General features: G+C 41.1%; 5 protein-coding genes and 1 pseudogene across 9 annotated transcripts; 5 read left to right on the forward strand and 1 right to left on the reverse strand.

Moving 5' to 3' along the window:
• Positions 1-2,339: 2,339 nt before the first annotated feature.
• Positions 2,340-5,302, reverse strand: LOC121862863 (pseudohemocyanin-1). The gene is made up of 3 exons (XM_042361206.1): positions 5,181-5,302; positions 3,347-4,879; positions 2,340-3,191 (listed from the first exon to the last, which is right to left on the reverse strand). Exons 1-3 carry the CDS (start codon positions 5,281-5,283, stop codon positions 2,752-2,754), a joined length of 2,076 nt encoding a protein of 691 aa, XP_042217140.1. The 5' UTR covers positions 5,284-5,302; the 3' UTR covers positions 2,340-2,751.
• Positions 5,303-11,504: 6,202 nt separating this feature from the next.
• LOC121862954 lies at positions 11,505-13,260 on the forward strand (annotated as a pseudogene).
• Positions 13,261-22,489: 9,229 nt separating this feature from the next.
• Positions 22,490-25,392, forward strand: LOC121862864 (pseudohemocyanin-2). Its single transcript, XM_042361207.1, has 3 exons — positions 22,490-22,598; positions 22,993-24,525; positions 24,768-25,392. The coding sequence occupies exons 1-3, from the start codon at positions 22,514-22,516 to the stop codon at positions 25,202-25,204; spliced, it is 2,055 nt and encodes a 684-aa protein (XP_042217141.1). The 5' UTR covers positions 22,490-22,513; the 3' UTR covers positions 25,205-25,392.
• Positions 25,393-27,962: 2,570 nt separating this feature from the next.
• LOC121862865 (pseudohemocyanin-2-like) lies at positions 27,963-30,869 on the forward strand. Its single transcript, XM_042361209.1, has 3 exons — positions 27,963-28,068; positions 28,472-30,004; positions 30,246-30,869. Exons 1-3 carry the CDS (start codon positions 27,984-27,986, stop codon positions 30,680-30,682), a joined length of 2,055 nt encoding a protein of 684 aa, XP_042217143.1. The 5' UTR covers positions 27,963-27,983; the 3' UTR covers positions 30,683-30,869.
• Positions 30,870-33,473: 2,604 nt separating this feature from the next.
• Positions 33,474-47,452, forward strand: LOC121862866 (pseudohemocyanin-2-like). Of its 5 annotated transcripts, none has more exons than XM_042361213.1 (4): positions 33,474-33,579; positions 33,983-35,515; positions 35,757-36,157; positions 47,146-47,452. In XM_042361213.1, exons 1-4 carry the CDS (start codon positions 33,495-33,497, stop codon positions 47,179-47,181), a joined length of 2,055 nt encoding a protein of 684 aa, XP_042217147.1. In that variant the 5' UTR covers positions 33,474-33,494; the 3' UTR covers positions 47,182-47,452. The 5 variants fall into 5 exon arrangements, with proteins under 5 accessions (XP_042217147.1, XP_042217146.1, XP_042217145.1 ...); XM_042361212.1 differs by lacking the exon at positions 47,146-47,452 and adding an exon at positions 41,603-41,909; XM_042361211.1 differs by lacking the exons at positions 33,474-33,579; positions 33,983-35,515; positions 35,757-36,157; positions 47,146-47,452 and adding exons at positions 38,985-39,090; positions 39,494-41,026; positions 41,202-41,909.
• Positions 47,453-50,079: 2,627 nt separating this feature from the next.
• Positions 50,080-52,990, forward strand: LOC121862867 (pseudohemocyanin-2-like). Its single transcript, XM_042361215.1, has 3 exons — positions 50,080-50,189; positions 50,575-52,107; positions 52,283-52,990. Exons 1-3 carry the CDS (start codon positions 50,105-50,107, stop codon positions 52,717-52,719), a joined length of 2,055 nt encoding a protein of 684 aa, XP_042217149.1. The 5' UTR covers positions 50,080-50,104; the 3' UTR covers positions 52,720-52,990.
• The last annotated feature ends 16,244 nt before the right edge of the window (positions 52,991-69,234 follow it).

Raw genomic sequence — 69,234 nt, forward strand, 5'->3', positions numbered from 1 at the left:
CACAGTTGTCGTGGGTTTCTGGTATAAAAAAGTTTCCTGCATACCGTCATAGTCTTCCGTGTTGGATTGTAAGTATGGATTAGCGATTTTCTGGCCCCCATTTTTTTTTATCCTAATGCATTTTATTTGTCACAATTTTCAATAAGACACACGGATTTTTCAACACATTTCTACTAATAATTCTAACAGACGGGTATTTTTTTTTCTATTCCAACACCATAAAATTTTAGCAAATAATTTCTACAAAAAAATTTATATTTATTTGTATTTAATCGTCGTCACCTCCACCAGACTGACGACGCTCTCTCTCACATCGGGTACCTTGGTAACGCTGCCTTCTACGTCATCCGCTTGCCCGCCCTCATCCTGGTCCAAGCCTGTGTTCATAACCAGGCCTCCCATACTCAGGTCGTGGTGAGTGCTGTGTTGGTGTCAGCTAAGACTTGTAGATCCTATGTTGATATCAGCTAAAACTAGTGGATCCTCTGTAACAATCAGCTAAGTCTCATGGCACTTACTTAATCCTGCCCTTGGTAATATTTCACTTCACGTTGCTCAATTCCTTTACGACAGTTAGTTCCCTTATCTAACCACAATGTTCCAGGGACTTCTCTTCATTCACCTGTGTGTCTTGTAGGTGGGTCGTGGTCACGCGAATCTCGTCATGACTGGGTTCTACCTGAGGGACCTAGACGCCATCCTCGCGCAACTCTCTGCTGACGAAGGGCAAGGAGTCAGCGCCTGGGGGTTCTTCTACGTGACCAGAGAATCCCTACTGACTTTCCTCTCCATCATGGCATCGTACGTGGTGATTATGCTTCAATCCTAAGACACGAACAGGAAGAGGCGGAGGATGATGAAGGGGATGAAGAGGCGGAGGATGATGAAGGGGATAAAGAGGCGGAGAGTGATGAAGGGGATGAAGAGGCGGAGGATGATGAAGGGGATGAAGAGGCGGAGGATGATGAAGGGGATGAAGAGGGATGAAGAGGCGGAGGATGATGAAGGGGATGAAGAGGCCGAGGATGATGAAGGGGATGAAGAGGCGGAGGATGATGAAGGGGATGAAGAGGGGATAGTATTTAGCGGAGGAAGAAGTGGGAAGGTGAAGACAAGGATAATAATAAGAGAATGACAGGGGAAGAAAGGGACAGGAAGAAAAGGGAAGAGGAGTGAATTACCAAACATGAAAGAGAAAACAACACAAACAAATTAACTAAATAATAATGATAATAAAATGATATAAAATATGACTTAAGTAAGAGTAATAATATCAATACTAATAATAATACTAATAATGTCATTTGTCATAAGAATAGTATTCATAAATGCTACACCTACTACTATTACTACTACTACTACTACTATTACTACTACAACTTCTACTACTACTACTCAAACTACAAATACTACTACGACTACTGCTATTAATGATAATATTGATAAAAGTAAGTGTTTATGGGAAGGAATTACTTTTTATGTTGCCAGCAGAAAATAAAGTTGTTGCTTGTGAATTCTTGACTTAGAGCCGTTTACTAATTAATCATTCGAAGACGATAGTTTGAATTATCATCCATATTGTTCCCAGACGATCATTCTAAGAATTAAACATCAATGCTATCATTAAGGAGTTAAACTATCATATTAAGGGGTTAAACTATCGCCTTCAAGGTATTAACTCATGAAACTAATGTCTTCACGGATTAACAAACACCTCGTCAAATAAAATTTATATTTACTGTATTGCTTTAAGGTTAAAATAACAAGATAAGATAGATTTAATTCCCAACATGTAAACAATTAAGAAAGTCTTTGGGAACTCAAGCAAGTTATAAACGAACTTACGGAAACGTGAGAATTTATAAGAAAAAAAATTCCGATATGAAAAATGAAAAAAAAAAAAAACTGAAATAGTGATGGAACTGTCAAGACTTAGAGGTGATATCTCGGACATCCAACCAAGAAGTAGAGTTACTGGCTTCGATGGTATTCCTGAGTAATGGCGTATAGAAGAGGCGAAGATACAACACATGATTTGAAGGCTGCTCCCTAATGAGTGTCCCAGCTGCATGAACAGGTCAACCCTAAAACTTGGTTAGTCTCAGCCGGTTACTTTATGAGGAGATATAAACCGAACATCTACAATGAAGCAGAAGGTAAGATTATCGTATCTAAAGCCTCCAAAAATTGGGGAACCTGTGTCTTTCATAGCGAGTACCTGTACCCCTAAAAATGTTGCGGAGAGCCTCTATCAAAGCCCGAACTTGAAACTGGGTAAAGTAGAGGCATGTTACTAATATATAATGTTCTGTGAGAAGGAGCAGAAAATAAATACATAGTCATGCATCAGTATCATTTATTTCAACTTCAGCTGCAGTGATGGGATAATGTCTTCAGCTGTTATCAGACAATACAGGATATTTTAAGAATCATCAACTACTACAACTATGGTCCTCAGCAACTGTGATCTTAAGCATCTCATAAACTAAGCACAACCTAGTCCGTCAACCTGCAGTTTGTGTACATTTTCTTACCAGAAGAGGTACGGCACATAATTTTAACATCGTAAGACAAATACTGCACAGATGTTGTGACCAACATTATATTAGTGTACAATTGTAATTATATTCAACAAAATGTTTATGAACATCAATAACAACAGGAAAAGTGAAAGTCCAAATGTCAATAGTTGTTCCATCCTAAATCATCTGAAGTTGACTTTCATCTCCATCTTGGTGAGGATAGTGAGTCTTACTCGTGGCGGTGGACGTGTTCGTTGTGGTTGAAGACCTTGACGATGGTCTCCCCGAAGTTGGGGATCTCGTGGAAGAGGCGCTCGTCAGGTACGCGACGGTCCAGTGGGTAGCCGTGGGACTTCTTGTCCAGGTACACTCCGTGGTGACCGTAGTGGTGGAACTTGGTCGTCAAGTTGATTTCATCATTGACAGAGTCAGCCTCACCGTCGGTCACAGCCACCACCAACTTGAACTCTACACCAGCCGCGTTGCCCTTGGGTATGAGCAGCCTGTTGGGCAGCCCAGTAGCGCTCACGAACTCCTCAAGGTTCAATTCACTGATTCCGGCAATCGCTGCTTCGGCCTGTTCATGCAAGCTCTTCAGGCTGGGCACGTCAGGTACCGTCACTGAGGACTCATCGCACTTGCGGGTAACTTCGTTCTCGCCAGGTGCCACTGAGGAGGAAAACCATATGATGTACAGTTACTGTGAGATCGTCACAGCGGTGTTAATAGAAATATCCTACTAAATCCATTAATATATAATCTATAAATCTATATCGATAATGTAGCAGGCTTGTCCTAATAAGTAAAACGAATTTCATACTTACGGTATTTCCAGAACTTGTCTAGTTCAATGGCGTGCCAACGACCCTCGTTGAATGGCATGATGACACCATTAACGTCACGATGTGGCCAGGCGAAGATGCGGATTGTGGCCAACTTGTTCTCATCATTATTGTTCATTATGTTCACTTTGAAGGAGAAATCCTTGTGCCTCAGACGTGGGATAATGGCGCTTATTTCCATGTTATCCTCCCATTTCATCTCCTCCTTGTCATCCATAGCATTCATGAGGCTGTATTCATAATCTTCAAAGTAAGTCTCCAAGGGACCATCAATGTGTATATTGTTGATGGCTATACCAGGGAACAAAAGCTCCTTCCGGCTATAAGGTTTAAGATGGTCTTTATGTTTCCTGAAGAGGTCGTCGATGTACTTGTGCAGCTTGTAGAAGGCGGGGTCACGGAGGGTGGTCTCATAGTGCTCCAGGACACTGGGAGTATCGTAGTACTTGGCATGGGGGTCACCCTGGTGACCAAGCATCATGTGACCCATGTTGTGTAGGGAGCCGTAGTATTCATTATAGGGGTTGTACACACACGACTCAATGATTTCACCCAGGATGTCAATACCGTGTTCGTTATTGATGTCCACCTTGTTACCCTCCTTGTCGATGACGTAGCCGTGAGCGATGGCATCACGGATGCGGTTCTCCATCACGATCATGTCGCGCACCTCAGCAACCTTGTCCACGTCCTCGATATGGATGTCATCATGACGGAATGGGAAATGTTCGCCATTTTTGTATGAAGTGTGGGGGTCGAAGCCTTCATGGAGATTCCTTTCCCAATGAAGCTTTTCTATTTTCTGAAGGTGGTTGGAAATGCGCTCGGCTTCAAAGCGGTTGACCAGCTGGTGATGAACCCAGAAGTAGTTCTCGCCTCTGCGTTCAATCTGATAACCAAAAGTCTCATTCCACCAGAAGGGATATTCAATATGCCAATTGATGTAGTGGGTACTGAGGCCGATATCCTCACCGAAGTAAGCTATTTTATGTTCAGGGTTATTCTGCGTGCCTGTAAAGTTCATGTTAAATTTGCCTGGTTGGCCAATCATCTTGGCCCTGTAAGCTTGTTGGATTACTTCGCTGCTTGTGAAAAAGTGTGGCATGATCTCATAGAGAGGAGGCAACACAACGTGCTTAGTGAGTGGGGAGTGTTTGATAGCTGTGTACAGAGCGTAAACATACGTCTCCTCGTTCATCATTTTACGGAAGTAAACAGCGTTGCCAATAGCTGTTGGCCAGTCTTGGCACTGTAATAGAACCTTTACAAGCAGCAGTGCTTCCTCGCGCTGAGTGGCGTTAAACACTGAGAACCAGTGATGCCTCTCCTCCAGATGTTGAGTCTTGACCTCCTGCATGAGTTTGTTGACGGCTACACCAGCATCAGGCATGTTGGCAGTGTGGGTCAGTGGGTCAAAGGAATCTTCCAGGGCCTTCAGGTTGGCCTCATGCAGAGGCTCGTACAGCTTGTGGAGGAGGAAGTTGATGTCGTGCTGCTTCTGTGCTGTTGGTACACCTGAGACACATGTGAGAATGTCAACATTAGATTAAATATTGTGTTGTAACGCTAAAAAATTTTGCATGAAGATTTGATGAACATGAACTTGTTTAAAATGTATACAGATATGGTTACTGTAAAACTTATTTTACAAAGACGTCTAGGAAGGCTGTGTGCGGATGCCTTGACATATAGGATTTTCATCATACGTTTGTTTTGGGACAATATGAAAATGCTTTGGTGGAATTTAACAGCTTTAGTACTACGGTTCAGACAATGAGCGTTTGGTGTGTCTTGGAAAGTCAGTGGATATACTCACCATCAGGTTCATCTCTCTGGAAGCCACTAAAATCATGGCTACCTGAGTAAGGCGAGGCGGCGGCGGCGGCAACCACCAGTGAACACAACAGCACGATCTTCATGATGCTGATGATGTCCCAACACTGCTCGCGCCGCCTTATATACCTGCTGAGCCTCCACCACCCTCCCTCGTGCCCTCCCCCTCTTCCTGCCTTGTCCCTCCCCCGCGTTTTCAGTCTGTAAGGTTTTGTGATAACAGTTTCTAGGTAGAACACCGGCAGCTTCTTCTGTTAGCTTCTCTCTCTCTTTATCGTCGCTGTTAACCTGTTGAAGACCTCGAATTGTCTCCCTTAGAACTTTCTTTCTCTCTACTATCTTCTCTCTCTTTGTTTCTGTTATATCCTATCTCTCTATCATACTCCTTCTTTCGTTTTTCTTTCTATCATCCTCCCTCTCTTTATCATATTCCCTATCACACTCTGCATCATTGTCTCTATCGTTTACTGTCTCTCGCTCTATCTTTTTCTCTCTCGTCATTTTTTCTATCATTCTATCGTCTTCTCTCTCTCTCTCTCTCTCTCTCTCTATCTCTCTCTCTCTCTCATTGTACTTCCCACTATTTCTTTTTTATGTTACCTTTCTTTGATTATATTTTCCAATAGCATATTTCTTTCGACTGTGTGTGTGTGTGTGTGTGTGTGTGTGTGTGTGTGTGTGTTCGCCTTGTGGAGATGTAAGTATATCCAGTTGTAATGTGTATGTATGTGTGCATTGCCTATGAAAATATGATCTATGACTGTTAGTGCGAGTGCATGAATGTTCTAATGACGTTTGTGTGCGTATCATGTTTGTGTACGTATGTAATGATTGTTGTGATTGTTATATTTGTGTACGGCTGGTAAATTTTTGTGTGTATATGCTATGTGGATGTACATTTATATTCATGTTGGTTATATATGTATGTATGTAAGTATGTATGCATGTATGTATGGATGTATGTATGTATGTATGTATGTATGTAAGAGCCGCAGGAAGAGTATTTGTATGTGTAATGAGGCTTGATGGCCCCTTAGAGTTAGTGTGAGGTGGTGGTGGAGAGGAATGTGTGATGGTGGTGGTGGTGGTGGTGGAGGAGTGTGGTGGTGGAGAGAGGAATGTGTGGTGGTGGTGGTGGTGGAGAGGAATGTGTGATGATGGTGGTGGTGGTGGAGAGGAACGTGTGGTGGTGGAGAGGAATGGTGGTGGTGGTGGTGGTGAGTGGTGGTGGTGGTGGTGGAGAGAGGAATGTGGTGGTGGTGGAGAGGAATGTGTGTGGTGGTGGTGGTGGAGGAGATGTGTGATGGTGGTGGTGGTGGAGAGGAACGTGTGGTGGTGGTGGTGGTGGAGAGAGGAATGTGTGGTGGTGGTGGAGAGGAATGTGTGATGGTGGTGGTGGAGAGGAACGTGTGGTGGTGGTGGAGAGGAATGTGTGGTGGTGGTGGAGAACGACTGTTGTAGATGCTTTAGTAGATCTTTATACAGAGAGCAACAAACATACTATATATCCCTAGAAATTAAATCGAATAAAAACAAAACGAAAACAATGGCTAATAAAACAGAATAATGAAAGATAATGGAAATAATAAAGCGAAAAGAGACCAGTTAAAAATAGTGAAAATATCAAAATTACGAAAAAATAGCAAAAAAATAATAATAAAAATACCAAAAAAAGGATAAAATATAATAAAATTGTCAAGAAATATAAATAATAAGTACAGTACAAAAATAATAAAATAATTAGAAATAAAAATTACAAACCATCAATCGACATAAATGAACTATAACGATACATAAACTAATAAGAATTATAAGTACACAATAAAATATTTATAAATAAACCCAAAATGATAAAATACAATACAAGGGGTGGAAGGAGGCGGAGGAGGAGGAGGAGGAGGAGGAGGAGGAGGAGGAGGAGGAAGAGGAGGAGGAGGAGGAGGAGGAGGAGAGGAGGAGGAGGTAGAAGATTATCAGCTGTCATGACCTACCCCTCACCCCCCCTTCTATCCCACCCACCAAAACACCACACGTCTTGGTCGGCTAAGTTGGGTGATGGCGTCAGATAGGGTGATTCTTAATCTTGTCTTTTGATTGGCTAGACTGGAAGAGGTGCCAAGGTACGTAATATTTTTTTTTTTTATCTTCAAAAATCTTATGTCAGTAAGTGGGTGGGTGTGTCCATCTTGAGTTTACGAGAGACAAAACAGATTGAGGGTTATGGGGCTTGATCTAAGAAGTTGGGGGAGGAGGGGAGGGGAAGGAGGGCTGGGGAAGGGGGGAGGGGGAAAAGGGAGGGTGGAGGCGTCGGTAGTTAGTGCCCTCTGAAAAAAAAAATTATCTACTGGAGAGCCACTCTGGTGAATTCCTGAAGTAGAGAAGTCACCTTGAAGTTGTGTATCCTAGGTAAAAATAAGAAGAAAAAACCCCCAGACACTCAGATATGTACCTTACGTTAAATGATTTATTTTCTTATTTAGTCTTTTTTTTTTTTACCTAGTTCACACACCCGCGTCTGGCTTTTAAACCAATGACAATACAATACTGTTTCTATTGTGATTTTGTTTCTTAAAGTCGACGTAACAACTCCCAGTACTTAAGAAACATCGACGACATAGTCTAGAGACACAGTGAATATAAATAACCATAATGCTTAGGTGTTTCATCACTTTATAGGACTCTTGGATTCAATAAGTACAGTGTCTGGTAACGAATACTTGGTGAGAAAAGGGGGAATTGAAGAAAATTGTACGAAGATTAAAAATGATTTACTTAGGAGGTTCTTTTCCCATCAGTAATGTTACACTGGCAATGAAAATATTAAACGTTCAGGATGGAGTACCTCAGGATGACACTATCACCCCACAGTCTTTTATAATAGTATTGGAGAGGGAAGTTTTAAGGTCATTTAGTGGCGGTAAGGTTAGGTTAGGTATAACAGGTGTAAATATCATGAGTACCTATATGATTTACCTTCGTTTCGTTGTTGATATTAAAACATTTATATCTAACGTGGCAGAATCATGAACAAAAAGATTTGAGCTGAACAAAACAAACAACGAGGAGGAGTTGGAAAAAAAAAACGAAAACTAAATACATTGTTTATAATTCAAGTTTCCCAGCCAACAGAGGAAGATTATTTAATAAACATATCAAGGGCAATTGGCCTCATTGTGTAAAAATCAGTCAGGTTACATAAACAAAGGTAAAGTGCGCTGGTTCTCCTCTGAAAATTCAAGGGAGAGAGAGAGAGAGAGAGAGAGAGAGAGAGAGAGAGAGAGAGAGAGAAATCATTATCCTAAATAATGGTTTAGGACGTGAAATAAGTCTGCCAATAGGAACAAAATAACCAAACAAAGGAGTATAGATAACTATGTGCGACGCGTAACACATAATGGCACCAAAGAACTTGTTAGATCTCTCACTAAAGAAGGAGATATTATTGAAGGGTCTAAGACGTTAATTACAGTGGCCAGACTATATAAACAGTTAACAGAGGGTGATCGACCGGACCCCAAGAAATAAAACAAAGACCCAGGAAAATACCAACAACGAGAAGTGTAGACGAGACCAGGAAATAGGGAGACGCCCATCGATAGGGAAGATTAAAGAGGAGACCATCAGGCAGCAGTGAACTCATTTTATATAAGACATTGTATAATATAATGCTTCAATAAATAAATCAGCCTAGGTCATTGTCTACATAGTTTGGTCAGGTGGACTCGTGAAGAGTTGTGCCTCATGCTGTGTTCATAATGTTCACGAAAGCACACTCCACGTGATGGTCACACACACTATCTAATAAGCTAAGGTCAACAGTGTGATAGACTCAGCACCTTCACTGAGGACAATACAGTTGCTAGGTAACAGTAATCGCGGGCATAAAAATATACCAACAACTGTGTTGGTCGCCGGTAACATACTGACCCCCACCACTTGATCTGATCATCGAGAATAAACACTTACGGTGGAGTAAAAACTTTGACAATTAGGACTTTTTTTTCTTTTGATCGAATCGATTTTGCGTTTGTTCAGTTAACTTCACGAGTTGTGAGGTGTATGTGTTGCAAGGTATGTGCTGTAAAGTCGATGTGTTGTACAGTGTATGTTTTATACGGTGTAGAATGTGTTGTAAGGTGTAAATGTTGTGATGTGGATGCGTTGCACAGTGTATGTGTTGTAAGGTGTATGTGTTGTAAGGTGTATGTGTTGTAAGGTGTATGTGTTGTAAGGTGTATGTGTTGTAAGGTGTATGTGTTGTAAGGTGTATGTGTTGTAAGGTGTATGTATTGTCAGACTGCTGTAAAATAATCAGTAACCCACACGTACAGTTCGAGCCATATCATCATGCATAAAGCTGCCATCATCAGAAGTCATTATTAACGTGTCTGTAGTCCACTAAATAACTAACAGAAGCCGTGGTGATGGGCGTAGGTCAGAGTCTACTTGTATAATTATCTTTATATGCCACATCACTATACATAATTATAGACCGTACATCTGTCTCGCATTATACTGTAATACTAACCTTGTATTTTTATCTTCCTTCCCCAGAGTTTAATTTTAAGGTCCCTCAATCAGTCATGTTCCCTTCAGATGGTTCACTGACACTTAACCTCCCTTTGTCCATCACAATAATTGATAAATAAAAAGAAAACAACAGACTAAATTCTACTTTACTCTCTAGTCTTCAACAGCTGTTTCTTGACTGACATAACCCACAACTCAGAATGTTCTTTTGGGGGATCAGGAAGACGTCTCTCTGGTAATTTTTAATATCTGATGTTTACTGTAAGATGTAACTTCTAGTACACGGTTAAACACCTTTGTTGATGAGGTTTAGTAATACTTTATAACATCAACAATATCCTTGGGGGAATAAAAACGCTCTAGATTTTGATTCGAATTCTCTCTTTCACATCACTTCTGCTGCCTGTTGTTCCCCCAGTGTCCCAACAGTTGTACTCATCACTGTTGGGTAAATTTGTCCCCAGTTCTAATGGGTCCAAGTTCTAATGGGCCCTAGTTCTAATGGGCCCCAGTTCTAATGGGCTGCTGTCCTAATGGGGTTAAGCCCTCATGACTACCAGTTCTTATGTACTGTACTTTAATGCTATTGAGGCCAAGTTTTAATAGGTATAAGTCCTAGTGGTCCTGATACTAATGATGCCACAATCCTATTGGTTCGATTAGGTTGGGTCCTATTAACACGGATCTACTTAATGTGTTAAATGTCATCAAAGCTTCACTTGTGTTCCCCATAAAAATCATATAACATTCCTAAAACAAACACTTTTAGTGGTTTTAATTAACACTTGACAACACTCACTTGGTAGCCGCAGTGATTCTCTAAACTGATCGTTTTTATAACCTAGGACCTTTAGTAATGTTGTGATAAACTACACTCAATTACATTATCTACACTATTACCCCTCAACTGTATGATTCACTCATAAACTCACCAATTGTCTCTATACAGTTTATTGCTTGCATTTAATCTTCCCAATGAGCACCTTTTCTGACCTGATTGATGGAGAATTTTGTAGATTGTGGGAAGTTTTTATTAACATGAAGTAACGTCAGTAAATGATCAATTTATCGACTGTGTTTGATACGTTTATAGTCAGTTATGTTGACGCGTTATATTTTCTATTCTCTCTCTCTCTCTCTCTCTCTCTCTCTCTCTCTCTCTCTCTCTCTTTCTCTCACTCTCCAAAAAATACTTTGCCTTTGTTGCCGGGATAATAAGGAAGCACAGTAACAAGCGCGGACGTGTGTGTATGGTGGTGATGCAGCTATCATGACCCGATGGCCTCTAACTCAGCCTCAAGTGGTAAATTCCCGCCTCCCAACCTCCTATCTCAGAGCCCAAGTTGTACCACAGCTTTCCATCAATGTTTTGTTGGCTGGTATAGGAGAGAGCGGCCTTGACCTGCCGCTCGCCGCCTCGGGTATCAAACAGACCCCTTTATCTCCCCTGTAAACCTATGACGCTCACACACGCTCGCATAATGAACTTATGTTTTTTTTTATTTGAATATAGTTTTATTTAATTTATCTTCGTTACTAGTATATATGATTGTCTTTTATCCTGTATTATTTTATCTGTCTCTGAACCTTTACACAAAGTTGTACTCTGCCGTGTTTCTTCTCGCCTCTCTTTTATTCTTCATAATTTGGACACACACACACACACTGCAGCGTCACTTAGTCCTGCAGGTGAATTTTTACGCACCATTATACACGAGAGTCTACTGTAGTGAGTTGTGTGGTCGTGGGAAATTTAAAGACTCGAGACGTCGGGTAAATGTTGGACACAAGCTTGCATAACTGAACAGGCACTCAGAATAACCCTGAACATAAAATGGCTTACTTTGGTGAGGATATCGGCCTCAGTACCCACTACATCAATTGGCATATTGAATATCCCTTCTGGTGGAATGAAACTTTTGGTTATCAGATTGAACGCAGAGGCGAGAACTACTTCTGGGTTCATCACCAGCTGGTCAACCGCTTTGAAGCCGAGCGCATTTCCAACCACCTTCAGAAAATCGAAAAGCTTCATTGGGAAAGGAATCTCCATGAAGGCTTCGACCCCCACACTTCATACAAAAATGGCAACCCATTCCCATTCCGTCATGATGACATCCATATCGAGGACGTGGACAAGGTTGCTGAGGTGCGCGACATGATCGTGATGGAGAACCGCATCCGTGATGCCATCGCTCACGGCTACGTCATCGACAAGGAGGGTAACAAGGTGGACATCAATAACGAACACGGTATTGACATCCTGGGTGATATCATTGAGTCGTGTGTGTACAACCCCTATAATGAATACTACGGCTCCCTACACAACATGGGTCACATGATGCTTGGCCACCAGGGTGACCCCCATGCCAAGTACTACGATACTCCCAGTGTCCTGGAGCACTATGAGACCGCCCTCCGTGACCCCGCCTTCTACAAGCAGCACAAGTACATCGACGACCTCTTCAGGAAACATAAAGACCATCTTAAACCTTATAGCCGGGAAGAGCTTTTGTTCCCTGGTGTAGCCATCAATAATATTTACATTGATGGTCCCTTGGAGACTTACTTTGAAGATTATGAATACAGCCTCATGAATGCTATGGATGACAAGGAGGAGATGAAATGGGAGGATAAAATGGAAATAAGCGCCATTATCCCACGTCTGAGGCACAAGGATTTCTCCTTCAATGTGGACATAATGAACAATAATGATGCCCACAAGTTGGCCACAATCCGTATCTTCGCCTGGCCACATCGTGACGTTAACGGTGTCATCATCCCATTCAACGAGGGTCGTTGGCATGCCATTGAACTAGACAAGTTGTGGAAAGAACGTAAGTATAGAAATAAACTTTAGACTGTGGATTTATATATTCTGAATTTTATTACTTACAAGCTAGTTCGTTGTCAAAAAAGATATTAAGAGGTCAGTATTTAATGCATATCAAAATTAGGCTTTTATATGAATAAGAAATATAAGTTGATATTTAAAAACAACATTGTTTATGTCGGGAACATTTTTCAACATGTTATATCAATTGATTCTATTTTTTCCCTAAGTGGCACCTGGCAAGAACCACATGGTCCGCAAGTGCGGCGAATCCTCAGTGACGGTACCTGACGTGCCAAGCCTGAAGACATTGCATGAGCAGGCTGAGGCAGCAATTTCCAGAGGCAACCAATTACATCTTGATGAATTCGTGAGAGCTACTGGGCTGCCCAACAGGTTGCTCATACCCAAGGGCAACGCGGCTGGTGTAGAATTCAAGTTGGTGGTGGCTGTGACCGACGGTGAGGCTGACTCTCTCAATGATGAAATCAACTTGACGACCAAGTTCCACCACTACGGTCACCACGGAGTGTACCTGGACAAGAAGCCCCACGGCTACCCACTGGACCGTCGCGTCCCTGACGAGCGCCTCTTCCACGAGATCCCCAACTTCGGGGAGACCATCGTCAAGGTCTTCAACCACAACGAACACATCCACCACCACGAGTAAGACTCATAACCTCACCAAGATGAGAACGGAAAATGAATTGCTGATGGTCATGATATCTGGATTAACAAAATCTTTGCACTTGCATGACATTTTTTACGATCTTGTAACATTGAATAAGATTTTTACAATGTTTGTTAAATTATATCGTGTATACTGTATGTAAGAGGACGAAAAGATTTAAACAGTGCGATTTTTCGTGTAAATGTTCTCATTTGGCTTATGTTTTGTAATTTTTCGTCTCTCTGGAAATCGTAAAGATGTTTTACATTAAAAAATAGTCGAGAAGCCTTTTTCGCTACAATAAATGACAATGATATATGAATGTCTTTCACTAATAATTTCCTTTGTTTTATACATATTGATACTTTGCCAACAGATTCCATTAGAACACGGATAAACACACAGACACACACACTCATTGAGCCAAGGTATCAACTGCTGTTAGACTGGGACCCTATTCATTGGGGACGGCCACAAGATACTGACTCGGATTATTTTTATTCGGCTATGGTCCATGGGCTTCCCAGTAATAATCCATCATTACAAATCTTGTAGGTGTTTTTACTACTGCTAGTGTTAAGAATAATAGTCAGCAAGTACTTGTGAAACATAAAGAGGGGAAAAATTAGTAAATCTGATATTCAACTTCCAGAATGATGACGTTTGTTCACCTGACCACTAAGATGATTGGCACTCCCACCTACTCCGCCCCTGTACAATATCCCTCTACTGTTGAGTATATTATTAGCAGTATATAAGATTTTAGCACTTGATAAACATAGATGTTATGATACCTAAAATTAAGTTATGTATGGTGCTGGTCAGCTATACAAGTCAACAGATACGTTACTCATGTTATGTATGCGGTATAGGAAGTTGTAGTTGGTATATGTAATCGTGTTAAAAGACTTTTGTCTTTGGTTGGTAAAACAGTGCTATCCACCCCTTAGTGTCCCGACACCACTTGCCACCCTCTGTAAATTATATTCCTTGGACGCAGTTGCCATCTTGCAAGGCTGTTAGTCTATTCTAGATGAAGCATTGACCACTACTAGACATCAATACTCACTTGAATATAAAAAACCCAGAACAAAAAGCCAGATGACTTCAGAAATGTTACGAATGAAACCTTTTATTCCTTTGTAGATTTTTTGATGTTAATGAAGCCATTTTTTTTTACGAATTTTCCTTTATCATATTAACACATCCGGGTCATTAATTCCTGTTGTAACTGTGTTTTAGGTATGCACTGTGCATAAGTCCATAGATGTTTCATAATTAGAAATAATTCTCATATTCAAACTCAAAAACACATTCACTGTTGGATAGTGTGTTGTACTCCGAGTTTCATTTGTATATATACCCACTTCTCAGAAACAAACTTATTTGTTTATTGTTATATTTTTTCTATTGATTAAAATACATTAATGGTTTATGCGATTGTGCCGGATTCTCGAAGATTAAAATACAACCATTGTTCCCAAGCCCTTTCGTGTTATTCACATCTTCAGGGGTGAGTACAGACTAAGTGCTACTTAGTGTGTACTCACCCCTGAAGATGTGAATTACACGAAAGGGCTTGGGAACTTCGTGTTTTCTTTTTCCTTGTGGTTATCAGCATATACCTGGATCATGCGCACCTACAGTGATTTATTTGCATACACACACACACACACACACACACATATATATATATATATATATATATATATATATATATATATATATATATATATATGATTTATGTGTTAAATATAGATGTTTGTAGCGAACAGGATAGAATGATAAGTCTGACAAGGTGCTCTTTACTTCTTTATTTCTGTTAGATTAAACAAACGACCAGATAGGTCGGTTATGCTCTTATAGACAAAACAGGTAATAAAGAAAGTATAAATGAACTGCTCCATAACTCTTGTTCTACACATCGTCACCACTCAATCGTCCTACCAGCTGTGACTCGGTCTGGCGTCACGAATGTCACATTGACACCCAAATTACCTGTCTACTGAACATCGTCAGGTCCAACCCGATATGGTTGACCCCAGTTCCCTATGACTACCCCATCAGTGGTTCATCACTGCTTCCCAACTCTCACCCACACTGGAAAGCGTTGACTACACTGCATTTGAAAATCACCATTCCTGATTTCCTCAGGTTAACTAATCCACAGTACTATCGGCGGGGAGCTCAACCTACCAGGTACTGAATAGAGTGGTAGTGGTAGTCAGTTAGGTTCCAATGTGGGGGACAATATGATTACGAATACCCCCACTATGGAGTGAGTCTGTGAGTGTCTTAGCCTTCTCACCCAACCCCGTCAATTTCATTCTTGGTCACACTAACTCCTCCTCCCACATCAGACAGCCAGCACTAAGACCCGAGCACATCTTTTATTCTTAAGCCGCTTTCAGTGGTTACAGGCCAGGTTAGGGTTAGTTTGGTCCTGAAGTTGACAGGCTAAGGCTAAAGTGGGACCTCGATGTCTCTTTCCATTATCAGTTCACACAAGTACAATAGAACTTTTAAGATAAGTTTTAATTGTGTTGTAGTTCTGCTTCAATAGTTTCTCAAAACATTTCAACACACTCGTGCTCTGTCTCACACTGCAACCTATACGATATCCCCTCCGAACTGTCATTCTCTCTACTCTCTTGAAACTTCAACTCTAAAGTTTAACCTTTCAAGATCAGCCACTCCTCTACTCTCCAACACACACACACACACACACACACACATTCACGTACCACCACCACCGTACGTACCACCACCACCGCACGTACCACCACCACCGCACGTACCACCACCACCACCGCACGTACCACCACCACCACCGCACGTACCACCACCACCACCGCACGTACCACCACCAGCACCACACGTAGCATCACCACTACAAGTAGCCCTACCACCACAGGTAGCCCCAACATCACCACCACTACAATAATTAACACCACCATAATCCTTAACACCACCACAACCACTAACACCACCACAATCCTTAACACCACCACAATCCTTAACACCACCACAATCCTTAACACCACCACAATCCTTAACACCACCACAATCACTAACACCACCAATAACTAACACCACCACCACTAACACCACCACAATAACACCACCACAATCACTAACACCACCCAACACCACCAACCACTAACACCACCACAATCACTAACACCACCACAATCCTTAACACCACCACAGTAACTAACACCACCACCTTAATTAACACCACCACAACCACTAACACCACCACAATCTTTAACACCACCACAACCACTAACACCACCACAATAACTAACACCACCACAACCACTAACACCACCACAGTAACTAACACCACCACAGTAACTAACACCACCACAACCACTAACACCACCACAGTAACTAACACCACCACAGTAACTAACACCACCACCTTAATTAACACCACCACAGTAACTAACACCACCACCTTAATTAACACCACCACAGTAACTAACACCACCACCTTAATTAACACCACCACAGTAACTAACACCACCACCTTAATTAACACCACCACCCCGGGTAACAACAAACTATCCTACCGACATCCTTTGCCTCTCCCCAAATTTCACGTTTCCATCCTCTCAAACTCTCTTTTCCTCCCTTCTGCCAATTTATTTCACGCCTTACTGCTCTTAAATTACACAACCACTCGATATTTCCTTCTAAGACCTGGCCAAACATTCACATTTCTCATTTGATATATTTCTTCTGAATTCATCAAATTCTATTAGCCTTTACCACCTGATTTTATTCCCCCGTAGTCTTACCAATTGCTTCTTCATTCATTTTCTTTCCTTTAACTAACAAACTATTTGCTGCTTAGTCTGGCTCTGTAACCATTCATTAGTACGTTATCATGTCCATACTTCCTTCCCACACAACTTGAAAGGTACTACCCGCTGTATTCTTTGCACACTACTAAAATCCCTTACTCGCTGCACACGACCCCATTAAATATGCACACGGTTCACTAGTGCCTAGACGAGCCGCGCTCCCTCCTCCACACAGCAACCGCTCGCGCTCTGAACCTATCGTCCTCACACACCCCTCTGGCGATAATTCCTCCAAATCCGGTTATCTGTCTTCCTCTCTCCTTATATGTACTCCTTATACCTTCTCTTATTTTAAATCCTAGAGTGCATTTGGAAATTCCCATAAACTTTCCGTCTCTTTCAGTGTTGATATTTTTGTATACAACATGAAATTTCTAATTTTGTTATTAGAACTTATTGATAAGGGAGACCAAAGTGATGTCGAATGAAAATTTACTCATGTTTAAACGAATATTTTTAATTGATTGTTGCTTATTTCACTGTGCGAGTGAACACTATCTTATGTAAAGGCTTATGGCAAGCAAATTGGAACTTGACACATGAAAATACCTAAATCAACTTCTGATCTCAATTTATAATCATTACGGAAGACAGATTGTGGATTGTGAACAACGGAATCGTTTTATACATGACGGTGATAACATGAACCAAACTGACAAAACACTGAAATTTGATGAAGCGTTGTGAACCATTGTGGATGTACAGGATTTACATGTTCAGGAATTACTTGCAAGTTACTTATGTAAAGTGTGGATATGAGCAAGTAAGTGTTAAGTTTTTCTTGTATTTATGGACCTATCTCTGGATCTGGACTTAACTTTTGTCATATAACACTCTTTTTATTTGTTCCACTTCCTTTAAACTTTCTCCATATACCTATAAACCACACCCCTCTCTATACCACAACATACATATCTTTGTTTCTGCAAAGTCACATGCCTCCAACACACCCTAGTCCACTATCAAAAGCCTTTCATACACCCCCTATCCACCACCACCACCACCACCACCACACAGTCACCTCTTCACCACCACACACTCTTTTCTCCATCACTACACATTCTTCTCTCCACCACCACACACTCTTCTCTCCACCACCACACACTCCTCAGTTCTATGAATAATTGATGTCTCCATAGGCGTCATCTTGAATCTGCTTTTCAATGCCTATAAAATTTCGTTTCACCAAACTCTTTTAAACACACACACACACACACACACACACACGCACACACCTACCTCCCCCCCCCACACACACACTTACCCAGACATACACGCCTAACCACACACACACACACGCACTATCACAGCCCCATATCCACATACACACACATACACCCACAACCAAAAACATAGAACAGAGAGGAAGAGAGAGATTATCAGGTGATCTATACACCTGCTGTGGATAGAGAGCCTAGAGGAGGGACCCGGTAGCAGGAGGAGGGGGAGAAGGAGTAAGGCTGGGGGGAGAAGGAGGGGAAGAGGGAGGAAAGCAGGAAAGGAAGAGGGGGGGGGCAGGAAGAGAAGAGGGGGTAGAAGGGATAGGATGAAGAACAGGGTTAGGAGGAGGAAGAGAATAAGAAAGAGGAAGAAGAGGAAGAAGATATGACGAGGAGGGACCTTGAAAACAAAAAGATAAGGCGATCAGAGAGGTTAAATGTGTTGGTGGGTAGTAACAGTAACCACGAATTGAGAGGTCGGCAACAACAACAACCGCCGCTGCCACCACCACTACCGTCAAATGTGTCACGTTTATGCCCTTGTGATCTCACCCACCATGATTTATTTTATCTTATGGTTCGATGTTTATCATTGGGAAAAAATATCTTAAAATAGAACTTGGATAATGATTTCATGTTATTTTTTTCAATTTTAGTTTTTTTTTAAAGATGAAAGATTAGATGAGTCAGACGCTGGTATTTCCTACACCCGACGTTCATTCCTTTATTCTTTCTTCGTCTCAGAATAGTGTAGTAATGAAATTTAACTATGATCAGAGAGTGGAGAAGACCGTTAGCGTCCATATACCATTCTACTAATGGAAAGAAGAAAGAAAGGTTGAAGGAGAGTTAAACCGAATTCAATACACACTTAAGTACAGTTTACACATAGGGTGCAATAACGTCACACGGGCCAGTAACTCCCAAGATGTTGTTATTCATGGTAATAAACCGGACAATAATGATGTGATAAGGACGCCATCAGTTACTGTAGCTAAGACAAACTAGAGCAGGTGGCTGTTTGGTTCAGTTATATTTACTTTTTGCTCAGCAGTAAACTTGCATAACGTAACTGGAAACACCTTCGTTAGCGTTCGTTTTTGGTATGTTCGTAATGCCTACTTTTGCGATATTCAGAAATGGTCGATGTATATTTAATTATTTATTCATCTATCTAATCATCTCTTAATTAATCCCATCAACAAGAAATAATATCGGAATAAAAGAGGATACAGAACTGGCTTAAGGTTATGTTTGGTTGAAATAGAATTAGCAGACGTTAGCTGCTTGAGGCTTAGCAACAAGTGTGCCAGCACTGACTGAAGAAGCGGAGGGGGGAGGCTGAGGGAAGGGGAGGGGTAGGTAGACTCTCAGCATATGCCTCGATCATGATGACGACGGAGGACTGGGATTTTTAAGAACTACCAAGTGCCCCTGCCCCCGCCCCACACACACACCCCTCCCTTCACTCACTCCTGTATCCAAGCCACCACATAACACTCAACCTCACACAGACCTTTGCCCACCTCAATATAGCGCCCACTTATCACCACCACCACATTCCTCTCCACCACTACACGCTCCTCTCCTCCCCACCACACACACTACCATCAACCAAACGCGGTTACCAACTTAAGATAGGCAATAGCACCACTGACAATGTCTCTTTTTAAAAAAAAACATCTTGGTCTTTCTATCCCCTGTACTTCACCTGCCATACACCAGCTAACTCGCCAATGTATGGACAGACTAAAACCCCTTAGATGTGTAGCGGGGTACAACCTTTGCTATGGTGCTAATAGAATTGCTAAACAAAGTACCTAGGCGATATAAGATCTCTATAGATTACCACGCACCATCCTTGGTCCTTCGTGACATGAAATGCATTGGAAAATTTGAAAAAAAAGAGCAAAATAAAGTCCTTACAATTATCCCAGCCTCTATCATAATCACTTTAAGTACTTAATATGAGGAAAGAGCAAGGATACAATGTCACAGATGTTGAAAATAATTCAAGTCAACCTCATAATAGCCGAGGCTCTTGCGTGGTCAACCAGGCAACATTGCGTCCGTGAAACTGCGAAATAATGTTAGTCATGGAATTAGTGACTTTAAATGGATCCAAACTACATCTACACAGAGGAAGGTGTTTGGACCCGACAACCTGTAAAAAACTGAGACACAACAGCACTTCCTCCTACCCTGGCGGACAGTTCCCATCGACATCACAACACCCACACGCTCGACTAAATGATTGACTGCACATAATCCTTATCTCTAACACAAAGACAAAGTGAGAGCTTTTGAACACATACATAACCTACAAACTAAAAATATCACACCGACCATCTGCTGTCATTGCGACTCAGCCTAATGGTAACACAATTGAGAAAGAGCACTCAAATGTAAACAGGAGGTAGTGAATTCATTGTCCACCTTGATGAGATGTATCTATTAAAACATGTAAATGGAGCAAGCAATTAATAAGACCAATAGATTACAAGATGTTGTAACCGCTAGACTAAGGTTAAGATACAAGTTCCTTTGGCAGTATGACCCTCAAAATGATGCCACCAACACTAAATGCAAAGTGTGTCGCCAAACACATGGCCACACACTCCAACACTGCATACAGTGAGAAAATAAAATCTTTTAGGGATCGATCCAAGAATTCCGTGTGCGCAATGCCAAAATATTTGAACTTCTAACGGCAAGGGAGCTGATATATTAAGACTGTATCCACATGTTGAACCTCATAGATAAGCCAACTGTTATGAACAGAACTAAAATAAGGTACTGGAGATATTCTGTAACATTCTATGCTACAATAATCGGACCACTGGTGTATGCAAAACACCGTTTGTATCTTCTGATCTGTAATTCTTTTTCGCGCTACCGCTCACAGGATGAGTATGGGGTGTACAATAAACTAGCTTTTGTCTCTACAGCGGCAAAATTCAAATTTAATTTCAATTCACTTGCGCATTTCTATCAACTACACACACACACACATAGTACACACTCGTCTCCACCACCACACATTCATCTCCACCACCACACACTCATCTCCACCACCACACACTCATCTCCACCACCACACACTCATCTCCACCACCACACACTCATCTCCACCACCACACACTCATCTCCACCACCACACACTCATCTCCTCCACCACACACTCATCTCCTCCACCACACACTCATCTCCACCACCACACACTCATCTCCACCACCACACACTCATCTCCACCACCACACACTCATCTCCTCCACCACACACTCATCTCCTCCACCACACACTCATCTCCTCCACTACACACTCCCTAGTTACTGCATTAGGTTACTAAGGCTTCACGTTGTCACTCACACAATTAAGACTGCATGTGCTTTCCTTACACATACAAACAAACATGTAAATACAAAACATAAAACCATTAACTTAGAGAGAAACGTAACATAAATACACGCAAACAACAGCAATAAAACACACACAAAAACGCTCAAACAATTTTATATAACAAACATAACTTTCATGAACTCATCCAAATAACAAACTCACAAATCGATTAAGTCTCATATATCAACACAAACAAAAATATACTGTACATCCGTCCCCAGAAGGTCAATTGTACAGATATTACCATCAATGCCGAAATAATTTGTATACGACACCTTAAACTGAATCTTTTAGAGAGCGAGAGCACTAGAGAGTGAGGAAGCTAGAGAGCGAGAAAGGTAGATAGCGAGAAAGGTAGATAGCGAGAAAGCTAGAGAGCAAGAAAGCTAGAGAGCGAGAAAGCTAGGGAGCGAGAAAGCTAGAGAAAGAAAGCTAGAGAGCTAAAATGCAAGAGAGCTAGAGCTGGAGCAAACAAAATAGAGAGCCAGGGAGTGAGCAAAAGAGAAAGCAAAATAGAGAGCGATAGAAAGCTACAGAGAGAGCAAGAGAACCGGCGAAAGAGAGTGAAGGAGCGAAAGAGAGTGAAACAGCGAAAGAGAACGCTAGAGAGAGAGCGAGAAAACAAGAGAGAGAAAGAGATAGAAGCAAAAAATTTAGACAGTAACTGTTATCATATGGGCTACTGTCAAGACGTAGCAGGAGGAGATGGATGGAGGGGGAGGGCACGAGGGAGGGTGGTGGAGGCTCAGCAGGTATATAAGGCGGCGCGAGCAGTGTTGGGACATCATCAGCATCATGAAGATCGTGCTGTTGTGTTCACTGGTGGCTGCCACCGCTGCCTGGCCTTACTTCGGCGGCTTCCAGAGAGATGAACCTGATGGTGAGTATATCCACTGACTGTGTAATTGTAAAGTATAGTCACCGACATTCCAAAATGTTCAGTACAATTAATAACATTTCAAAACTTGAGTTCAGTACAATTACAGAAACTCCCAGACGGTATAAGAAATTGCGTCCAGCAGAGTTTCTGCTCAATAATGTTGATACTGGCTGTTTGACTAAAACTTACTCGCAATTAAATTAAATTAAATGAAGTATGAATTATTGTAGAAAATATATTAATTTAAATTATATACAGTATATCATTTTAAGTTTTACAGCAAACAAAGATATTTTATTATTTTACAATTCATTAAAGAGTTACTAAATTGTACCAGAGTTATTCCCTTGCTTTAATATTTAATCTAATGTTGACATTCTCACATGTGTCTCAGGTGTACCAACAGCACAGAAGCAGCACGACATCAACTTCCTCCTCCACAAGCTGTACGAGCCTCTGCACGAGGCCAACCTGAAGGCCCTGGAAGATTCCTTTGACCCACTGGCCCACACTGCCAACATGCCTGATGGTGGTGTAGCCGTCAACAAACTCATGCAGGAGGTCAAGACCCAACATCTGGAGGAGAGGCATCACTGGTTCTCAGTGTTTAACGCCACTCAGCGCGAGGAAGCACTGCTGCTTGTAAAGGTTCTATTACAGTGCCAAGACTGGCCAACAGCTATTGGCAACGCTGTTTACTTCCGTAAAATGATGAACGAGGAGACGTATGTTTACGCTCTGTACACAGCTATCAAACACTCCCCACTCACTAAGCACGTTGTGTTGCCTCCTCTCTATGAGATCATGCCACACTTTTTCACAAGCAGCGAAGTAATCCAACAAGCTTACAGGGCAAAGTTGATTGAGAAACCAGGTAGATTTAACATGAACTTTACAGGCACACAGAATAACCCTGAACATAAAATAGCTTACTTTGGTGAGGATATCGGCCTCAGTACCCACTACATCAATTGGCATATTGAATATCCCTTCTGGTGGAATGAGACTTTTGGTTATCAGATTGAACGCAGAGGCGAGAACTACTTCTGGGTTCATCACCAGCTGGTCAACCGCTTTGAAGCCGAGCGCATTTCCAACCACCTTCAGAAAATAGAAAAGCTTCATTGGGAAAGGAATCTCCATGAAGGCTTCGACCCCCACACTTCATACAAAAATGGCAACCCATTCCCATTCCGTCATGATGACATCCATATCGAGGACGTGGACAAGGTTGCTGAGGTGCGCGACATGATCGTGATGGAGAACCGCATCCGTGATGCCATCGCTCACGGCTACGTCATCGACAAGGAGGGTAACAAGGTGGACATCAATAACGAACACGGTATTGACATCCTGGGTGATATCATTGAGTCGTGTGTGTACAACCCCTATAATGAATACTACGGCTCCCTACACAACATGGGTCACATGATGCTTGGCCACCAGGGTGACCCCCATGCCAAGTACTACGATACTCCCAGTGTCCTGGAGCACTATGAGACCGCCCTCCGTGACCCCGCCTTCTACAAGCTGCACAAGTACATCGACGACCTCTTCAGGAAACATAAAGACCATCTTAAACCTTATAGCCAGGAAGATCTTTTGTTCCCTGGTGTAGCTGTTAACATGATTGACATTGATGGTCCCTTGGAGACTTACTTTGAAGATTATGAATACAGCCTCATGAATGCTATGGATGACAAGGAGGAGATGATATGGGAGGATAACATGGAAATTAGCGCCATTATCCCACGTCTGAGGCACAAGGATTTCTCCTTCAAAGTGAACATAATGAACAATAATGATGAGAACAAGTTGTCCACAATCCGTATCTTCGCCTGGCCACATCGCGACGTTAATGGTGTCATCATGCCATTCAACGAGGGTCGTTGGCACGCCATTGAGCTAGACAAGTTCCAGAAGGAACGTAAGTATAGAGTGTAAATTTCAGTTAGTTTCCTGATTTACTATACCTCAAAATGTTTCTCGTTTCTACATTATCTTTGTATGATTAGAGAAATTCAGTTCATGTGATTATGTTTAAATAATATTATTTTTAACTCAAATAATGACTTGTCACTTATATTGTCACAAGACTATTCGTAAATTAAGCACATAAGTTCTATCATGCTGTCACTTCAGCTGCCTATATTATTTGTTTTCCCTCAGTGATACCTGGCGAGAACACTATTACTCGCAAGTCCTCCGAGTCCTCAGTGACGGTGCCTGACGTGCCCAGCCTGAAGAGCTTGCATGAACAGACTGAAGCAGCGATTGCCGGAAGCAGTGAATTGAACCTTGATGAATTCGTGAGCGCTACTGGGCTGCCCAACAGGCTGCTCATACCTAAGGGCAACGAGGCTGGTGTAGAGTTCAAGTTGGTGGTGGCTGTGACCGACGGTGTGGCTGACTCTGTCAATGATGAAATCAACTTGACGACCAAGTTCCACCACTACGGTCACCACGGAGTGTACCTGGACAAGAAGCCCCACGGCTACCCACTGGACCGTCGCGTCCCTGACGAGCGCCTCTTCCACGAGATCCCCAACTTCGGGGAGACCATCGTCAAGGTCTTCAACCGCGACGAACACGTCTACCACCACTAATAATACTTCATAACCTTATGAACACGGAAAAAAAAAATCTTATTTAGATGACCTCTGAGACATTTGCCAATTGGAGTAACTAATCAACTTTAATTCATTTGAAATGTATTTTTCTGTATCGATTATATATTTTATTCTTCTGTATTTCAAAATGCTTCAGTCTGTGAATAAAATGTTCTTTTATTAATTCTTTGTTGTTTAAATACGTCCATTCATTATAATTTAGGTGTGACAAAACCAGTACACTGAATTACCCGCGTCTCTGACAGCACAAGTAAGAAGATTTTCTCACATTTTGTGTTAGCCAGAACTGATACAAGGGACTGTAGAGTCAGTATGTCTTATATTAAATATTACATGATAAAAGGTGAATCTGATTACTGAAAATTCTTAAATGATATAGAATGGAAACTTAATTATGTTGAAATACTTATTTTCCACTGAATATTTCTTTTGTTTGTGAGCGAATGTAAAGGTTAATCGTGTTGATCTTCCCCCACACTGCTGCCCTTAAGGTGGAGCTTCATAATTGAAAATATTTTAATCAACTATGGATTTAAATTTATTGCCATTAGTGAAGACATACTGTGGACCGTGAACATGAAGGTGGTAACATGAATTAACCTGACAATTCACCTATAATGGCCACTGACATTAGACGAAGTGTTGTGACTACATGCAAATCTTGGATGTTCACTTTGTTTATTGCCTGTGTAAATTGATGGAATAAAAATTAAATATGGATTTTTTGTTGATATTTCCCCATTTTATTTAGTTTTAAATATTCCACTTTCCATATTATTTGTACTACTTCGTTCAGGAAGGTGTTTATATAAGCAGAACCTCAACAAACACCAACTAGTAATCTGGACATTTTACAACAACCTAGCTGACCTGAAGTTAAATGCTTTAGTTTTTATTGGTATGTTAATTCACTTGGTAAAAGATGAGTACAAACACAGATTCCAAAACTGGCCAAGAGGAGTCATCTACTGCAGGTGATCCTCAGCCTGTGACTGCCAGCGTTGCCACTCAACACAGGCTGTAAACCCCTCGATCACCTCTGTCAGCCGTCATGATCACAACTTCCCACATCATGAAGTTTAATTACTGACTTCCCATGGAAAAAAAAAATTCAATTTTATAATATTATTGTAAGAATTACATAAAATTCTTGTGTTCAAACGTTTACTCAGCTCTTAATATATCAATGTCGAGCGCCTCTGACACTTTGTCTTCCTTACACTTTTCTCCAGTCTTATATAACCACACATTGTTGTTCTAATCCCAAAACTCTTCACATCCCAGTCACATTTACTTACACAAACCTACACACACAGCCACACTATTCTACACTTTCTCCCTCACACATAGGCACGTATGCATAAGAGCACGCACACATACAGACATGCATGCATACACGTCTTCAGGTTACTGTAAATGAAGGACGTCTCTATGGTACTCCTGTAAGTGAGCGGGTCTAGGTTTTATTGTAGGCCCCTCCCCCATCACTCCTCTCCACCTTGATGTACAGGTATCAGCAAACCACCACGAAGAAACCAGTACAAGGATTATTGATCATTCTGTGACTGATAACAAAAGTGATAATTTGAATAAAAAAAAGTGGAAATACGTAATGTGGAACAGAGCTCAGTGATAGACACCGGTCTCCTCATACCTAATTATGAGGTCTGGACTGATTGTAGGAATGAACTCTTGCTAACCCACTGAGATAGACAGCGACCGACCACGTGAAACTCACTGCCTTGTGAAAATGAGATCGACAGCGTCACGTAGAACAGAGGTCAATAACACTACATGACATGAGTCGGTGTACAACAGTTTCAGACGAGGATGATTACCTTCACACCACAGTACATATAAGGTTCAGCAACATCTTGTGAAACGCCCAACGCCCTTCCAATACCACGTTACCCTCAGCCACACCCTTGTCCACTATCACACAAAACAATAGATCCCTCAACGAATGTTGTAGTGCTCCTGAAATCCCTGGCATCTCAAAACGGTTCCTCGTCCATATGCTACTGTTTGACATCACAGCTACATCAAGGATAATACCAGCCCCTTTCCAAGCACTGAGTAAACTATCGGACCTTCGTTAGCTAGTTCGTTAACCGCATATTTACTCATTTTCTTTTTTGATCAGAAAAGGTTTTGTTAAATAGCCTACTCTCCAATGCGACCCTATGTAATTTACACAATTTCTGCTTTTTTGAATTTTTAGTGTTTAGATTAAATCTTCTCTCTATATTCCGTTAATAGTCATTATTACTATTATAAAGGCATACATGCACAATCATACTCGCTTAAATATACTTAAATTCGTGCACAGCCCTATCACACACAAATATGCAAATACATAAGAAAAATGCATTCCAATATATAACTAAACATAGCACAATTACATACACACCAATTTGCAAAAGCACACAAGCATATAATAGCATAACAAACACAGCCAGACACATTATAAACACACACACACAGGCATCACCCTTATACATAAATATATTCATTTACACTGCAGACACAGACACACATCCACATTCAATCCTACATATATTCATAAGAACCACATACTGATACCAAAAAGAGGGAGAGACAAAAATCGTAGTCAGCAACTGTTATCATACGGGCCTTGATCGGACAAGCCGTGGCAGGGAATCGTTGGGTGGAGAGGGAGGGGGAGGAGGGAGGGTGGTGGAGGCTCAGCAGGTATATAAGGCGGCGCTAGCAGTGTTGGGACATCATCAGCATCATGAAGATCGTGCTGTTGTGTTCACTGGTGGCTGCCGCCGCTGCCTGGCCTTACTTCGGCGACTTCCAGAGAGATGAACCTGATGGTGAGTATATCCACTGACTGTGTAACTGTAAAGTATAGTCACCGACATTCCAAAATGTTCAGTACAATTAATGACATTTCAAAACTTGAGTTAAGTACAATTACAGAAACTCCCAGACGGTATAAGAAATTGCGTCCAGCAGAGTTTCTGCTCAATAATGTTGATACTGGCTGTTTGACTAAAACTTACTCGCAATTAAATTAAATTAAATGAAGAAAATGAAGTATGAATTATTGTAGAAAATATATTAATTTAAATTATATACAGTATATCATTTTAAGTTTTACATCAAACAAAGATATTTTATTAATTTACAATTCATTAAAGAGTTACTAAATTGTACCAGAGTTATTCCCTTGCTTTAATATTTAATCTAATGTTGACATTCTCACATGTGTCTCAGGTGTACCAACAGCACAGAAGCAGCACGACATCAACTTCCTCCTCCACAAGCTGTACGAGCCTCTGCATGAGGCCAACCTGAAGGCCCTGGAAGATTCCTTTGACCCACTGGCCCACACTGCCAACATGCCTGATGGTGGTGTAGCCGTCAACAAACTCATGCAGGAGGTCAAGACTCAACATCTGGAGGAGAGGCATCACTGGTTCTCAGTGTTCAACGCCACCCAGCGCGAGGAAGCACTGCTGCTTGTAAAGGTTCTATTACAGTGCCAAGACTGGCCAACAGCTATTGGCAATGCTGTTTACTTCCGTAAAATGATGAACGAGGAGACGTATGTTTACGCTCTGTACACAGCTATCAAACACTCCCCACTCACTAAGCACGTTGTGTTGCCTCCTCTCTATGAGATCATGCCACACTTTTTCACAAGCAGCGAAGTAATCCAACAAGCTTACAGGGCAAAGTTGATTGAGAAACCAGGTAGATTTAACATGAACTTTACCGGCACTCAGAATAACCCTGAACATAAAATAGCTTACTTTGGTGAGGATATCGGCCTCAGTACCCACTACATCAATTGGCATATTGAATATCCCTTCTGGTGGAATGAGACTTTTGGTTATCAGATTGAACGCAGAGGCGAGAACTACTTCTGGGTTCATCACCAGCTGGTCAACCGCTTTGAAGCCGAGCGCATTTCCAACCACCTTCAGAAAATAGAAAAGCTTCATTGGGAAAGGAATCTCCACGAAGGCTTCGACCCCCACACTTCATACAAAAATGGCAACCCATTCCCATTCCGTCATGATGACATCCATATCGAGGACGTGGACAACGTTGCTGAGGTGCGCGACATGATCGTGATGGAGAACCGCATCCGTGATGCCATCGCTCACGGCTACGTCATCGACAAGGAGGGTAACAAGGTGGACATCAATAACGAACACGGTATTGACATCCTGGGTGATATCATTGAGTCGTGTGTGTACAACCCCTATAATGAATACTACGGCTCCCTACACAACATGGGTCACATGATGCTTGGCCACCAGGGTGACCCCCATGCCAAGTACTACGATACTCCCAGTGTCCTGGAGCACTATGAGACCGCCCTCCGTGACCCCGCCTTCTACAAGCTGCACAAGTACATCGACGACCTCTTCAGGAAACATAAAGACCACCTTAAACCTTATACCCAGGAAGATCTTTTGTTCCCTGGTGTAGCTGTTAACATGATTGACATTGATGGTCCCTTGGAGACTTACTTTGAAGATTATGAATACAGCCTCATGAATGCTATGGATGACAAGGAGGAGATGATATGGGAGGATAACATGGAAATTAGCGCCATTATCCCACGACTAAATCACAGGGATTTCTCCTTCAAGTTGGGGATAGTAAACAATAATGATGAGAAGAAGTTGTCCACAATCCGTATCTTCGCCTGGCCACATCGCGACGTTAATGGTGTCCTCATGCCATTCAACGAGGGTCGTTGGCACGCCATTGAGCTAGACAAGTTCCAGAAGGAACGTAAGTATAGAGTGTAAATTTCAGTTAGTTTCTTGATTTACTATACCGCAAAATTTTTCTCGTTTCTACATTATCTCTGTATGATTAGAGAAATTCAGTTCATGTGATTATGTTTAAATAATATTATTTTTAACTCAAAAATGACTTGTCACTAATATTGTCACAAGACTATTCGTAAATTAAGCACATAAGTTCTATCATGCTGTCACTTCAGCTGCCTATATTATTTGTTTTCCCTCAGTGATACCTGGCGAGAACACTATTACCCGCAAGTCCTCCGAGTCCTCAGTGACGGTGCCTGACGTGCCCAGCCTGAAGAGCTTGCATGAACAGACTGAAGCAGCGATTGCCGGAAGCAGTGAATTGAACCTTGATGAATTCGTGAGCGCTACTGGGCTGCCCAACAGGCTGCTCATACCCAAGGGCAACGAGGCTGGTGTAGAGTTCAAGTTGGTGGTGGCTGTGACCGACGGTGTGGCTGACTCTGTCAATGATGAAATCAACTTGACGACCAAGTTCCACCACTACGGTCACCACGGAGTGTACCTGGACAAGAAGCCCCACGGCTACCCACTGGACCGTCGCGTCCCTGACGAGCGCCTCTTCCACGAGATCCCCAACTTCGGGGAGACCATCGTCAAGGTCTCCAACCACGACGAACACGTCTACCACCACTAATAATACTTCATAACCTTATGAACACGGAAAAAAAAATCTTATTTAGATGACCTCTGAGACATTTGCCAATTGGAGTAACTAATCAACTTTAATTCATTTGAAATGTATTTTTCTTTATCGATTATATATTTTATTCTTCTGTATTTCAAAATGCTTCAGTCTGTGAATAAAATGTTCTTTTATTAATTCTTTGTTGTTTAAATACGTCCATTCATTATAATTTAGGTGTGACAAAACCAGTACACTGAATTACCCGCGTCTCTGACAGCACAAGTAAGAAGATTTTCTCACATTTTGTGTTAGCCAGAACTGATACAAGGGACTGTAGAGTCAGTATGTCTTATATTAAATATTACATGATAAAAGGTGAATCTGATTACTGAAAATTCTTAAATGATATAGAATGGAAACTTAATTATGTTGAAATACTTATTTTCCACTGAATATTTCTTTTGTTTGTGAGCGAATGTAAAGGTTAATCGTGTTGATCTTCCCCCACACTGCTGCCCTTAAGGTGGAGCTTCATAATTGAAAATATTTTAATCAACTATGGATTTAAATTTATTGCCATTAGTGAAGACATACTGTGGACCGTGAACATGAAGGTGGTAACATGAATTAACCTGACAATTCACCTATAATGGCCACTGACATTAGACGAAGTGTTGTGACTACATGCAAATCTTGGATGTTCACTTTGTTTATTGCCTGTGTAAATTGATGGAATAAAAATTAAATATGGATTTTTTGTTGATATTTCCCCATTTTATTTAGTTTTAAATATTCCACTTTCCATATTATTTGTACTACTTCGTTCAGGAAGGTGTTTATATAAGCAGAACCTCAACAAACACCAACTAGTAATCTGGACATTTATCCTGTTACTCCAAAACAGGTTTCATTTCATTTTACAACAACCTAGCTGACCTGAAGTTATATGCTTTAGTTTTTATTGGTATGTTAATTCACTTGGTAAAAGATGAGTACAAACACAGATTCCAAAACTGGCCAAGAGGAGTCATCTACTGCAGGTGATCCTCAGCCTGTGACTGCCAGCGTTGCCACTCAACACAGGCTGTAAACCCCTCGATCACCTCTGTCAGCCGTCATGATCACAACTTCCCACATCATGAAGTTTAATTACTGACTTCCCATGGAAAAAAAATATTCAATTTTATAATATTATTGTAAGAATTACATAAAATTCTTGTGTTCAAACGTTTACTCAGCTCTTAATATATCAATGTCGAGCGCCTCTGACACTTTGTCTTCCTTACACTTTTCTCCAGTCTTATATAACCACACATTGTTGTTCTAATCCCAAAACTCTTCACATCCCAGTCACATTTACTTACACAAACCTACACACACAGCCACACTATTCTACACTTTCTCCCTCACACATAGGCACGTATGCATAAGAGCACGCACACATACAGACATGCATGCATACACGTCTTCAGGTTACTGTAAATGAAGGACGTCTCTATGGTACTCCTGTAAGTGAGCGGGTCTAGGTTTTATTGTAGGCCCCTCCCCCATCACTCCTCTCCACCTTGATGTACAGGTATCAGCAAACCACCACGAAGAAACCAGTACAAGGATTATTGATCATTCTGTGACTGATAACAAAAGTGATAATTTGAATAAAAAAAAGTGGAAATACGTAATGTGGAACAGAGCTCAGTGATAGACACCGGTCTCCTCATACCTAATTATGAGGTCTGGACTGATTGTAGGAATGAACTCTTGCTAACCCACTGAGATAGACAGCGACCGACCACGTGAAACTCACTGCCTTGTGAAAATGAGATCGACAGCGTCACGTAGAACAGAGGTCAATAACACTACATGACATGAGTCGGTGTACAACAGTTTCAGACGAGGATGATTACCTTCACACCACAGTACATATAAGGTTCAGCAACATCTTGTGAAACGCCCAACGCCCTTCCAATACCACGTTACCCTCAGCCACACCCTTGTCCACTATCACACAAAACAATAGATCCCTCAACGAATGTTGTAGTGCTCCTGAAATCCCTGGCATCTCAAAACGGTTCCTCGTCCATATGCTACTGTTTGACATCACAGCTACATCAAGGATAATACCAGCCCCTTTCCAAGCACTGAGTAAACTATCGGACCTTCGTTAGCTAGTTCGTTAACCGCATATTTACTCATTTTCTTTTTTGATCAGAAAAGGTTTTGTTAAATAGCCTACTCTCCAATGCGACCCTATGTAATTTACACAATTTCTGCTTTTTTGAATTTTTAGTGTTTAGATTAAATCTTCTCTCTATATTCCGTTAATAGTCATTATTACTATTATAAAGGCATACATGCACAATCATACTCGCTTAAATATACTTAAATTCGTGCACAGCCCTATCACACACAAATATGCAAATACATAAGAAAAATGCATTCCAATATATAACTAAACATAGCACAATTACATACACACCAATTTGCAAAAGCACACAAGCATATAATAGCATAACAAACACAGCCAGACACATTATAAACACACACACACAGGCATCACCCTTATACATAAATATATTCATTTACACTGCAGACACAGACACACATCCACATTCAATCCTACATATATTCATAAGAACCACATACTGATACCAAAAAGAGGGAGAGACAAAAATCGTAGTCAGCAACTGTTATCATACGGGCCTTGATCGGACAAGCCGTGGCAGGGAATCGTTGGGTGGAGAGGGAGGGGGAGGAGGGAGGGTGGTGGAGGCTCAGCAGGTATATAAGGCGGCGCTAGCAGTGTTGGGACATCATCAGCATCATGAAGATCGTGCTGTTGTGTTCACTGGTGGCTGCCGCCGCTGCCTGGCCTTACTTCGGCGACTTCCAGAGAGATGAACCTGATGGTGAGTATATCCACTGACTGTGTAACTGTAAAGTATAGTCACCGACATTCCAAAATGTTCAGTACAATTAATGACATTTCAAAACTTGAGTTAAGTACAATTACAGAAACTCCCAGACGGTATAAGAAATTGCGTCCAGCAGAGTTTCTGCTCAATAATGTTGATACTGGCTGTTTGACTAAAACTTACTCGCAATTAAATTAAATTAAATGAAGAAAATGAAGTATGAATTATTGTAGAAAATATATTAATTTAAATTATATACAGTATATCATTTTAAGTTTTACATCAAACAAAGATATTTTATTAATTTACAATTCATTAAAGAGTTACTAAATTGTACCAGAGTTATTCCCTTGCTTTAATATTTAATCTAATGTTGACATTCTCACATGTGTCTCAGGTGTACCAACAGCACAGAAGCAGCACGACATCAACTTCCTCCTCCACAAGCTGTACGAGCCTCTGCATGAGGCCAACCTGAAGGCCCTGGAAGATTCCTTTGACCCACTGGCCCACACTGCCAACATGCCTGATGGTGGTGTAGCCGTCAACAAACTCATGCAGGAGGTCAAGACTCAACATCTGGAGGAGAGGCATCACTGGTTCTCAGTGTTCAACGCCACCCAGCGCGAGGAAGCACTGCTGCTTGTAAAGGTTCTATTACAGTGCCAAGACTGGCCAACAGCTATTGGCAATGCTGTTTACTTCCGTAAAATGATGAACGAGGAGACGTATGTTTACGCTCTGTACACAGCTATCAAACACTCCCCACTCACTAAGCACGTTGTGTTGCCTCCTCTCTATGAGATCATGCCACACTTTTTCACAAGCAGCGAAGTAATCCAACAAGCTTACAGGGCAAAGTTGATTGAGAAACCAGGTAGATTTAACATGAACTTTACCGGCACTCAGAATAACCCTGAACATAAAATAGCTTACTTTGGTGAGGATATCGGCCTCAGTACCCACTACATCAATTGGCATATTGAATATCCCTTCTGGTGGAATGAAACTTTTGGTTATCAGATTGAACGCAGAGGCGAGAACTACTTCTGGGTTCATCACCAGCTGGTCAACCGCTTTGAAGCCGAGCGCATTTCCAACCACCTTCAGAAAATAGAAAAGCTTCATTGGGAAAGGAATCTCCATGAAGGCTTCGACCCCCACACTTCATACAAAAATGGCAACCCATTCCCATTCCGTCATGATGACATCCATATCGAGGACGTGGACAAGGTTGCTGAGGTGCGCGACATGATCGTGATGGAGAACCGCATCCGTGATGCCATCGCTCATGGCTACGTCATCGACAAGGAGGGTAACAAGGTGGACATCAATAACGAACATGGTATTGACATCCTGGGTGATATCATTGAGTCGTGTGTGTACAACCCCTATAATGAATACTACGGCTCCCTACACAACATGGGTCACATGATGCTTGGCCACCAGGGTGACCCCCATGCCAAGTACTACGATACTCCCAGTGTCCTGGAGCACTATGAGACCGCCCTCCGTGACCCCGCCTTCTACAAGCTGCACAAGTACATCGACGACCTCTTCAGGAAACATAAAGACCACCTTAAACCTTATACCCAGGAAGATCTTTTGTTCCCTGGTGTAGCTGTTAACATGATTGACATTGATGGTCCCTTGGAGACTTACTTTGAAGATTATGAATACAGCCTCATGAATGCTATGGATGACAAGGAGGAGATGATATGGGAGGATAACATGGAAATTAGCGCCATTATCCCACGACTAAATCACAGGGATTTCTCCTTCAAGTTGGGGATAGTAAACAATAATGATGAGAAGAAGTTGTCCACAATCCGTATCTTCGCCTGGCCACATCGCGACGTTAATGGTGTCCTCATGCCATTCAACGAGGGTCGTTGGCACGCCATTGAGCTAGACAAGTTCCAGAAGGAACGTAAGTATAGAGTGTAAATTTCAGTTAGTTTCTTGATTTACTATACCGCAAAATTTTTCTCGTTTCTACATTATCTCTGTATGATTAGAGAAATTCAGTTCATGTGATTATGTTTAAATAATATTATTTTTAACTCAAAAATGACTTGTCACTAATATTGTCACAAGACTATTCGTAAATTAAGCACATAAGTTCTATCATGCTGTCACTTCAGCTGCCTATATTATTTGTTTTCCCTCAGTGATACCTGGCGAGAACACTATTACCCGCAAGTCCTCCGAGTCCTCAGTGACGGTGCCTGACGTGCCCAGCCTGAAGAGCTTGCATGAACAGACTGAAGCAGCGATTGCCGGAAGCAGTGAATTGAACCTTGATGAATTCGTGAGCGCTACTGGGCTGCCCAACAGGCTGCTCATACCCAAGGGCAACGAGGCTGGTGTAGAGTTCAAGTTGGTGGTGGCTGTGACCGACGGTGTGGCTGACTCTGTCAATGATGAAATCAACTTGACGACCAAGTTCCACCACTACGGTCACCACGGAGTGTACCTGGACAAGAAGCCCCACGGCTACCCACTGGACCGTCGCGTCCCTGACGAGCGCCTCTTCCACGAGATCCCCAACTTCGGGGAGACCATCGTCAAGGTCTCCAACCACGACGAACACGTCTACCACCACTAATAATACTTCATAACCTTATGAACACGGAAAAAAAAATCTTATTTAGATGACCTCTGAGACATTTGCCAATTGGAGTAACTAATCAACTTTAATTCATTTGAAATGTATTTTTCTTTATCGATTATATATTTTATTCTTCTGTATTTCAAAATGCTTCAGTCTGTGAATAAAATGTTCTTTTATTAATTCTTTGTTGTTTAAATACGTCCATTCATTATAATTTAGGTGTGACAAAACCAGTACACTGAATTACCCGCGTCTCTGACAGCACAAGTAAGAAGATTTTCTCACATTTTGTGTTAGCCAGAACTGATACAAGGGACTGTAGAGTCAGTATGTCTTATATTAAATATTACATGATAAAAGGTGAATCTGATTACTGAAAATTCTTAAATGATATAGAATGGAAACTTAATTATGTTGAAATACTTATTTTCCACTGAATATTTCTTTTGTTTGTGAGCGAATGTAAAGGTTAATCGTGTTGATCTTCCCCCACACTGCTGCCCTTAAGGTGGAGCTTCATAATTGAAAATATTTTAATCAACTATGGATTTAAATTTATTGCCATTAGTGAAGACATACTGTGGACCGTGAACATGAAGGTGGTAACATGAATTAACCTGACAATTCACCTATAATGGCCACTGACATTAGACGAAGTGTTGTGACTACATGCAAATCTTGGATGTTCACTTTGTTTATTGCCTGTGTAAATTGATGGAATAAAAATTAAATATGGATTTTTTGTTGATATTTCCCCATTTTATTTAGTTTTAAATATTCCACTTTCCATATTATTTGTACTACTTCGTTCAGGAAGGTGTTTATATAAGCAGAACCTCAACAAACACCAACTAGTAATCTGGACATTTATCCTGTTACTCCAAAACAGGTTTCATTTCATTTTACAACAACCTAGCTGACCTGAAGTTATATGCTTTAGTTTTTTTGGTATGTTAATTCACTTGGTAAAAGATGAGTACAAACACAGATTCCAAAACTGGCCAAGAGGAGTCATCTACTGCAGGTGATCCTCAGCCTGTGACTGCCAGCGTTGCCACTCAACACAGGCTGTAAACCCCTCGATCACCTCTGTCAGCCGTCATGATCACAACTTCCCACATCATGAAGTTTAATTACTGACTTCCCATGGAAAAAAAATATTCAATTTTATAATATTATTGTAAGAATTACATAAAATTCTTGTGTTCAAACGTTTACTCAGCTCTTAATATATCAATGTCGAGCGCCTCTGACACTTTGTCTTCCTTACACTTTTCTCCAGTCTTATATAACCACACATTGTTGTTCTAATCCCAAAACTCTTCACATCCCAGTCACATTTACTTACACAAACCTACACACACAGCCACACTATTCTACACTTTCTCCCTCACACATAGGCACGTATGCATAAGAGCACGCACACATACAGACATGCATGCATACACGTCTTCAGGTTACTGTAAATGAAGGACGTCTCTATGGTACTCCTGTAAGTGAGCGGGTCTAGGTTTTATTGTAGGCCCCTCCCCCATCACTCCTCTCCACCTTGATGTACAGGTATCAGCAAACCACCACGAAGAAACCAGTACAAGGATTATTGATCATTCTGTGACTGATAACAAAAGTGATAATTTGAATAAAAAAAAGTGGAAATACGTAATGTGGAACAGAGCTCAGTGATAGACACCGGTCTCCTCATACCTAATTATGAGGTCTGGACTGATTGTAGGAATGAACTCTTGCTAACCCACTGAGATAGACAGCGACCGACCACGTGAAACTCACTGCCTTGTGAAAATGAGATCGACAGCGTCACGTAGAACAGAGGTCAATAACACTACATGACATGAGTCGGTGTACAACAGTTTCAGACGAGGATGATTACCTTCACACCACAGTACATATAAGGTTCAGCAACATCTTGTGAAACGCCCAACGCCCTTCCAATACCACGTTACCCTCAGCCACACCCTTGTCCACTATCACACAAAACAATAGATCCCTCAACGAATGTTGTAGTGCTCCTGAAATCCCTGGCATCTCAAAACGGTTCCTCGTCCATATGCTACTGTTTGACATCACAGCTACATCAAGGATAATACCAGCCCCTTTCCAAGCACTGAGTAAACTATCGGACCTTTGTTAGCTAGTACGTTAACCGCATATTTACTCATTTTCTTTTTTGATCAGAAAAGGTTTTGTTAAATAGCCTACTCTCCAATGCGACCCTATGTAATTTACACAATTTCTGCTTTTTTTGAATTTTTAGTGTTTAGATTAAATCTTCTCTCTATATTCCGTTAATAGTCATTATTACTATTATAAAGGCATACATGCACAATCATACTCGCTTAAATATACTTAAATTCGTGCACAGCCCTATCACACACAAATATGCAAATACATAAGAAAAATGCATTCCAATATATAACTAAACATAGCACAATTACATACACACCAATTTGCAAAAGCACACAAGCATATAATAGCATAACAAACACAGCCAGACACATTATAAACACACACACACAGGCATCACCCTTATACATAAATATATTCATTTACACTGCAGACACAGACACACATCCACATTCAATCCTACATATATTCATAAGAACCACATACTGATACCAAAAAGAGGGAGAGACAAAAATCGTAGTCAGCAACTGTTATCATACGGGCCTTGATCGGACAAGCCGTGGCAGGGAATCGTTGGGTGGAGAGGGAGGGGGAGGAGGGAGGGTGGTGGAGGCTCAGCAGGTATATAAGGCGGCGCTAGCAGTGTTGGGACATCATCAGCATCATGAAGATCGTGCTGTTGTGTTCACTGGTGGCTGCCGCCGCTGCCTGGCCTTACTTCGGCGACTTCCAGAGAGATGAACCTGATGGTGAGTATATCCACTGACTGTGTAACTGTAAAGTATAGTCACCGACATTCCAAAATGTTCAGTACAATTAATGACATTTCAAAACTTGAGTTAAGTACAATTACAGAAACTCCCAGACGGTATAAGAAATTGCGTCCAGCAGAGTTTCTGCTCAATAATGTTGATACTGGCTGTTTGACTAAAACTTACTCGCAATTAAATTAAATTAAATGAAGAAAATGAAGTATGAATTATTGTAGAAAATATATTAATTTAAATTATATACAGTATATCATTTTAAGTGTTACATCAAACAAAGATATTTTATTAATTTACAATTCATTAAAGAGTTACTAAATTGTACCAGAGTTATTCCCTTGCTTTAATATTTAATCTAATGTTGACATTCTCACATGTGTCTCAGGTGTACCAACAGCACAGAAGCAGCACGACATCAACTTTCTCCTCCACAAGCTGTACGAGCCTCTGCATGAGGCCAACCTGAAGGCCCTGGAAGATTCCTTTGACCCACTGGCCCACACTGCCAACATGCCTGATGGTGGTGTAGCCGTCAACAAACTCATGCAGGAGGTCAAGACCCAACATCTGGAGGAGAGGCACCACTGGTTCTCAGTGTTCAACGCCACCCAGCGCGAGGAAGCACTGCTGCTTGTAAAGGTTCTATTACAGTGCCAAGACTGGCCAACAGCTATTGGCAATGCTGTTTACTTCCGTAAAATGATGAACGAGGAGACGTATGTTTACGCTCTGTACACAGCTATCAAACACTCCCCACTCACTAAGCACGTTGTGTTGCCTCCTCTCTACGAGATCATGCCACACTTTTTCACAAGCAGCGAAGTAATCCAACAAGCTTACAGGGCAAAGTTGATTGAGAAACCAGGTAGATTTAACATGAACTTTACCGGCACTCAGAATAACCCTGAACATAAAATAGCTTACTTTGGTGAGGATATCGGCCTCAGTACCCACTACATCAATTGGCATATTGAATATCCCTTCTGGTGGAATGAGACTTTTGGTTATCAGATTGAACGCAGAGGCGAGAACTACTTCTGGGTTCATCACCAGCTGGTCAACCGCTTTGAAGCCGAGCGCATTTCCAACCACCTTCAGAAAATAGAAAAGCTTCATTGGGAAAGGAATCTCCACGAAGGCTTCGACCCCCACACTTCATACAAAAATGGCAACCCATTCCCATTCCGTCATGATGACATCCATATCGAGGACGTGGACAAGGTTGCTGAGGTGCGCGACATGATCGTGATGGAGAACCGCATCCGTGATGCCATCGCTCACGGCTACGTCATCGATAAGGAGGGTAACAAGGTGGACATCAATAACGAACACGGTATTGACATCCTGGGTGATATCATTGAGTCGTGTGTGTACAACCCCTATAATGAATACTACGGCTCCCTACACAACATGGGTCACATGATGCTTGGCCACCAGGGTGACCCCCATGCCAAGTACTACGATACTCCCAGTGTCCTGGAGCACTATGAGACCGCCCTCCGTGACCCCGCCTTCTACAAGCTGCACAAGTACATCGACGACCTCTTCAGGAAACATAAAGACCATCTTAAACCTTATAGCCGGGAAGAGCTTTTGTTCCCTGGTGTAGCTGTTAACAAGATTGACATTGAAGGTCACCTGGAGACTTATGTTGAAGATTATGAATACAGCCTCATGAATGCTATGGATGACAAGGAGGAGATGAAATGGGAGGATAACATGGAAATTAGCGCCATTATCCCACGTCTGAGGCATAGGGATTTCTCCTTCAAAGTGAACATAATGAACAATAATGATGAGAAAAAGTTGTCCACAATCCGTATCTTCGCCTGGCCACATCGCGACGTTAATGGTGTCCTCATGCCATTCAACGAGGGTCGTTGGCACGCCATTGAACTAGACAAGTTCCAGAAAGAACGTAAGTATCTGACTAGGCATAGTAAAATCAGTATATGTGATTGTTTAAATAATAATATTTCTAACTCAAATAATGATTAGTGTCACTAATATTGTCACAAGTTTATTCGTAAATTAAGCACATAAGTTCTATCACGCTGTCACTTCAGCTGCCTATATTATTTGTTTTCCCTCAGTGATACCTGGCGAGAACACTGTTACCCGCAAGTCCTCCGAGTCCTCAGTGACGGTGCCTGACGTGCCTAGCCTGAAGAGCTTGCATGAACAGACTGAAGCAGCGATTGCCGGAAGCAGTGAATTGAATCTTGATGAATTCGTGAGCGCTACTGGGCTGCCCAACAGGCTGCTCATACCCAAGGGCAACGCGGCTGGTGTAGAGTTCAAGTTGGTGGTGGCTGTGACCGAAGGTGTGGCTGACTCTGTCAATGATGAAATCAACTTGACGACCAAGTTCCACCACTACGGTCACCACGGAGTGTACCTGGACAAGAAGCCCCACGGCTACCCACTGGACCGTCGCGTCCCTGACGAGCGCCTCTTCCACGAGATCCCCAACTTCGGGGAGACCATCGTCAAGGTCTTCAACCACGACGAACACGTCTACCACCACTAATAACACGCATCAATTTCAAGAAAGCACAGATTAGAAAGCATAATTTTTCTTTAATATGGTATAGTTGATATCTTGACTTATAGTAAATTTAATGTAAGCTTCAGCCTGGAGAACTCCCTAGCAATATGTCACAACAAATTCAAAGAACTACAGGATACTTAATTACTTGTAATGGGATAAAGGTTGACGACTGATGCTGATGATGACCTTCGGTACAAATGTATAACTTGTTCTACACGTCACCACGAGAACAATAAACAATTATTTCTAATTTGTTGTGTCAGTATCATAGAAGAATTTATTATATATGATGGTAATACACTTTTACCTGGCTAATCCTTTCTGAATTATCAAGAAACTTACTTCCGAACTCTAACATACATCCACAAACTCGAGCACAAACATACCTGTCCTAATATACCTGTATATAGTATACACTAACACAACCACTAATTCACACACAAGAACACAACGTATGGATAAAACACACACAAACACTTTTACACGGCAACAAACACAGACACACACGATCATATCGTCTATATCTATATATAAGTACACACTTATTGATAAACAGATATGTTTGTACCTACATACAAACACTGATGGGGAGAGAGAGAGAGAGAGAGGAGAGATAACGTAATTTCATAATAGTATTGTCTACCCGTTTTACCACTGTTGATATTTTAGGTACTTCTTAAGTTAATGACATACTACTAGGCTCCTTCACTCTCTTCTCTCTTAAGAGTAGATGATAATAAACATACCTTTACCAGAGGAACCCTTACACAGTGATGACTATAAGCTAAGAGTATGTTTACCAGGTGTGTTGAGTCTGTGTTGTAGCGCATTGGAACAAGTTAATGAACATTATCAGTAGCTCCCTGGATGAAATATTCTACGAAGCTTTTTTTAAAGCAAACAAATATTCTGATGATGTTATGGTTGTTTAAGTCTGCGTGAATATATTATCTCAGTGTGGAGAGTCAGTGCACACGCGCAGATATGCAACACTCTTGTATCCTGTTATGAAAGTCAACATTTATGAATATTACCCAATAATATTACGAGATCGTCATGGATCCAGCTAATGTCCGCATGCTAGATTGCATTCTATAAAATACATAAACAACAGGATTATTGTTATTACAGACATACAGACACGCTGTTTTCAGGTGATGTCCCTCACTGCCCTTATGAGGTTGATAGTAATGCTGTGTCTCCGATTTATCATCAAAAGGAACACTTTCTTGTTTTCCTCGAACACCTGAGGGGCAGGAGGCACTGGGATTGAGAGTCACCTGTGTAGGTCAACCTCCCAGAACCTGTTATTGTTTAACGTTTTAGATGCTGCATTTACCAAGGTTATTGACCACCATTCATTGGGTAAAAGTTTCTGCAGCAGTATTTAAAAAAAATATAATTCCAATTAAATCCCAGAGTTTTCCTTCTGACAGTGAGGAAACATCTCCCTTCATATATAACCTCTTGTAATGTTTCACTTCCTCTTAATTATTCTTTTACCCTTTCCTTCCCTCCTTCTCCCTCTATTAACCTTCATATTCAGAGACTTTGTGTAGAAACAAATACAACAACACACGTGGATCTACAGTAATCCACACGCTGTGATTGTTCTACTACTGATGCCTTACGGTAGATAACTAAAGATATCTTGTTTTTATTAACGTATTATATCTCGTCCTGTCTAGTTTTCTTTTAACCTTCAACATCAAAAAGACGTGATAGTTTCAGGCAATAAAACTAATTATGTTGCATTGTACGTGAGAGAGAGAGAGAGAGAGAGAGAGAGAGAGAGAGAGAGAGAGAGAGAGAGAGAGAGAGAGAGAGAGAGAGAGAGAGAGAGAGAGATATATGCCTCAGCGTTACAAACTTAGGTCGTAAATGAAGTACTTGAGGTCAAAAACACTTACGATAACTGTCTCCATCATGTCACCTACAAGACAGTCAAATGGAGATAAGAAAAGGTCACGACAGGTAGTGTGAAAGATAGGTCAAGGCCTCACACCCTCATCTAGGTCATTGTTACTTATATTAACACCTTTTAACCTTATTTTGTATAGTTAACATGATAATAGACTGAGCACACACACACACACACACGTATATATATTCCACTGACTCACATAACTTCATTAACGATATTTCAGGAAGATTAACAGATTGACCCATTTACACATCTGAGATGGGTTTGTAAATGGGAACAATAACATCACAACGGAGAAGAACTTATAAAATGTTGATTATCTTGGTTACAGGTCACTATTAATGACATGATAATGACGCCATTAGATACTGAATCCAAGTCATACTATAGCAACTAAGATTTATCACTGTGTTCTTCATCCGCAGTCAGATACTGGCTGTGAGTTCACTTACTTATACCTCTTGGTTATTAAAGTAAGCTAAGCTAAGCTAAGCTAAGTTAAGCTAAATTATACTAAACTAAACTAAACTAAACTAAACTGAAAAACCTGTAGGCTGCTTAACCTCTTGGCATATTAGTGACACTAGCATTATTGATACACGGAAATTTTCACCAATTGTGTAACACACTTACTCTCGTGATGAATGAACCCGTTAACATATATACACACATACAGATACACTGCATTAGGCATAAACAAAGGAAATCTATGTACGTGTAAACATCATTTGTATACAATTGAGAGAGAGAGAGAGAGAGAGAGAGAGAGAGAGAGAGGAATAAGTAGAAGCCGGTGAGCGACCCAGCAACTATTATCACGGGCTGACAACCCGCGGAAGGTTCTGGAGAGAGCAGCGGGAGGGCAAAAGGAGGGTGTTGGGGGACTTTGGGGTTCAGAGGGAGGGAGTTGTTGGGTGGAGAGGGGCAGGGCACGAGGGAGGGTGGTGGAGGCTCAGCAGGTATATAAGGCGGCGCGAGCAGTGTTGGGACATCATCAGCATCATGAAGATCGTACTGTTGTGTTCACTGGTGGCTGCCGCCGCTGCCTGGCCTTACTTCGGTGGCCAAGACCTTAGCGGCTTCCAGAGTGATGAACCTGATGGTGAGTATATCCCCTGACTGTTTACTGACTGTGTATAGTACTGTCAATACCATTCCCAGACTGTCCAGTGTAGTCACTGACACTCTATACAGTGTCCAGTACAGTCACCGACTCTCCCAGACTTTGTAATAATTGAGATTAGAGAAGAAAATGATACGCCATTGTTATTAATTAAAGCTATGTATATAAGTCTCAAGCTATCAACGAAATAATGTGAAGTATATCAATATAGGTAACTGAACAAGGATCCTTTAATTTTCATTTATGTAAAAAAAAAATTCCGTAAGGAAACCCAATTAGTCATTTCCTTCACTTTTTAATCTTATGTTGACATTCTCACTCGTGCCTCAGGTGTACCAACAGCACAGAAGCAGCACGACATCAACTTCCTCCTCCACAAGCTGTACGAGCCTCTGCATGAGGCCAAACTGAAGGCCATGGAAGATTCCTTTGACCCACTGGCCCACACTGTTAACATGCCTGATGGTGGTGTAGCCGTCAACAAACTCATGCAGGAGGTCAAGACCCAACATCTGGAGGAGAGGCATCACTGGTTCTCAGTGTTTAACGCCACCCAGCGCGAGGAAGCACTGCTGCTTGTAAAGGTTCTATTACAGTGCCAAGACTGGCCAACAGCTATTGGCAATGCTGTTTACTTCCGTAAAATGATGAACGAGGAGACGTATGTTTACGCTCTGTACACAGCTATCAAACACTCCCCACTCACTAAGCACGTTGTGTTGCCTCCTCTCTATGAGATCATGCCACACTTTTTCACAAGCAGCGAAGTAATCCAACAAGCTTACAGGGCCAAGATGATTGGCCAACCAGGTAAATTTAACATGAACTTTACAGGCACGCAGAATAACCCTGAACATAAAATAGCTTACTTTGGTGAGGATATCGGCCTCAGTACCCACTACATCAATTGGCATATTGAATATCCCTTCTGGTGGAATGAGACTTTTGGTTATCAGATTGAACGCAGAGGCGAGAACTACTTCTGGGTTCATCACCAGCTGGTCAACCGCTTTGAAGCCGAGCGCATTTCCAACCACCTTCAGAAAATAGAAAAGCTTCATTGGGAAAGGAATCTCCACGAAGGCTTCGACCCCCACACTTCATACAAAAATGGCAACCCATTCCCATTCCGTCATGATGACATCCATATCGAGGACGTGGACAACGTTGCTGAGGTGCGCGACATGATCGTGATGGAGAACCGCATCCGTGATGCCATCGCTCACGGCTACGTCATCGATAAGGAGGGTAACAAGGTGGACATCAATAACGAACACGGTATTGACATCCTGGGTGATATCATTGAGTCGTGTGTGTACAACCCCTATAATGAATACTACGGCTCCCTACACAACATGGGTCACATGATGCTTGGCCACCAGGGTGACCCCCATGCCAAGTACTACGATACTCCCAGTGTCCTGGAGCACTATGAGACCGCCCTCCGTGACCCCGCCTTCTACAAGCTGCACAAGTACATCGACGACCTCTTCAGGAAACATAAAGACCATCTTAAACCTTATAGCCGGGAAGAGCTTTTGTTCCCTGGTGTAGCTGTTAACAAGATTGACATTGAAGGTCACCTGGAGACTTATGTTGAAGATTATGAATACAGCCTCATGAATGCTATGGATGACAAGGAGGAGATGAAATGGGAGGATAACATGGAAATTAGCGCCATTATCCCACGTCTGAGGCATAGGGATTTCTCCTTCAAAGTGAACATAATGAACAATAATGATGAGAAAAAGTTGTCCACAATCCGTATCTTCGCCTGGCCACATCGCGACGTTAATGGTGTCCTCATGCCATTCAACGAGGGTCGTTGGCACGCCATTGAACTAGACAAGTTCCAGAAAGAACGTAAGTATCTGGCTAGGCATAGTAAAATCAGTATATGTGATTGTTTAAATAATAATATTTCTAACTCAAATAATGATTAGTGTCACTAATATTGTCACAAGTTTATTCGTAAATTAAGCACATAAGTTCTATCACGCTGTCACTTCAGCTGCCTATATTATTTGTTTTCCCTCAGTGATACCTGGCGAGAACACTGTTACCCGCAAGTCCTCCGAGTCCTCAGTGACGGTGCCTGACGTGCCCAGCCTGAAGAGCTTGCATGAACAGACTGAAGCAGCGATTGCCGGAAGCAGTGAATTGAACCTTGATGAATTCGTGAGCGCTACTGGGCTGCCCAACAGGCTGCTCATACCTAAGGGCAACGCGGCTGGTGTAGAGTTCAAGTTGGTGGTGGCTTTGACCGACGGTGTGGCTGACTCTGTCAATGATGAAATCAACTTGACGACCAAGTTCCACCACTACGGTCACCACGGAGTGTACCTGGACAAGAAGCCCCACGGCTACCCACTGGACCGTCGCGTCCCTGACGAGCGCCTCTTCCACGAGATCCCCAACTTCGGGGAGACCATTGTCAAGGTCTTCAACTACGACGAACACGTCTACCACCACTAATAACACGCATCAATTTCAAGAAAGCACAGATTAGAAAGCATAATTTTTCTTTAATATGGTATAGTTGATATCTGGACTTATAGTAAATTTAATGTAAGCTTCAGCCTGGAGAACTCCCTAGCAATATGTCACAACAAATTCAAAGAACTACAGGATACTTAATTACTTGTAATGGGATAAAGGTTGACGACTGATGCTGATGATGACCTTCGGTACAAATGTATAACTTGTTCTACACGTCACCACGAGAACAATAAACAATTATTTCTAATTTGTTGTGTCAGTATCATAGAAGAATTTATAATATATGATGGTAATTTACTTTTACCTGACTAATCCTTTCTGAATTATCAAGAAACTTACTTCCGAACTCTAACATACATCCACAAACTCGAGCACAAACATAAACGTCCTAATATACCTGTATATAGTATACACCAACACAACAACTAATTCACACACAAGAACAAAACGTATGGATAAAAAACACACAAACACTTTTACACGGCAACAAACACAGACACACACGATCATATCCTCTATATAAGTACACACTTATTGATAAACTGATATGTATGTACCTACATACAAACACTGACGGAGAGAGAGAGAGGAGAGATAACGTAATTTCATAATAGTATTGTCTACCCGTTTTACCACTGTTGATATTTTAGGTACTGCTTAAAGTTAATGACATACTACTAGGCTCCTTCACTGTCTTCTCTCTTAAGAGTAGATGATAATAAACATACCTTTACCAGAGGAACCCTTACACAGTGATGACTATAAGCTAAGAGTATGTTTACCAGGTGTGTTGAGTCTGTGTTGTAGCGCATTGGAACAAGTTAATGAACATTATCAGCAGCTCCCTGGATGAAATATTCTACGAAGCTTTTTTTAAAACTGAAACAAATATTCTGATGATGTTATGGTTGTTTAAGTCTGCGTGAATATATTATCTCAGTGTGGAGAGTCAGTGCACACGCGCAGATACGCAACACTCTTGTATCCTGTTATGAAAGTCAACATTTATGAATATTACCCAATAATATTACGAGATCGTCACGGATCCAGCTAATGTCCGCATGCTAGATTGCATTCTATAAAATACATAAACAACAGGATTATTGTTATTACAGACATACAGACACGCTGTTTTCAGGTGATGTCCCTCACTGCCCTTATGAGGTTGATAGTAATGCTGTGTCTCCGATTTATCATCAAGAGGAACACTTTCTTGTTTTCCTCGAACACCTGAGGGGCAGGAGCCACTGGGATTGAGAGTCACCTGTGTAGGTCAACCTCCCAGAACCTGTTATTGTTTAACGTTTTAGATGCTGCATCTACCAAGGTTATTGACCACCATTCATTGGGTACAAGTTTCTGCAGCAGTATTTAAAAAAAAATACGTCCAATTAAATCCCAGAGTTTTCGTTCTGGCAGTGAGGAAACATCTCCCTTCATATATAACCTCTTGTAATGTTTCACTTCCTCTTAATTATTCTTTTACCCTTTCCTTCCCTCCTTCTCCCTCTATTAACCTTCATATTCAGAGACTTTGTGTAGAAACAAATACAACAACACACGTGGATCTACAGTAATCCACACGCTGTGATTGTTCTACTACTGATGCCTTACGGTAGATAACTAAAGATATCTTGTTTTTATTACCGTATTATATCTCGTCCTGTCTAGTTTTCTGTTAACCTTCAACATCAAAAAGACGTGATAGTTTCAGGCAATAAAACTAATTATGTTGCACTGTACGTGAGAGAGAGAGAGAGAGAGAGAGAGAGAGAGAGAGAGAGAGAGAGAGAGAGAGAGAGATATGCCTCAGCGTTACAAACTTAGGTCGTAAATGAAGTACTTGAGGTCAAAAACACTTACGATAACTGTCTCCATCATGTCACCTACAAGACAGTCAAATGGAGATAAGAAAAGGTCACGACAGGTAGTGTGAAAGATAGGTCAAGGCCTCACACCCTCATCTAGGTCATTGTTACTTATATTAACACCTTTTAACCTTATTTTGTATAGTTAACATGATAATAGACTGAACACACACACACACACACACACACACACACGTATATATATTCCACTGACTCACATAACTTCATTAACGATATTTCAGGAAGATTAACAGATTGACCCATTTACACATCTGAGATGGGTTTGTAAATGGGAACAATAACATCACAACGGAGAAGAACTTATAAAATGTTGTTTTTCTTGGTAATAGGTCATTATTAATAACATGATAATGACACCATTAGATACTGAATCCAAGTCAAACTATAGCAACTAAGATTTATCACTGTGTTCTTCCTCCACAGTGAGATACTGGCTGTGAGTTCACTTACTTATACGTTATGGTTATTAAAATAAGCTAAGCTAAGCTAAGCTAAGCTAAACTAAACTAAACTAAACTAATCTAAACTAAACTAAACTAAACTGACAAACCTGTAGGCTGCTTAACCTCTTGGCATATTAGTGACACTAGCATTATTGATACACGGAAATTTTCACCAATTGTGTAACACACTTACTCTCGTGATGAATGAACCCGTTAACATATATACACACATACAGATACACTGCATTAGGCATAAACAAAGGAAATCTATGTACGTGTAAACATCATTTCTATGCAATTGAGAGAGAGAGAGAGAGAGAGAGAGAGAGAGAGAGAGAAGAGGAATAAGGAGAAGCCGGTGAGCGACCCAGCAACTATTATCACGGGTTGACAACCCGCGGGAGGTTCTGGAGAGAGCAGCGGGAGGGCACAAGGAGGGTGTTGGGGGACTTTGGGGTTCAGAGGGAGGGAGTTGTTGGGTGGAGAGGGGCAGGGCACGAGGGAGGGTGGTGGAGGCTCAGCAGGTATATAAGGCGGCGCGAGCAGTGTTGGGACATCATCAGCATCATGAAGATCGTGTTGTTGTGTTCACTGGTGGCTGCCGCCGCTGCCTGGCCTTACTTCGGTGGCTCCCAGAGAGATGAACCTGATGGTGAGTATATCCACTGACTGTTTACTGACTGTGTACAGTACTGTCAATAACATTTCCAGACTGTCCAGTGTAGTCACTGACTCTCACATACTGTATCTAGTATAGTCACTGACACTCCTATACAGTGCCCAGTACAGTCACCGACTCTCCCAGACTTTGTAATGATTGAGATTAGAGATGAAAATAATACGCCATTGTTATTAATTAAAGCTATATCTGTAAGTCTCAAACTATCAACGAAATAATGTGAAGTATATCAATATAGGTGACTGAACAAGGATCCTTTAATTTTCATTTATGTAAAAAAAAAAAATCCGTAAGGAAACCCATTTAGTCATTTCCTTCACTTCATAATCTAATGTTGACATTCTCACATGTGTCTCAGGTGTACCAACAGCACAGAAGCAGCACGACATCAACTTCCTCCTCCACAAACTGTACGAGCCTCTGCATGAGGCCAAACTGAAGGCCATGGAAGATTCCTTTGACCCACTGGCCCACACTGTTAACATGCCTGATGGTGGTGTAGCCGTCAACAAACTCATGCAGGAGGTCAAGACTCAACATCTGGAGGAGAGGCACCACTGGTTCTCAGTGTTCAACGCCACCCAGCGCGAGGAAGCACTGCTGCTTGTAAAGGTTCTATTACAGTGCCAAGACTGGCCAACAGCTATTGGCAATGCTGTTTACTTCCGTAAAATGATGAACGAGGAGACGTATGTTTACGCTCTGTACACAGCTATCAAACACTCCCCACTCACTAAGCACGTTGTGTTGCCTCCTCTCTATGAGATCATGCCACACTTTTTCACAAGCAGCGAAGTAATCCAACAAGCTTACAGGGCCAAGATGATTGGCCAACCAGGCAAATTTAACATGAACTTTACAGGCACGCAGAATAACCCTGAACATAAAATAGCTTACTTTGGTGAGGATATCGGCCTCAGTACCCACTACATCAATTGGCATATTGAATATCCCTTCTGGTGGAATGAGACTTTTGGTTATCAGATTGAACGCAGAGGCGAAAACTACTTCTGGGTTCATCACCAGCTGGTCAACCGCTTTGAAGCCGAGCGCATTTCCAACCACCTTCAGAAAATAGAAAAGCTTCATTGGGAAAGGAATCTCCATGAAGGCTTCGACCCCCACACTTCATACAAAAATGGCAACCCATTCCCATTCCGTCATGATGACATCCATATCGAGGACGTGGACAACGTTGCTGAGGTGCGCGACATGATCGTGATGGAGAACCGCATCCGTGATGCCATCACTCACGGCTACGTCATCGACAAGGAGGGTAACAAGGTGGACATCAATAACGAACACGGTATTGACATCCTGGGTGATATCATTGAGTCGTGTGTGTACAACCCCTATAATGAATACTACGGCTCCCTACACAACATGGGTCACATGATGCTTGGCCACCAGGGTGACCCCCATGCCAAGTACTACGATACTCCCAGTGTCCTGGAGCACTATGAGACCGCCCTCCGTGACCCCGCCTTCTACAAGCTGCACAAGTACATCGACGACCTCTTCAGGAAACATAAAGACCATCTTAAACCTTATAGCCGGGAAGAGCTTTTGTTCCCTGGTGTAGCTGTTAACAAGATTGACATTGAAGGTCACCTGGAGACTTATGTTGAAGATTATGAATACAGCCTCATGAATGCTATGGATGACAAGGAGGAGATGAAATGGGAGGATAACATGGAAATTAGCGCCATTATCCCACGTCTGAGGCATAGGGATTTCTCCTTCAAAGTGACCATAATGAGCAATAATGATGAGAAGAAGTTGTCCACAATCCGTATCTTCGCCTGGCCACACCGCGACGTTAATGGTGTCCTCATGCCATTCAACGAGGGTCGTTGGCACGCCATTGAACTAGACAAGTTCCAGAAAGAACGTAAGTATCTGTTTAGGCATAGTATAATCAGTATATGTGATTGTTTAAATAATAATATTTCTAACTCAAATAATGATTAGTGTCACTAATATTGTCACAAGTTTATTCGTAAATTAAGCACATAAGTTCTATCATGCTGTCACTTCAGCTGCCTATATTATTTGTTTTCCCTCAGTGATGCCTGGCGAGAACACTGTTACCCGCAAGTCCTCCGAGTCCTCAGTGACGGTGCCTGACGTGCCCAGCCTGAAGAGCTTGCATGAACAGACTGAAGCAGCGATTGCCGAAAGCAGTGAATTGAACCTTGATGAATTCGTGAGCGCTACTGGGCTGCCCAACAGGCTGCTCATACCCAAGGGCAACGCGGCTGGTGTAGAGTTCAAGTTGGTGGTGGCTGTGACCGACGGTGTGGCTGACTCTGTCAATGATGAAATCAACTTGACGACCAAGTTCCACCACTACGGTCACCACGGAGTGTACCTGGACAAGAAGCCCCACGGCTACCCACTGGACCGTCGCGTCCCTGACGAGCGCCTCTTCCACGAGATCCCCAACTTCGGGGAGACCATTGTCAAGGTCTTCAACTACGACGAACACGTCAACCACCACTAATAACACGCATCAATTTCAAGAAAGCACAGATTAGAAAGCATAATTTTTCTTCAATATGATATAGTTGATATCTGGACTTATAGTAAATTTAATGTAAGCTTCAGCCTGGAGAACTCCCTTGCAATATGTTACAACAAATTCAAAGAACTACAGGATACTTAATTACTTGTAATGGGATAAAGGTTGACGACTGATGCTGATGATGACCTTCGGTACAAATGTATAACTTGTTCTACACGTCACCACGAGAACAATAAACAATTATTTCTAATTTGTTGTGTCAGTATCATAGAAGAATTTATAATATATGATGGTAATTTACTTATACCTGGCTAATCCTTTCTGAATTATCAAGAAACTTACTTCCGAACTCTAACATACATCCACAAACTCGAGCACAAACATACCTGTCCTAATATACCTGTATATAGTATACACTAACACAACCACTAATTCACACGCAAGAACACAACGTATGGATAAAAAACACACAAACACTTTTACACGGCAACAAACACAGACACACACGATCATATCCTCTATATAAGTACACACTTATTGATAAACTGATATGTATGTACCTACATACAAACACTGACGGAGAGAGAGAGAGGAGAGATAACGTAATTTCATAATAGTATTGTCTACCCGTTTTACCACTGTTGATATTTTAGGTACTGCTTAAAGTTAATGACATACTACTAGGCTCCTTCACTGTCTTCTCTCTTAAGAGTAGATGATAATAAACATACCTTTACCAGAGGAACCCTTACACAGTGATGACTATAAGCTAAGAGTATGTTTACCAGGTGTGTTGAGTCTGTGTTGTAGCGCATTGGAACAAGTTAATGAACATTATCAGCAGCTCCCTGGATGAAATATTCTACGAAGCTTTTTTTAAAACTGAAACAAATATTCTGATGATATTATGGTTGTTTAAGTCTGCGTGAATATATTATCTCAGTGTGGAGAGTCAGTGCACACGCGCAGATACGCAACACTCTTGTATCCTGTTATGAAAGTCAACATTTATGAATATTACCCAATAATATTACGAGATCGTCACGGATCCAGCTATTCTCCGCATGCTAGATTGCATTCTATAAAATACATAAACAACAGGATTATTGTTATTACAGACATACAGACACGCTGTTTTCAGGTGATGTCCCTCACTGCCCTTATGAGGTTGATAGTAATGCTGTGTCTCCGATTTATCATCAAGAGGAACACTTTCTTGTTTTCCTCGAACACCTGAGGGGCAGGAGGCATTGGGATTGAGAGTCACCTGTGTAGGTCAACCTCCCAGAACCTGTTATTGTTAATGTTTTAGATGCTGCATTTACCAAGGTTATTGACCACCATTCATTGGGTACAAGTTTCTGCAGCAGTATTTAAAAAAAATACGTCCAATTATATCCCAGTCTTTTCCTTCTGACAGTGAGGAAACATCTCCCTTCATATATAACCTCTTGTAATGTTTCACTTCCTCTTAATTATTCTTTTACCCTTTCCTTCCCTCCTTCTCCCTCTATTAACCTTCATATTCAGAGACTTTGTGTAGAAACAAATACAACAACACACGTGGATCTACAGTAATCCACACGCTGTGATTGTTCTACAACTGATGCCTTACGGTAGATAACTAAAGATATCTTGTTTTTATTAACGTATTATAACTCGTCCTGTCTAGTTTTCTCTTAAAAACCTTCAACATCAAAAGGATGTGAATGTTTCAAAGTAATAAAACTATTTACGTTTCACTGTACCTAACGCGACTTCCTTGACTTTGTATTAGGTTGTCTTGCTACACCTAACACTCATACCACCGTAAGTTGAGCTCTGTAAAAATATTAGGCCATTTCCGTGCATTGTGTCTTCCAACTTAACCCATTAAAGACTTCTCCACCCAGTTGTAAACAAAAATACAACAGCAATAGGGGCTGGGAACTGCAAACACCGAGTGGAACAGAAGCAAACATTACGGTGTATAAACTTTTCCCGAGAAAGTTTTAAGCAGTGAGATGTTTTGGGTAAAGAAATTAAAACAAGATCAGATATCACGTTACCGAGGTGTCACATTTGTACACTCCAGGCCCTAGAAGAGGAGATAAGGAAGTGCTTTGCTATTTTTTTTCTCTTAGGTGATAACGGATGCCTGGGTACAGTCGTGTTATCCTAATTTACCTCCGATTTTTTTTTCTCAAAGGAATTTATTTGATTGTATAGAAGAAGAATATATTTAACGGTGGTGTTAGATATTTAGCATTTGTGTGTTTGTAATGTCTTATGATAACTGACACATTGTTATTTATATACAAAATAATAGAAATGATAAATCTCTCTCTCTCTCTCTCTCTCTCTCTCTCTCTCCCTTTAAATACATATAAATTTCAAGGATATATTGGTACTGTTGATGAACCCGATAAAATAATAGGCGTTTCCATACACAGTTACTTACGTCTCAGTGATGTGTCGAACAAAAGAAACAAGGTAAACAAAATAAACAAGGAAAACAAAGTAAACAAGGAAAACAAAGTAAACAAGGAAAACAAAGTTAAACAAGGAAAACAAAGTAAACAAGGAAAACAAAGTAAACAAGGAAAACAAAGTAAACAAGGAAAACAAGGAAAACAAAGTTAAACAAGGAAAATAAAGTTAAACAAGGAAAACAAAGTTAAAGAAGGAAAACCTAATAAACGGGAAAACCATTTAAACAAGGTTAACAATACACCTTAATGGTACCACACAAGGGTTCGTATTTTTGTGAGCAACGTGATACTAATTTACCCTCGACCACCTGAGAAAGTAAGTTGGTCTTCCTTCGGGTACAATATTTCCTTCCAGATTTATCAAGAAAATTGAGGTCAAGGACTAAAATGAAGACTTCACCCTCCATTAGGTTTCGGGGGCAATAAAGAGATATGAAAACTAATTCCATTGTAATTTTTTAAACACTTTCATTGCAAAATCATGACTTAAAAGTACAAAGATACTTGGGAATATTTAGATTAGGTTAACTTGAAGGTTAGATTAGATTAAGTTAGGTTAGCTTAGGTTAACTTGGTTGGGTAGGTTAAGTGGAATTGGGTTTTGATTAGGTTTGGGTAAGTGGCCTTAGGTAAGGTTTAGTTAGGTGAGATTAGGTTAGGTTAGGTTAGGTTAGGTTAGGTTAGGTTAGGTTTTTGCTACTTTAGCTTACGTTAACTTACATTAAGTTAACCTTGGTATTTTTTAATAATAATAATAATAATAATAATAATAATAATAATAATAATAATAATAATAATAATAATAATAATAATAATAATAATTAACGGTTTATTGAAAGAGCATGGCAGCCGGAAGGCTGAAAATATACAGTTACCTAATTGGGGTTGGTTTACTATGCGAGGTTAAATTAGGTGAGGTTATTTTGTTAGGTTGATTAGGTTAGGTTAAGAATGAACAAGTTAGGTTAATTAAAGATAACACATATTGGATTAGATTAGGTCAGGTCAGGTCAGGTCAGGTAATCTTAACTTAGGATAGCTGAGCATTTTGTTCATGATTCTAATCCAAGTTGGTTTAATCTTTTAAACAATTTTACTCTTATGTGTTTTATTGGTCAAAATAAACAAAAATAATGTTGCATAGCGCCCTGTGATATATTGAGGCTGATAACATTAAGTGATCTTATCTCTTGCCCACCGTAATCACATCGTCACTACACACCAGTCATCGAGAGAGTGTGTGTCTGAAATTACGACCAAGTGAAGGAACAAACAAGACCGAAATAAAGGCGGAAGATGAACTAAGAGTAATTCACAACTATAAACTGACAGGATAAGTTTGTGTGTGTTTCTGTGTGTGTGTGTGTGTGTGTGTGTGTGTGTGTCTTCACGTTACAGTAGTCTCAGTGTAATTCTAATGCCACCTGGGACCTTCTTTAAGTTAAGAAGACACATTGTTTCTTCTCTAGTACGAAAGAAAGATTAACCTACGAACCTTCGATAATTTGAGATCCATGATTCTGTAACTCCATACTGTATCTATGACTATTAACAGGCCTTCCACCTTCCTTATCTGACCTTCCACCTTCCTTATCTGACCTTCCACCTCAACCCTCAACTTAATCTTCTTATCTGAACACTTAAGTTTTCAAGTCGGTCTTTGTTATGACTAAAATTGTCCACTGAGCAACACACACACACACTTGCACTGAGTCATACGTTTGAAGAAGATATCTATAAATACATGTTATCGTTGTGTGTCTATCTATTTCCATGTCGTTAACTTGATAATATCGTTTTGTTACGTTTCTGGTACTTAAGGTTAGGTATGACTAGATTCGGATGGGTTAGGTAAGGTTAATTGAGGTATCCACTAAGTCGTTAAAGCTCTGATATTATAACGTAATCCTTTACGATATCAAGAGATTATCATCACGAGATCAAAACGTTATGGCAATATGGTTGAAATACCAATAGGGAATAACATAGTTTTGTATCTAGCTGCAGGTGCTTAACGATATGACATCGTAACGTAATCGAAGTCTGGTTTATTGAAGTCACAGTTCACCTTCACAAGTATAAGAGTAACGTACACAACGGGAATTATTTCTCATAATTTCTACAGCGTGATCACTTGAAGGGGAATCAAAGCTGAGCTGGATTTTTTTTTTACCCAAGTAAACATGAGTATTAAACCAATATAATACTAGTGATTTCTTAAAGTAAGCTTAAAAACAAACATTACTTTATCCCTACCTCACAACCCTCTTTGGATATATAACCTTCTATATCCAACCCTAAACTATCCGTAAGGTAAGTGTAGAATCCTTTACCTTATCCTAAAATTTTTTCAAGTATAAAGAAAATCCGTATCCTTATGAAACGTACCAAAAGCAGAGCAAAAATTCAGTAAAAAAAAATGCATACACTTATTCCATCCATCCATCCATCCATCCACCATCCATCCATCCATCCATCCATCCATCCATCCATAATTCCTATTTTCTGGGTTCAATGGACAAAATGGCAGGTCCAGTGTAGCCATTAGGACCCCCACTGCTGGTCATGCGAGCCATTATGGCCTACAAAAAGCTCACTGGGTCTGTAAATTTGACTGAGTGGTGGTCGTACAGTTTCCCCTGACGCAAGAGAAAAAAAAATGGGCGTCGAAACGGTGAAATGGATAAACAGTGAAGAGGAAATACAACACACAGGAAAAAGGGAAAACAGGAAAAAGAGAAACGAAGAAAAACGGCAAACAGGAAACACCCAACGAACAGGAAAACAGGGTGACATGAAATACGGTAAACAGGAGAAACAGTGAAAATGAAAAAAAAAACCAACAGCAGAAATACTAACAGCAAAAACGACAAAACAGAAAAAAAAGCAACGAACAGTCAAAAAGGGATGACGTAAAATACAGTGAACAGGAGAAGCAGTAAACATGAAAAAAAAAATACGACGAACAACAGAAATACGAACAGCAAAAACCGACGAACATGAGAAAAAAAAAAAAACTAAATAATAACAACAACAAACTGAAAACACGATCTATACGAGTAAAAAAAAAATGTAAAACTCAAGCATGTGTTACAGTTTTGAAAGAAAATATAGAACACGCCAATTATAAATATCCCTATAGGGTAAATTGTGAGAGGAGATTAAGAGCACACTGGATTAGGAGCAGGGAGAGACCATTGGTGGTAAGGGGGTTAAGTAAAGAGCGGCAATGACCTACACGAGAGGCTGTACAATATAACGCACAGTAGTCGGGATGTTGACCTCCTTATGTGTACTAAAAGAGAGTAACTGGAGAAGTTATGCTCTCTCTCTCTCTCTCTCTCTCTCTCTCTCTCTCTCTCTCTCTCTCTCTCTCTCTCGATTTCTATTTCCTTCCATCGTTTCTTCTCTTTCTTTATCTCTCTCTTTTCTTCCTCCTTCCTACGTAACGGGCAGACCTTATCTGATCGAGAGAAGGAAAGGGCCATTACTTTCCGACTTTTCCTATTCTGCCATCATTTCTTCTCCTCTGTTCTGTTTCTCGACGCCGACTCCTCCATCTCCTGTCACTCTCTCTCTCTCTTCCTTGTTTCCTCTTCCCTTCTCCATTCCTCCCCCCCCATGACTTCTTAATGTAGTAATTCGTTTGGTGTTTCTTTACGATTAAAATTTTCCGATTCTATATGAAAATACGGGTTAGGTTAGGTTAAGTTAGGTTAAGTTAGGACATGCGAGTATTTAACCTAACCTAATCTAACCGAACCTAACTTAAAGCAAATATACCAGATTGAGTACACACCTCACCTCACCACACCACACCACACTACACTACACTCTATATGGTAAGTGGAGGTAAAGGATTATTAAATGATATATATTGTACATAGAACCCTTTATCGCATCAGGTGAACGCTACAGGGTAAAAAATAACTATTATGTCTAGGGATTAAAAAGCTAACACGAGGATTTTGGTCCATTATATTATTTTAGTACCACAATGAATGCACAGTATTAAGGGATCCAGCCGGGGATTCTTGCTTAATGAGCCGAAATTATATTCGTTGCTGTTGGTCTGACTTTACCAAAAAATCACAGGTATAATTTTTTTGACATTAACTTCCATTTAATTTATTTACACAACTGGTTTTGAGATAGTTAAGGATGTATAGATAGTAAGATGTACTATTTTTGTTGATGATGAGTTACGATAATAAATAGGTACTTTAGGCTGCTACAGGTATAGTCAATTAACTTCACTGTTTACCTGAAGTGTATCGACAGGTAAGTTAAATTAAGAAATATAGTGATATTTGAAATTCTCAATATTTAGTAGTTGTCATCCATGGTGGGTAAAAATGAAGTAATTACATTTCCTAACGTAGACAACAAAATATAAACTCAGGTCCTATAAGAAAAAAAAATCCCTGTATTACACGACTGTTAGACGTTGTAATAATAATAATGAGAATATCAAGTTTTTTTTTTCCATTGCATTAATTATTAACGTTCTTCCAACGAACATTGGTAAGAGGAAGACTCACGCAGGCCCATCAAAGATATCTGGTCTAGTATCGGTCTAAACTTGGCCAATAACCTCTTAGTGTATAGGATAAGATGACCTCATTTAAGGTCATTCCCTCCCGTGTACCCGATTGGTTCATCTCCCGAGAGGCTCACTAATTACAGGTGCTTATCCTACAATCTGACTTAACCGTGGCTTCTACCCCTTTTACTGGAGAAATTAATACTCACTTTCTAGTCTTCTCTCGCCTCACCCTCACACACACAAAGTTAACTTGAATCACATTTTTTTTTTATCTTCTACATCTCGGTGAAACAAGTCTGATTATTTACGTATTAAAAATGATGAAACATTGATAAATCGAATCAGAAATGCGAATTACATCTGTAGTGAGAAACAGACGGACACAGACGGCTATCTATATATACATCTCACACCACACATTCCGAGAAATGAACCCTCGTGTAGTCCGATCATCTATAAATTCTCACCGACTCAATACTCAAACTGAATGATTCCCCTTCCAACATAATATCCTGTAGCGGGTTGGTCCTCTTGTGGCAGATCAAAGAATGGAGTTTTGAGAGAGAGAGAGAGAGAGAGAGAGAGAGAGAGAGAGAGAGAGAGATATATGACTCAAAAGGAAATGAGAAAAGAGATGAACAAGAATATTGGTATTGAATGAGAGAGACAGAGAAATGATGCGACACAACAAACAAAGAAGGGAGTCAGATAACAAGAGGAAATAAACAAAACAACATCAGAGATTACAATAATAGAGTGAGATGTGAGACTGATAAAGTAGAATGAAAAAGATGATTGATTAATATTTCCTTTCCATTAATATTTCCTTTCCACTAATATTATTCTAACCTGAAGACCAAAATCGGAAATAAGAAAAGGTGAAAAATCGGTGTTTGAAAGACATTTTTAACGTGAACTGGTGAAAACGATTTTTTTCTTCTTCTCGAAAATAAGAAGAAAAAAAATCAATATGTGACACCCGTTGTTTCATCTCCTTCCTCATCCCTCACATAGCATCAACTTCACGTCAATATCTCCTTAGAATATTTTTGTTTTCGCTCTCGTTAGTTACAGTGGGAGGGGAGGAGGAAAGGGAATGGGAGGAAGGGGGAGGGCAAGGGCAGTAGAGGGGGAGGTGGGGGAGGGGGCAAGGGCGGTAGTGGGGGTTGGGGAGGGGAAGGGCGGGGGGTATGGGTGGTATAGGAGAGGAATGACAGGAGGGAGGATGGGAAAGGAGAGGGGAAGGGAATAGAAGGGGAATTGAGGATAGGGTAGGGAATAGGGGAGGGGAAGGGAGGAATAGGGAAAGGGAGGAGTAGGGGAAGGGAGGTAAGGGGAGGAATGTGTAGGGGAGAGGGGGCAGGAAAGGGGAAGAAAGGGGTAGGGGAGGAGGCGACAGGAAAGAAGAAGGGGTAGGAGGGAGGGGACTGGAAAGCATGAGGGGAAGGGGGTACCAGGGATCAGTCTCAGAGTCTGTGTTCATTTTTCTATTCAATTAAATTATATCATCCTTGACATTACTTCCCCGGCGGCACTTCACAACACACATGATGTCACAAAGTTGGCACTATAAGTCTTGGCACTGATCATAATCCCATTAGAGACAAATATTATTACTGCCACGTGATAAAGATAATATAACTGATATTCTTGCTTTTGGTGCTATGATTATTACCACTATTGATACTGATACTATTAAAATAAAGACAATTGAGTCTGTAGATATTGGTAATGTTAATCCTGATAGTGTCATGGCCGCCACTACTGATAGAGCCATCCTCGCCCAGGCAGAGTTATTACGCACACTTATTACTGGCCATAAAGACATTGCCACGATCACTGCTGCCACCATGATTGGCGTTATCGTCATTGGCACTTGTATATTGGCAGCATCATTGTTGGTATTTTTACTATTGGCTCTTATTATTGGCGCAGTTAATATTGTCACCTAGTATTATTGGCACTATCAATGTTGGTAATATCAATATTGTCACTGGTGATATGATCATTGATATTATTACGTATCGCACGATCTAGTTTTACGCTCAAGTGCTTCGCTTGGACGAGGAGGAAAGTGCGTGGAAAATAGGTCCTTTTTTTTTTTAGTGGCATTTATGTACCGAGTCAAACCTAATTGCTCTGTGCTACCGCGAGCCATAAGAACGTTTGTATTGTACAGTGTCGATTATATGTTTGTATCTAAGGCCTGAGACTATGAACTGTTCGAGTCTTCGAACTCCAGCGTTTCTTTTGGGTTTGGTACAGTTTCGAAATTTTATTCGTGAGCAAGCAATATCGGGACAGTGAATTCTTCTGGAGAGAAAAATCAAAATCAGTGTTGTTTTTAACTTGCAGATTTTGGGCTGCGTTTTATCAGCCCAATACCAGTCTTTTCTAACCTAATAGACAGGTGTTTTGTCGCTTGAGGGATTTTTTTTTAAGCGTGGAGTAATCGCAGACTATAACAAATATTTTCCGTCTTTTTCACTAACAAATAAAACGTCAAGACCATTTTCCTTCGAACAGCAACACCATACCCGAGACTCAACAGGTGAATATTAATATATTCTGGACCGTCAGGCTGTCATAATTAACTTACTAAAATAAATGCGGAATTTTGACAAATATATTCTTCCTTCAGTTGCTCAAATTGGACATCCATTAGTCGCTGTGAGCTGACGAGGCCAACACAGGGAACAAGGTCGCCGTTACTGGCTCATAAAGGGTGAGAACATGACACCGAGTTGGCTGAAAGCTCTCCGATATCCACCTGATAAATTGTCCTGACAACTGACAAAACGGAAGTAAACACTTGTCAGGTTATATCACGACGGTAGGGGGGGCAGGTGTGGGGTGGCAGGTTAAGGGGTGGTGGCAGGTTAAGGGGTGGTGGCAGGTTAAGGGGTGGTGGCAGGTTAAGGGTGGGGCAGTTAAGGGGTGGGTGGTGGTGCTGCGTGTGGCAGGTTAAGGGGTGGTTAAGGGGGTGGTGGCAGGTTAAGGGGTGGTGGCAGGTTAAAGGGGTGGTGGCAGGTTAAGGGGTGGTGGCAGGTTAAGGGGGTGGTGGCAGGTTAAGGGGTGGTGGCAGGTTGGGTGGTGGCAGGTTAAGGGGTGGTGGTGCGAAGGGGTGGTGGCAGGTTAAGGGGGTGGTGGCAGGTTAAGGGGGTGGTGGCAGGTTAAGGGGGTGGGGATTCACAAACATTCCTTATGGTGGAGATTCCTCGTAAGTGAAAATACAGAATTTCACTTTTAACTGTTTAACTTAAGCTACACTTTAACACAGAAAAACTACATATCATAAATAACATCAAAACTACATCCAAGATTCTTCCTGAATTAGTTTCGTTCATTAAATATGAGAACAAATTAAGAAACAGGTTCCTCTTCATAACCTTACCTACCAAAACATTATCTCCTAAGAACAGCTAAGTGTTTCTACTAACTTATACTGCAGTCTCAGAGTAGAATTTTCAATGAATATTTTAATGATTTTAAAAGTTTAACATAATGGTGCATTCTATAAATCTCCAGCGGCGAGGGTTATTCCTAATACAAACCTAACCTAACCTAACCCAACATAACCTAACCCCAAGTCAACTACCGAGGAATGATTAGTATATCTATGAAAGAATCGTGGGGTGTAGAGACCACTCGCTAGTACCTAATAACACATAACATATATTCTATTACTATTACATATTTACTGACGAAGGAATTGATTTACAACTTCACCACAACATATCGGATGAGTAACATGGAGAACAACGTACAGAGGTTTATTATTGGCGACAGAAGCTCTAAAAAAAACTGCGAGATAGGTTGAGTAACGACATGGAAACAGTATTGCATAATCTGTGAGTGACGGCATCTGTGAGTGACGGCATCTGTGAGTAACGGTTTGTGTTAGCGAGTGTTGTTTGCTATTCTGAAGTACGAGATGAAGAGGCAGCATCCTAAACAGCTCCGTGGATATAAAACTCATATGACTGATCTGACTGAACTGACTAACTGAACTGATTAACCCGACTGAACTAAACTAACTGAATAACTGAACAAACTAACAGGAATGAACTGACTAACTAACTGATTGACTGACTGAACTGACTGAATTGACTGAACTGACTGAACTAACTGAATTGACTGAACTGACTGAACTAACTGAATTGACTGAACTGACTGAACTAACTGAATTGACTGGCCAATTAGAGACTAAATAAAGTTAAAGTAAACACAACAAACAGACGCTAACACAAACACAAATAAACTAAAAAAACTCACAAAATTTTAATATACTGATTATAAAACTCACTCTGGGGTCAGAATTCGGCGTGTAAAATTAATCTTATGAATCAATTAACCTCCAATAACCTCGTCATAATATTTATTAACCTTTATAACTACCAAAACACATACATACTTAAAATAACATTATTCACAAAATTAAATCTTTTTTTTTTTACGTGACAAGAGATTCAGATCAAGGCTCGGGGAAGAAGTGTCAAAAGATGATCCCCTACACAGGTTGGTCTTCAGGTGACGGCTCAAAGACAGAGAGTGATAAGAAAGTGAGGGGAAACAGGACAAAAATATACTGTGTCACTTGAGGAAATTGAAAACTGAGAGAATCAGGGTAACCAAGGTGTGTCTGGTAGGGGGGAGAGGGGGGGGGAGTTGGGTGGGTTAGGAGCAGATAGGAAGAGGGGGGAGGGAGGGAGAGGAGGGGGAGGAGGGGAAGGATGGGAGGAAGAGGAGGTGGGTGAAGGAGAGAGAGAGAGAAGAGAAAGATAAAGGCGAAGGGATAGAGAAATTGGATAAATTAAAATAGACAAACAGATAAGACAAATAGATATATAGACGAATAGATACAGACAATTACATAGATAGAAACATCCTACACCACCTCCATCATCCTACACCACCTCCATCATCCTACACCACCTCCATCATCCTACACCACCTCCACCATCCTACACCACCTCCACCATCCTACACCACCTCCACCATCCTACACCACCTCCATCATCCCTCCTCCACCTCCATCATCCTACACCACCTCCACCATCCTACACCACCTCCACCATCCTACTCCACTCCATCATCCTACACCACTCCACTATCCTACTCCACCTCCATCATCCACACCACCTCCATCATCCTACACCACCTCCATCATCCTACACCACCTCCATCATCCCACACCACTCCATCATCCTACACCACCCATCATCCTACACCACCTCCATCATCCTACACCACCTCCACTATCCTACACCACCTCCACTATCCTATACCACCTCCATCATCCTACACCACCTCCATCATCCTACACCACCCCATCATCCTACACCATCTCCATCATCCTACACCACCTATCCTACACCACCTCCATCATCCTACACCACCCACCATCCTACACCACCTCCATCATCCTACACCACCTCCATCATCCTACACCACCTCCATCATCCTACTCCACCTCCATCATCCTACACCACCTCCATCATCCCACACCACCTCCATCATCCTACACCACTCCATCATCCTACACCACCTCATCATCCTACACCACCTATCATCCTACACCACCTCCATCATCCTACACCACCCATCATCCTACACCACCTCCATCATCCTACACCACCTCCATCATCCCTCCCCACCTCCATCATCCTACACCACCTCCACCATCCTACACCACCTCCACCATCCCATCCCACCTCCACTTCATCCTACACCACTCCATCATCCTACACCACCTCCATCATCCTACACCACCTCCATCATCCTCCTCCACCTCCATCATCCTACACCACCTCCATCATCCTACACCACCTCCATCATCCTACACCACCTCCATCATCCTACACCACCTCCATCATCCTCCTCCACCTCCATCATCCTACACCACCTCCATCATCCTACTCCACCTCCATCATCCTACACCACTCCATCATCCTACACCACCTCCATCATCCTACACCAACCTCCATCATCCTCCACCTCCATCATCCTACACCACCTCCATCATCCTACACCACCTCCATCATCCTACACCACTTCATCATCCTACACCCACTCCATCATCCTACACCACCTCCATCATCCTACACCACCTCCATCATCCTACACCACCTCCATCATCCTCCTCCACCCCATCATTCTACACCACCTCCATCATCCTACACCACCTCCATCATCCTACACCACCTCCATCATCCTACACCACCTCCATCATCCTGGCCCTCACCTCCATCCTGGCACCACCTCCATCATCCTACACCACCTCCATCATCCTACACCACCTCCATCCTCCTCACCACCTCCACCTCCATCCCCTCACCTCCATCATCCTACACACACCCACCACCATCCTACACCACCTCCATCATCCTACACCACCTCCATCATCCTCCCACCTCCATCATCCTACACCACCTCCATCATCCTACACCACCTCCATCATCCTACACCACCTCCATCCCTACACCACCTCCACTCATCACCCACCACACCTCCATCATCCTCCTCCACACCACCTCCATCATCCTACACCACCTCCATCATCCTCCTCCACCTCCATCATCCTACACCACCTCCATCATCCTACACCACCTTCATCATCCTACACCACCTCCATCATCCTACACCACCTCCATCATCCTACTCCACCTCCATCATCCTACACCACCTCCATCATCCTACACCACCTCCATCATCCTACACCACCTCCATCATCCTACTCCACCTCCTTGAATCTTCTATAAAATAACACACTGGTTTTATTACCCTACCAGAGACTCACAAACGCAGACCTTAATCCTATTATGGTAGTTAATTTGGTATTGTAAGGCTAGAGAGATGGTATTACTAACTTCATCTCTCTATATAATATTAAAACAACTGAACTATGACGAAAAATCTAAAGCAGGTTGATTAATTGGATGTTCATTGTGTTGTGAATGTGTTTGAGAAATATGAAAATCAAGGTAGTTGGATATGTGGATTGATAAGACAGATAGATGTATAGATGGAATAGTAGATGGATATATAGACCGATAGATGGATATATGGAGAATTAGACAAGTAGAAAGATGTGTAGATAGATAGATCAATAGATACACAAATAGATTGATTGATAGATGGACAAGTATATAGACAGGCAATAAAAAAATAGACAAATAGATAAGATGAACAAATATAGATAGATGTAGATAATATAGATAGATTAAATAAATAGACAGAGAGAGAGAGAGAGAGAGAGAGAGAGAGAGAGAGAGAGAGAGAGAGAGAGAGAGAGAGAGAGAGAGAGAGAGAGAGGTCACCATCACCACTATACAGGTAGACTTGTTGACAAAAGCAGCTTTAAAGGGCCAACTCCATTTACCTTCTTTTACTGTTAGTCCTTTACCATAAAAAAAGATAAAACTTCAAATACCAGCTGTGGAGTTTTAGTGTACATTTCGCTGACAGCATTTCCACCAGTTGACCTCAGGCGTGACGTCAACAGGTGTTTAGTCGATAATTACAGGTGTGTGAGTTATGATGCAGCACGTGGAAGATGAAATTACTTTGGTATATTGGTTAAAATTTTGTTTCAATTTTTTTTTATAATGGGATATTTTATTAGGGATTAAAGGAACTTGATATAATGATAAGCAATGGAGCACTAACGTCACACATGCACTCTCCGTGACGACTAAACAACGACTGACTTCCCTCCTCCTAAAATCAACTACTTATTCTCCCCTTACTCTAGTGGTTGCCAGATGTTAATTTATTGTATAACTTAGCATGTTATGAAAACAATATAGATGTTAAATATGATTAATGACAGTATTTAAAAGGTTGTGATTAGTTTAGGTAATTCTATCACGGTTATATCTGTGACGTTTCGAAATTTATATGAAAAAAATGTGGGACTGAAACCATTTCTAACCTAACCTCCTATAACAAAACCTAACCTAACTCACCCTAACTTAAACAGGGTATGAGAAGTGAATATAAATAAAAAAAATACTTCACTTATGGGATCCAAACCACTTTGTTTTCCTAGCGAAGGGATTTTGTCCAAAGAGAATATTTTTTGTTTAGGGATTTTCTCAGCTGGGGGGGGGGAAACTGTCTATAGGGATTTTTATTCTATTTGACTTTTTCTCGGTTGGGATTGTGTTCGTTTACCGAGTTGAGACATCGAGGGAGAATGGGATGACAAGGTAATATCACAATTGTCTCTCAGATCAAAAAAGAACGATGTGTCTCTTTCCACGCAGCGACTGTCACGTTCTGTCTGTTGTTGTTTTCTGTAACCCATAAGTCAGTTGTCTCTGGGCTCTAGTGGTCTGTGTTGTCGAATAGAAAGTTAAATTACAGAATATCCATAAAAGATTCATACAAGTTATATAGGTTTTGTATGTAGTTCTGCATATGTATGTAGATTTTTTTTTTACAGGATTTATATGTGATTTGGGTATATGTATTTACTCATTTGTGACATATATACCGTGTGTTATTATCTAGGGCATCCTGTACTTTACATTGACTAGAGAATACATGAGACATAACTGACTATTACAGAAGAAAAATATAGAGTTTTCTGGCATAGTATTTTTTTATCGACTTGTTGCCTTATTATAGACAAAAATGAATATTGATTTACACAAATTATCACTGGAATAAAAAAAACAAAAATCGATATAATAAACTCGGATGTCAATTTCAACTTTAAGTCACTCTAATATTCATGTACAGAAAGTCAAATTCTACACATCAATCATTTACAATAGAATTTAAACAATGTTGAGTCTTCTATAGTGTACACTCGATTTTATGTGAAACAATATGACGAGAAACGAAAGATTTTGACAACCCCAACGAGACAATGGGAGTCGTAGTGTTCATTATAAAATTCATCGACCTCCACTGTACAGATATTTTTTGGAGCGAGTGTATGATCTATGTGACACCCTCTCTAAGACCAGGTACCGGTAAGCCAGACAGGACGAGGACTCAAGCTTCGAGAAAGAGATAAAAACCAAAGACCAATGACATATTCACGTTGGGAAAGTGTCCACCAGGGGCATACACTCCGGGTTTGGTACAGACACTCGTAATAATTGATCAGTTAGCTGAGAGAAAGTGTCTAGGACTTCTTTGTGAAAACTTCTCTCTCGTTGTTGCTGTTTTTATCAGTTATTTTAATTAGTCCTATTTTAGTGGTGAATTCTCATCCCTCGTCTGGTTCAATGTATACTTGGTATGTTAGATTCATGACAACTACCCGAGAGATTCTTTGTTCTCTAGCGATACTTGTGAAAGCTATGACGTTTTCCCTCCACTTATCAAATACTACATCACTATGTTTCACACACTCGGTAACAATTCTAACAGTACTCCAAGTGGATTTTTTTTTCTTACTTGTCTTTTACTCATAAATACTTATAACTAGGCAAAAAAAATAAAATCTCAAAATATAGAACTAAA

This window comes from Homarus americanus, unplaced genomic scaffold (genome assembly GCF_018991925.1).
Source record: "Homarus americanus isolate GMGI-L3 unplaced genomic scaffold, GMGI_Hamer_2.0 scaffold24922, whole genome shotgun sequence".
Lineage (NCBI taxonomy): Eukaryota > Metazoa > Arthropoda > Malacostraca > Decapoda > Nephropidae > Homarus > Homarus americanus.

Bases quoted from the DNA above. Each gene is read 5' to 3' on its own strand.
- LOC121862867 (XM_042361215.1), top strand. From the start codon at position 50,105: ATGAAGATCGTGTTGTTGTGTTCACTGGTGGCTGCCGCCGCTGCCTGG. The intron at 50,190-50,574 runs GTGAGTATATCC...CATGTGTCTCAG, and splicing joins CCAGAGAGATGAACCTGATG to GTGTACCAACAGCACAGAAG. The intron at 52,108-52,282 runs GTAAGTATCTGT...GTTTTCCCTCAG, and splicing joins AGACAAGTTCCAGAAAGAAC to TGATGCCTGGCGAGAACACT.
- LOC121862864 (XM_042361207.1), top strand. From the start codon at position 22,514: ATGAAGATCGTGCTGTTGTGTTCACTGGTGGCTGCCACCGCTGCCTGG. The intron at 22,599-22,992 runs GTGAGTATATCC...CATGTGTCTCAG, and splicing joins CCAGAGAGATGAACCTGATG to GTGTACCAACAGCACAGAAG. The intron at 24,526-24,767 runs GTAAGTATAGAG...GTTTTCCCTCAG, and splicing joins AGACAAGTTCCAGAAGGAAC to TGATACCTGGCGAGAACACT.
- LOC121862866 (XM_042361210.1), top strand. From the start codon at position 44,586: ATGAAGATCGTACTGTTGTGTTCACTGGTGGCTGCCGCCGCTGCCTGG. The intron at 44,686-45,036 runs GTGAGTATATCC...CTCGTGCCTCAG, and splicing joins CCAGAGTGATGAACCTGATG to GTGTACCAACAGCACAGAAG. The intron at 46,570-46,744 runs GTAAGTATCTGG...GTTTTCCCTCAG, and splicing joins AGACAAGTTCCAGAAAGAAC to TGATACCTGGCGAGAACACT.
- LOC121862865 (XM_042361209.1), top strand. From the start codon at position 27,984: ATGAAGATCGTGCTGTTGTGTTCACTGGTGGCTGCCGCCGCTGCCTGG. The intron at 28,069-28,471 runs GTGAGTATATCC...CATGTGTCTCAG, and splicing joins CCAGAGAGATGAACCTGATG to GTGTACCAACAGCACAGAAG. The intron at 30,005-30,245 runs GTAAGTATAGAG...GTTTTCCCTCAG, and splicing joins AGACAAGTTCCAGAAGGAAC to TGATACCTGGCGAGAACACT.
- LOC121862863 (XM_042361206.1), bottom strand. From the start codon at position 5,283: ATGAAGATCGTGCTGTTGTGTTCACTGGTGGTTGCCGCCGCCGCCGCC. The intron at 4,880-5,180 runs GTGAGTATATCC...CATGTGTCTCAG, and splicing joins CCAGAGAGATGAACCTGATG to GTGTACCAACAGCACAGAAG. The intron at 3,192-3,346 runs GTAAGTATGAAA...TTTCCTCCTCAG, and splicing joins AGACAAGTTCTGGAAATACC to TGGCACCTGGCGAGAACGAA.